Consider the following 72,089-nt stretch of genomic DNA (forward strand, 5'->3'; position numbering starts at 1 on the left):
CACTCAAGCATCAATTGCCAATTAGTCTTAGTCTTTGGAGCTTTGGATCAAAAAAGCGCAGACAGCCAAATCACTCTAGTAATATTCTCCATAAATTTCAATGTTACTACAGATGAAAGCTGAAATATCCTCCTGTTTCTTTCTTGCCATATCTGCCAAACAGTGGTTGCAAAAACATGAGGCCTGATTTTAGACACAAAGGAGCTTGAGCTAGCATGTTGAGACCATCACGTTACTTCTTCATCCCATGGTAAAGAGCATCTATATACCAAACAAAGTCTCTGTAGTTTCTCCAATATGCAACCAGAGAAAGTCCATTGGAAGAATAGATGCTCAATCGTCTCATTTTCTTGATTGCATAAAACACAAATTGGAGAGACATTTGCTACTCCCCATCTAGCAAGTCTACCCTTAGAAGTTTATGTTGTACTGCTAACCACAGTACAAACGCAAATTTTGGTATATGGACACTCCTCCAGATAAGCTTGAATCAAGATACCTTAGTTCCTGTGTGAAACAATTTTTCGATAGTAGACTTAACAGAAAGTACTCCATTTGCTGTTGCTGTCCACCTTACGCAGTCCTACATATGGGATTGCAGTAAGATTGGAGCACAGTCTTTAAGCTCTCGCACCTTAGCATTAAAATGTCTTCCAATAGCCCAGATCTATTCACTACTCATAACCAAATCAACCACTTTTAGATAGCTTAGATAGCTTTAGGTCTCTAAGCAAAGATTCAGGAAATTTCAGGTAGAGGGGTCCCAAAGAGAGCCAATTATCAAACCAGAAAGGAGTGCCCTTTCCAGCGCCAATATCAACACTGATCAGAAGCTTAGCAGTGTTTCTGATTTTAAGAATCTTCCTCCAAATCGAGGAACATTCAGTAGGTATTTTGATTTCCCAGAGGCTGCATTTATTCAGCTTAACCGAGTGGATCCACCTCACCCATAAAGTGTCTTTTTTGTTTGTACATATATTCGAAATCAATTTGAGCATCAAACATGTATTACACTGAACAATATTTCTAATCCCCAAACCTGCTTCTTCCTTTGGTCTACAAACATCTAACCACTGATCGACAAATTCTTGCAAGCGCATAGGGTCAATCGTAGTAATAATTTACCTGAAATATTTTAAGGTCGAACCCACAGAAACGAGTTAATTTTCTACTTTAATTATTCTAACAAAATTCAAATTTAAGGAGTGTATTTTCTACTTAAGCAATAAAAGAAACAATCAATTTAAATAAAGTAGTGGTGAGAAAACAATAGACGTGAGTGTAGGGTTTCAGATTTTAATTCAAAATTTGAATCAATTATCTAGTTAATTTCTTACCAAGTTATGAATGCATCACATATCTATATTTTAGACCACCTCTCGATGCATCTAAAGTATGTTTAATTAAATCCTACGCCTATCTTAATGATCATAAGATTTCAATTAAACCCATTAAAATTCTCAGTGATATAGGTGCGTCACACATACTCTAACCTGCTCTCGTGATTAGTCTATGTGTGTTTATCTATCTAGCGCACAGTTGTATCTCCTTTCTCAAGTTGACACAAACCCAACATTCATGTTCATGGTTTTTTTTTTGTGTTAAAATATTATTTGTATTGATTCCATGGCAACAGATACAATAGAAAATAAACTGATTGAGCCCTACCACCTAAAGAGGCACTAGCCTCAGGCCCGAGACTTCCCTAGCATCCATAGCCAGGCAGCCTCGAACTTCCCTTGGGAGCTGATGAACGTAATCAAAGACCATATTAGGACACCCTCGCAGAGCAGCTGACATTCATGTTCATGGTGATCAAGCATAAACACGCATTAAGAACAAGATAAATAAATCATAGTAAAAAGCAAGAAATTAAACTAGAAAAATTAAACTAGAAAAATTAATCAAATTCCTTCATTAAAACCCTAACCCTAGAAACAATTTATTTTTAGAAGTTACAACCACGAATTTAAAAAGTTGCTACAAAGATAAGAGAAAGAGTAAGAAAACTTTTCAGTTGTTTGCTCCAATCTTCTCCTTGCGTGCTCCTTGATTCGCCTCCGTTTGATCTTGATCTCTCAAGAATAAATTATGAAAAGATGTTAAAACTAGACTAGACTAATGTTTTCCACCTAAAAATGACCTAAAAACCCCTATTTATAGTTTCTTGAAGATATATCCTAAATAGGGTAGGAATAGACTCAATTGGATTCAAAAAATCGTGTTTTCGCACATTTATCCAATGATGACCAGCCCAATGTCCAGTGCCTGTCATTGGACTGAGCTCAAAGCATAAAAGGATCTGGAGATGTTCAACGTGAAGCCATTTGCGAAGTCTAGCACCGATCATGGATTTGACCACGGATCAATGCGGATCCACACGTGGATCACTTTGAAACCTCAAAACACCATCAAATAGGCCAAATCAGTTCTTGCTCAAAACATAAAATTGTAAACCTTTAATAAGCTTTCTAACGCCACAAGAATCATGTCATTTGGAGATCTGGACGTTGAGATATGCCTAAAAAACTAATACCTGGTCATAAGAGCATTGCAGCACAATTCTACTTCAGTAATTTGGACTTTTGACCATGAAAATGTGAGAACCAAACTTTGAGGTCTTCATAAAAGTTGTAGAGAATTCTCTTAACTTAAAATTAAATCAAGAATCATCTTAATATGATTTCTGTAACTCAAGTTATCACCAAAATACTGAAATATGTCATTCCTGCGAAACCTCTATCCCTTGACTTTGTCCTCTTTCATTGCTACTTCACACCTTGTTTTTAGTCCATTTTCTCTGTAATTGAGCTTTTCACCTATTAGAATAATATATGTGAGGACCCGGAAAATTTTTTTTTTCTTATTTTATCGAATATTATTGGTTTATTTAAATATTTATTCACCCGTTTTCTCCGAATAATTTATTCCAACCATTTTAAGTCCATTCGTATGGAACAATGTCTCTCTTATATTTTTAAAATGTCCTGTTAGCAAATTTGATTTTCGGAAGTTCGTTTAAGTGAAGAATAACGAGTATACGTGTTTCGAGGCGATATTTTAACCGAGAGTACAATTACCTTGGAGAATTAAGAATGATCAATAGTAGATTGAGAAAAGTTAATTGAGGAAGTAGAAGTGAATGGATTCTAATTAAGTTACCCCGTGATCGCGTCGAAGGTTTTCAAAAATCACACATCGCGGCAAATTGGAGACTTAAGGAATCAATGTGTGAGTACTCATGGTTTATTTCTAAGATAACTATTTTTATGTTTAATTACCCTAATATTAGTTACTTCTATTATCGTTACACAAATTTCTTTTAAATTTCACTTTATCGTGCGCGAATTGGAAAATTCGCCTAAATTGAGCCGGAGCGGCTAAGTGGAGATTTAAGAAACTTAATCTAGACTACTAAGAGTGAATAATTATAATGTTTAAGGAAGTGCATTAGAGGTTTAGTACACAAGTGAAACAAACTCGAGAGAAAATAGACAAGAAACGCGCGCGTACGCGTACATTGGAGAGTTGACTTTTGTGCACAAAACAAAACCACCAAACCAAGAAGCTTTTCCAGAAGCTTCCATATCAGATTTTCACTCCATCTCATTCTCTCAAAGCAGCCGCCCACCCCAAGGAGAAGAAGAACCAAAAACCTTCATCATCTCACTTCAATTTCTTGCACCATTTCACTTCAAATTTACCGTACAAACTCAAAACGACTTGGAGACTGTTTTGGACTAGGAAGAGAGCTTCATTCTCATGGTTTTCTTGGAGCTTCAAGGTGACCAAAATTTCTCAGTTTCATCAACCAAGAGGTAGTAAATCATCCAACTTTTGAAACTTGATTCTAGCGGGTTAGATTGCACTTGGAAGCTTGTAATTTCATGTGGGTAACTTTGGTTGGTTGAAAATCATGTGAGTGGGCTCTATGAAATCCCACAATGAAAATGTTGGACTGATATGATGATTTTGGATGTTATTTATGTTGATTAAGTGTTAAACTAGTGGATATAAGTTGAAAAAGTAGAAGGAAAACAAAAGGAAACCAATGGGAGGAAAGAGTTGATTCTGCCCTGTTGTTGCAGAGGTCTTGAGGTTAAATGACCATGATTATGATGTAAATATGTTGTATAGGTTGTGTGGAAATTTTCCACCAAAAATCACTTGATTTGGTCGGGTAAAAGTTGTATTTTCGAAAATCCTTCAAACCTAGAAACCGTGTACAGAGGTACTATGGCAGCGAATTTTGAACAAACATAACTCTTTGCTCCGACATCGAAATCGAGTGCCGTTTGTGGCATTTGAAACTAGACATTTCCAGTTTTCTAAAAATATAAAATATATCCCCTGATTCGATTTAAGTGAACCGTACTAGCTTTTCAAAATTACCTATTCTGTTTTACGGCTGTGTTGGAGAGATAGTGAGGTGCTGGAAATTGTTGCTTGAATTTGAGCTAGCTATGGACTGAATCTTAAAATGTTTTCTCTGAGAAATTGTATCCCTATGAATGTAGTTTCCAATACCACTAACCATGCCCAATTTCAATTTGAATTGACTGAGTTACAGCCAAAATACAGACTTGCACCAGAGAAAGAAAACCCTAATTTTACGCTAGCCGATGTCTTAGCTCGAATTGGGACTTGTTATTTTGAAACATTTGGTGTAAATCATTTACCAAATGTATGTTAGATATTTATTAGACCTTTGTTTCATAAATGAACCAGATTTGAGTAGATTGCATTGGCCAAATGTTCGGAAAAGGAAAACGGAAGCATAAGGCACATTTGCCTTGGAAATTCTTGAAATCTTAGTGGTCTTGTTAACTGACCTTCCGAACGAATTTTTTCATGAAATTTAACAGAGGAATAGCCTTTATATAGTAGTGTAATGATACCAAATTTGGTGCCATTCCAAGTTTATTTTGATGCCCAACTGAAGTCCCAAAACTTATGCTTCAAATCTGGAAATTTTTGTGCAGTAAGAAATTTTGAACCAATTTTGACCTGCTACATCTTCGAGCTCAAAACTCCGTTTCTTGTTCCGTTTGTTGTGTTTTAAACTTGGATTGTAACTCTAATTGAATTTCAAATTCGAGAGGCTATTTCACATTCTGTGAATTTTGCTGAATTTCCAAAATTTGCCAAAAACCAACCCCGAATCCGTCTTGGAAGTACAAGTCAGCAACTTCAAGCCAAAATTTGAATGTCTTCCACTTAGAATCATGGAAAAGTTCCTTCTAAAAAATTTTAGTATTTCGGAACTAGTTTCCAACGGTACCAATTTTTCTAATTTTGGACCTACGAAGAGTGAGATATGATTTTTTCAAAAAATACACCTCAAATCTGAAATTTTCAAACTTGACGGGAATTGAGTTTTTGGAGACTCTTCCCTATCCTCCAATACTAATTGACCATTTTTGACTTGTCTTCATGAAGGAAATCAGTGTTTCCTTGTGTTATTAAACACCACTTTCAAACCTTGAATTTTGAGCAATTAAGGCTCATTTTCATGATATTCTCTAAGATTGTACAAGTATGCAATATTCTTTGATAATTGGGGGTTCAAAATGGTAGTGTGTAATAGATAACTATTGTTTGTTCAGGCATTCAAGAGGACCTCACAACGGACGCTTAAGTATTTGAATCATGCCACACACTCTTCTTTTAACTAAGTGAGTGTCAAGTGTATGTGAACTTGTTACGTGTTTAATTGTTATTAGTAATTGGAGATTTTGAAAATGTTGAGTCGAGTGTGTACTTTACCGCACTTGTTCTCATTTGAATGAATAATGATTGAATTGATTGAAATGAAATGAATTGATTGAAATGTATTGAATGGATTGAATGAAATGAAATGGTATGCTATGGTTGCATATATCGCTGGAGTGAATCTCCTCGACTCATAAATGTTAAATGGGGGACGCTCAAACTCATAGGCCGACCTTGGACTCGAGCCGGCATGGGCTTGGTCGGGAAGCTTGGTGAGCCGTGGGAATGAAATGATAAACTTGATCTATTGGAGAGATCTTGCTTGGCCTACTCGTGCAGTAGCACCTTTAACGCAGTTCGGGCCCGGTAGGGGGTTGTAAGGTGGAAGGACCTGTGAAGTAAAGTAGAGTTCTACGGAATTAAAAATATCGACCCGGGTAACGGAGTGTCATCATGGGAAGGTATTCAATCGAGGTTGGCGAATCAAGTGAAAATTAACTCTTGAGAGCTACCATATCCTTGAATTGTTTCTATTTAAATTTCACTTGAATTGTTAATTACTCGAATATTATTGTTTTACTTGTTGAATAGGATTGCTACTTGGACAACGTGCTTGCATGTGTGTTTTTGGCCTCACGAGCAATCGCTCACCCGTAGATTTGTTTTCCTTAATAGGAACGGACTTGGAGTGAAACTCGAAGAAACCCTTGGGATGTGTTAGGGTTTCAAATGTAATCGATTAGACATCTTCTGGCAGTGGTATATTTTGGGAAATTAATGTATTTTGAAGTTGTGGTGTAAGATTGAATATTTATATATGGAAGCATCTGCATTTTCTTACTTTGTCTTGTCATTTTAGTTATCATTGTATTAAGCTTGAAGGAGAATTGTACCGAGTCCTGGCAAGAGTTGGACAGGTGTCCCGCCGATACCCTTTGGTTCACTTTAGAGAGAAGTGGGGGCGTCACAGTTGGTATCAGAGTTTAGGTTTCAGATCTTTGTAGTGTATCTTAGACTTAAAAGTTTAGGATGTCGGACTGTGGAACTAGTTTGAAAATTTAATGACAGCCTGTAGGGATGAAAATCGGAGCCTAGGTTTAAAGAGTTATTTGGGGAGATATTTGAGAGACTTTACTCTCGAGAATAGTGACTGGATAACTTAGTTATTCCTTAAGTGATATTGAGCGAGTTAGCAGGTTTAAGTTTCTAATCCGAAAATTGTGGTTGTTTTGCAAGGATGGAGAATGGAAATGGGAACCCTGCTACTAATGGGAATGATCATGCCAATGGCCATGTAGAGCCTCCTAGGCTTATTTACTACCGAGCTCTTGGTGGAGGAGCCCGTGTACGTTACTCGCCCGCTGATAAGTATCCTCGTTGTCCGTGTAGGTTGACATTTGCATACCCGAACCACCTTGTACTAGCTCTCGACGACGAGCGTCGTCAGTTGGTGAACACCAACCGAGACTTACTTCAGGAGATGGACGAGCTAAGACAGATGGTGAGTGCTCAGGGTGAGAGGATTGCTGAGTTTGAGGAGGTATTGGCTGGCGAGATGGCTATTGCTGAGGTCACTCGCAAGGAGCTCCAGAGGACTAGGGTTCGACTTACTAGGTTAAGTGAGAAAGTTCGAGATCGGGCTTCTGGGATCCTAGCAGACACTAGTATGTTGGTTGATGAGGTGATGGACCTTATTCAGAGTTCGGCTCAGAAGGAGGATCCTGAGGAGGAGATTCCACCTGGTAGCCCTATTGTGAACTAGATCCAGAGTGATAGACTCTTTTGGCTGATATAGTTAGACTTAGTTGGGGTGATGCTAGTGCTAAGGCCATTGTATTTTGTATGACTGTGTTGCCTACTTTTGAGACACTTGACTTTACTTTAGTCGTATGTGACTAAAAGTACTTTTGTAGCACCTGTGTGTTATATTTTTGTAATTTCTCCATGACTTGCTAATTGTATGAACTTTGAAGTGTTAATGAATATAAATTATTGTTATTTCCAATGTTTCTTGATTGGCTCTTGTTTTGAGTATTTTCTCGCGTGATCACTTTTATTTCTTGCACTAGGTACCATTAGAATTATGGACGGACGAAGGAGTGATCGGAGTCGTGGGTGAGGGTTTAGACAAGCCCAACCTCAAGGGGATGACCAGGGATCGACAACTAGACCGACCTAGGGACAAGAGAATGTAGAGGGTAATCAAGTGGCTACTATCATCAATAGGATGACTAATATCCTTGAACGCTTAGCTGAGAGACAGGACCCAAGACCACTTAACCAACCTGTGGAACAGGATAGAGGGGAAGATAGAGCCTTGGAGATGTTCCTGAAATTTAACCCGCCTAAATTCACTGGTGAACCTGATCCTGAGGTAGCGGAGAATTGGCTGGAAAGGATGACCAATATATTCGCCGCCTTAGACTATACCGAAGATAGGCGAGTGAATTTTACTGCTTTCCAATTTGAGAGAGTAGCACGTGCTTGGTGGGACGTGATAAAGGGAAAGTGGGAGAGAGCCCAAACCCCTTGGACTTGGGAGAATTTCACAAGGGAATTTAATGAGAAATGTTTTCCTCCTCTGATTCAAGAGAAGCGAGAGGATGAGTTTATAAAATTGAGACAAGGAACTCTTAGTGTCACGGAGTATGAGGGGAAGTTTACTAAACTTTCTAAGTACGCTCCCGAATTGGTGATTAACGAGTGGAAAAGGATAAGACGTTTTGTACAAGGGTTTAATGTAGAAATCCAGGAGGGCATGGCCGCAACCCAAATCTCTACATTATCTGAGGCACTAGAGAAAGCGCAGAGAGTCGAGAGTGCAAGAATGCAAGTTAGGGACTTCCACAATAAGAAAAGGAACTTTTCTAGTCCTACTTCTGAACAGGATAGTAAGAGTACCTCACCTTCTAAAAGGGAAAAAGGAATGGAAGGAGTGGAGATACCTAGTACAAAAAGGGGGACTCAAAATAGAGAAGGTCCTAATGGACGAGGTCAACTGAGAGGAACACTTTCTAGTGGTTCGGCAATGACATCTCAAGTTAACTGTGGTTACTATGGTAAATCAAATCACTCGGAGAATGACTATTGGAAAAAGTTTAGGAAGTGTTTGTTCTGTGGTAGTACCTAGCACTAGCTCGCGACTTGTCCAAATAAGTTGAAGGTAGGAGGTAGCACCCAAAGACCAGAAAAGTCAACCTCTAAGCAGACCAGTGCTGGGGGAAGTCGACCTAAGGTACCTGCTTGGGTTTACGAACTGGACCATCAACAGATACCCAATGTGACTGAGGTGGTTGAAGGTGCGATCCCTATTTTTCCACCGTTTAGCTAAGGTCTTAATTAATTAGGGTGTAACACATTCTTTTGTAAACTCTAATTTCATGGGTGGATAGACTTGAAACCAATTAAGTTACCATATGATTTGGAGGTTAAGACGCCTACTAGGGAATGAAAGTTCGATTGCTAATTGGATAAATAGAAATTGTGAAATATGGATCGGAGAGTGTAAGTTAGTGATTGATTTGAAGAGCATAACTATTAAGGGAATGATATTATTCTAGATGTGAATTTCGAAATTCTTTTAAGGAAGGGAGGATGTGAGGACCCGGAAAAAAAAATTTTCTTATTTTATCAAATATTATTGGTTTATTTAAAAATTTATTCACCTATTTTCTCCGAATAATTTATTCCAACCATTTTAAATCCATTCGTATGGAACAATGTCTCTCTTATATTTTTAAAATGTCCCGTTAGCAAATTTAATTTTTAGAAGTTCGTTTAAGTGAAGACTAACGAGTATACGTGTTTCGAGGCGATATTTTAACCGAGAGTACAATTACCTTGGAGAATTAAGAATGATCAATAGTAGATTTAGAAAAGTTAATTGAGGAAGTAGAAGTGAATGAGTTCTAATTAAGTTACCCCGTGTTCGTGTCGAACGTTTTCGAAAATCACACCGCGCGGCAAATTGGAGACTTGAGGAATCAATGTGTGAGAACTCATGGTTTATTTCTAAGATAACTATTTTTATGATTAATTACCCTAATATTAGTTACTTCTATTATCGTTACACAAATTTCTTTTAAATTTCACTTTATCGTGCGCGAATTGAAAATTCGCGTAAATCGAGCTGGAGTGGCTAAGTGGAGATTTAAGAAACTTAACCTAGACTACTAAGAGTGAATAATTATAATGTTTAAGGAAGCGCATTAGAGGATTAGTGCACAAGTGAAACAAACTTGAGAGGAAACAGGCACGAAACACGCGCGTACGCGCATTATTGGAGAGTTGACTTTTATGCACAAAAGCCACCAACCACCAAGCTTTTCCGAGAAGCTTCCTATATCAGATTTTCACTCCATCTCACTCTCTCAAAGCAGCCGGCCACCCCAAGGAGAAGAAGAACCAAAAACCTTCATCATCTCACTTCAATTTCTTGCACTATTTCACTTCAAATTTACAGTACAAACTCAAAACAACTTGGAGACTATCTTGGACTAGGAAGAGGGCTTCATTCTCATGGTTTTCTTGGAGCTTCGAGGTGACCAAAATTTCTGAGTTTCATCAACCAAGAGGTAGTAAATCATCCAACTTTTGAAACTTGATTCCAGTGGGTTAGATTGCACTTGGAAGCTTGTAGCTTCATGTGGGTAACTTTGGTTGGTTGAAAATCATGTGAGTGGGCTCTATGAAATCCCACAATGAAAATTTTGGACTGATATGATGATTTTGGATGTTATTTATGTTGATTAAGTGTTAAACTAGTGGATATAAGTTGAAAAAGTAGAAGGAAAACAAAAGGAAACCAATGGGAGGAAAGAGTTGATTCTGCCCTGTTGTTGCAGAGGTCTTGTGGTTAAATGACCTTGATTATGATGTAAATATGTTGCATAGGTTGTGTGAAAAGTTTTCACCAAAAATCACTTGATTTGGTCAGGTAAAAGTTGTATTTTCGAAAATCCTTCAAACCTAGAAACCGTGTACAGAGGTACTCTGGCAGCGAATTTTGAACAAACATAACTCTTTGCTCCGACATCGAAATCGAGTGCCATTTATGGCATTTGAAACTAGACATTTCCAGTTTTCTAAAAATATAAAATATATCCCCTGATTCGATTTAAGTGAACCGTACTAGCTTTTCAAAATTACCTATTCTGTTTTACGGCTGTGTTGGAGAGATAGTGAGGTGCTGGAAATTGTTGCGTGAATTTGAGCTAGCTATGGACTGAATCTTAAAATGTTTTCTCTGAGAAATTATATCCCTATGAATGTAGTTTCCAATGCCACTAACCATGCCCAATTCCAATTTGAATTGACTGAGTTACAGCCAAAATACAGACTTGCACCAGAGAAAGAAAACCCTAATTTTGCGCTAGCCGATGTCTTAGCTCGAATTGGGACTTGTTATTTTGAAACTTTTGGTGTAAATCATTTACCAAATGTATGCTGGATATTTCTTAGACCTTTGTTTCATAAATGAACCAGATTTGAGTAGATTGCATTGGCCAAATGTTCGGAAAAGGAAAACGGAAGCATAAGGCACATTTGCCTTGGAAATTCTTGAAATCTTAGTGGTCTTGTTAACTGACCTTCCGAACGAATTTTTTCATGAAATTTGACAGAGGAATAGCCTTTATATAGTAGTGTAATGATGCTAAATTTGGTGCCATTCCAAGTTTATTTCGATGCCCAACTGAAGTCCCAAAGCTTATGCTTCAAATCTGGAAATTCTTGTGCAGTAAGAAATTTTGAACCAACTTTGAGCTGCTACATCTTCGCGCTCAAAACTCCGTTTCTTGTTCCGTTTATTGTGTTTTAAAATTTTATTATAACTCTAATTGAGTTTCAAATTTGAGAGACTATTTCAGATTCTGTGAATTTTGCCAAATTTCCAAAATTTACCAAAAACCAACCCCGAATCCGTCTTGGAAGTACAAGTCAGCAATTTCAAGCCAAAATTTGAATGTCTTCCACTTAGAATCATGGAAAAGTGTCTTCTAGAAACTTTTAGTACTTCAGAACTAGTTTCCAACGGTATGAAGTTTTCCAATTTTGGACCTACGAAGAGTGAGATATGATTTTTCAAAAAATGCATCACAAATCTGAAATTTTCAAACTTGACGGGAATTGAGTTTTTGGAGATTCTTCCCCATCCTCCAATACTAATTGACCATTTTGGACTTGTCTTCATGAAGGAAATCAGTTTTTCCTTGTGTTATTAAACACCAATTTTGAACCTTGAATTTTGAGCAATTAAGGCTCATTTTCATGATATTCTCTAAGATTGTACAATTATGCAATCTTCTTTGATAATTGGGGGTTCTAAGTGATAGTGTGTAATAGATAACTATTGTTTGTTCAGGCATTCAAGAGAACCTCACAATGGACGCTTAAGTACTTGAATCGTGCCACACACTCTCCTTTTGACTAGGTGAGTGTCAAGTGTACGTGAACTTGTTACGTGCTTAATTGTTATTAGTAATTGGAGATTTTGAAAATGTTGAGTCGAGTGTGTACCTTACCGCATTTGTTCTCATTTGAAAGAATAATGATTGAATTGATTGAAATGAAATGAATAAATAATGATTGAATTGATTGAAATGAAATGAATGGATTGAAATGTATTGAATGAAATGAAATGGTATGCTATGGCTGCATACGTCGTTGGAATGAATCTCCTCGACTCATAAATGTTAAATGGGGGACGCCCAAACTCATAGGCAGACCTTGAACTCGAGCCGGCATGGGCTTAGTCGGGAAGCTTGGTGAGCCGTGGGAATGAAATGATAAGTTTGATCTATTGGAGAGATCTTGCTTGGCCTACTCGTACAGTAGCACCTTTAACGCAGTTCGGGCCCGGTGGGGGGTTGTATGATGGAAGGACCTGTGAAGTAAAGTGGAGTTCTACGGACTTAAAAATACCGACTCGGGTGACGGAGTGTTATCGTGGGAAGGTATTCAATCGAGGTTGGCGAATCAAGTGAAAATTAACTCCTGGGAGCTATTATATCCTTGAATTATTTTTGTTTAAATTTTACTTGAATTGTTAATTACTCGAATATTATTGTTTTACTTGTTGAATGGGATTGCTACTTGGACAACGTGCTTGCATGTGTGTTCTTGGCCTCACGAGCAATCGCTCACCCCGTCGATTTGTTTTCCTTAACAGGAACGGACTTGGAGTGAAACTCGAAGAAACTCTTGGGATGTACTTTTGTGTTAGGGTTTCAAATGTAATCGATTAGACATCTTCTGGCAGTGGTATATTTTGAGAAATTATATTTTGAAGTTGTGATGTAAGACTGAATATTTATATATGGAAGCATCTGTATTTTCTTACTTTGTCTTGTCGTTTTAGTTATCATTGCATTAAGCTTGAAGGAGAATTGTACTGAGTCCTGACGAGAACTGGGCAGTCGTCCCGCCGATACCCTTTGGTTCGCATTAGGGAGAAGTGGGGGCGTCACAATATAAGAGCAAAATTAAGTAGTTTCTACTCAAAATAAAGCTCAAATAACGTGGTTATCTAGCAACTTATGCATTTAAATGTACTACGATTTATACCCTATCAAATTCTCCCACACTTAGTCTGTGCTTGTTCTCAAGTACAAGAATAAAACGAATTAAATACAAATAATGGCTATATTCAAGGTTATCATTACTAAAGCAGCCATTCTATGCAAGTGTCGAAGTACTAATAGTAAAAACTAAAGAGACACTTCTTCGGTTAGCTTTTAACACCATCGACCCTTTCAAGTCCAGCTAACTAAATTAGGAATAAAAATATTTAACAAGCATTTCCTTGCAAATGGCCCAAGTATTAAGCAAAATATTAAACTTTTGGCCACATGGATCCACATGCTAATCTTATTATCCACATATTTTTGTTTCTTTCTTTTCATATTTTTCTCTTTATTTTTCTTCAAATTCCCCCACACTTAAGCTTTTTCACATTTTAACAAAGGGAATACACTTAATTATTAGCCGTTTAAGCCTTTTGATGCGAATTCCAACATCTCCCAAATGGAAGAGCTTGGTTACTTAGCTTCCACCGCTAAAGAATCACATACTCATAACAATCATCACTTTTTGATGTAAAAGCCAACATTTTTAGGCGAAGATTCCCGGTTATTGGGCAACGACAACCAACGGAGTGCAGTCAAATTAATAAAATAAGCATTTAAATACAAATAAGAACACAAAAATCTGCTTCATATCCCAATAATATGGAGAACAAAGATTAATAATTAGGCCAAATTCAGAAGAAAAATGCTAGAAAAATATTTACAATACCTAGAAAAATTAGCCAAAAATTGAAAAGGTCTCAAACTTTCAAATATTCACCAAAGAAGTACTCTAAAGCAACACCATGTAGCACTTAATAATTCATACACATATCACTTTAACAATAATAATACTCAAAATATAAGCCATTGCCTATCAGGGAATCAATAATAAAAATTTGAAAAATTTTAGCCCAAAATTTTAAAAATTTCACTTCACCCATTTATTCCTTCCCCCACATCTAAGACAACATTATCCTCAATGTTGGGGATAAAATAAAGAAATAATAACAAGAAAAGAGATGAAAGTGAAACTTCCCTGATAACGAATGGAGTGCCAAAGACCAAATGGGGTGAGAGAAATTACTAATTACCATCCAATAGTCAAGCTCAGGAAGCATCCTACCAACCTATGAAAAGACAAGAGAACACTACAAATAAGAGTTAAATACACCACCAAATAACTCAAACTAGAAAGCAATAAAATTTTAAGGAAATAAACACCGCCATTAATGTTAAACAAAAGAAAAATATTAAATAAAATTAAAAAGAAAATCGGGTTGCCTCCCGAGAAGCGATAAGTTTAACTTCTTCAGCCAGATAGGGTCACATATGATTGTGGTGGATAAAATGGTTCGGATGATTTCACAGTTTCCTTAGCATGTGCTTGCAATTTTGCATAATTTTTTCGCATCTCCATTGCACTTTCAAACGATTGAAGAAGAATATGTACGATAATTTTGCAAGGGGATGACCTCTACATCCTGCTCTAATACATATTTTTCACTATACAAATCGTTAGAAGTAGTAATATAGGAACAAAACTCCTCGTACGAAGGCTATTTTAAGAGTTCAAAGACATTAAATTTTTCTTTCTCTTTACCAATACTTAAAATCAATTTTCCTTCAAGTAAGTCTATATTAGCCTCTTCCATAGCTAAAACCTCTCTACCGAGGATAATTGGCATACAAATATCCTCCTCCATGTCAAGAACAAGAAGATCAGTAGGAAAATAAAATTTACCAACTTTAACTAATAGATCGTCAACAATACCAATAGGATAACACACTGAACGATCAGCCAGTTGTAGAATCACTTGAATAGGCCCCAAATTGGCAAACTTTAATTTCCTGAAAAATGATAGAGATATCAAATTAACACTATATCCATGGTCACACAAACATTTATCAACAATAATATGTTCAAATTGACAAGGTACATTAAAACTCTCTGGATCTTTCATCTTGATAGGAAAACCATTTTGTAGCATTGCACTGCATTCCTCAGTAAGAGACACCTCTACAAAGTCTTCTAACTTCTTTTTATTAGACACTATTTCTTTCAAGAACTTTACACAAGCAGGTATATTAGCAAGAATTTAAAAAAAAAAAACATGTTCACTTGAAGTTTCTTGAGCAACTCCACAAACTTTTGATATTGCTCGTCAATTGCCTTTTTCTTAAGCCTTCGGAGAAAAGGGATGGGCGGCACATAAGCTTTCACCTCAAGCACCTTCATACGTTGATTATCTTCCCCTTGATTTTTTCACATGAACCATTCCCCGAATCCCCAGTTTCTTCACTTTTAATAGCAATTCCGCTCCTCCTATGCTTTGCACTTGGTTTAGTCTTGGATTTAATGACAAGATCATCCAATACTTTGCCTGAACGAAGAGTCACAGCCATAGTAGTTTCTTTTGGGTTCACCTCAGTGCTACTAGGCAATTTCCCTGGTGCCCTTTTAGTTACTACCTTTACTAGTTGACCAACTTGCCTTTTAAGATTTTGAATGGAGGCTTGTTGAGATTGAGCAAGTTTGTCAAACTGGTCCATCTTTTGGTCCACCTTTTGCATGTATTGTAGCATCATTTCTTCAAGGTTGGACTTTTTCTCCTACGCAGGTTGAAAAGGATATTGAGAAAGTTGCTGCAAATTTTGAAACCCAAGTGGTCCCATAGGTCTAATCCATAGATCCTTTCATGAAAAGTTAGGATGGTTTTTCCATCCTTCATATATGTGGTGGAAAAAGGATCATTCCTTGGCTGCAACTTCTGCCCCCCATGAAATTAACATCTTCTACCATGGAGAGAGGATCTCTATTATAGTAACTAGCACCAGAATACCTATACATGTGAGATTAAGCACATGATTCTTGAGATTGAGCTACCCGTTTTAAGAGTTATTGCATTTGATGACTCAATTCAACTACCTGCCCAAATCCCATGGCACATTCACTTCATGCACTCCTACTCTCTTATCCCGAATTGGTTTTTGTTAAGAATTGCTAGTTAACAATTCATAGAGACTAACAAATTCCTCCAAGGTTTTGTCACCAATATACCTTCCTGCTGCAATATCCACCATATTCAGGGTTATTAAGGTCAACCCATCATAGAAAAATTACACTTGCAACGCCAATGAATAGTGGTGGTGAGGACATTGAGAAAGTAGTAGCTTACAACGCTCCCATGCTTCATGTATTAGCTCTCCTTCCATCTGAGAAAATATGCAAATCTTGTTCCTTAAATCGATGGTCTTCTAAGAAGAGCAGTACTTGGTCATAAAGATGTTATTAACATCTTCCCATGTCCTCAAAGATCCTTCAAGGAGATGAAGTAACCAAGACTTTGCACGATCGTTGAAAAAATAAGAGAAGCACCTTATTCGTAAGTCATCTTTTGAAACTCCACTAACAAAGAAACAACTCTAAATATGCCCATAGAATTTAATTTCTTGATTGCATTAAAAACTAGAAAAGCCCTATTCTAATCAATAAACACACTACCAGGGTTTATTTAAATTAGATCATATATTTCCCTAATATGAAACCAATCACGCTAGTCGCCACTAATTTAAGAGAATTAAACAATTACGGATTTAACTAATACTAGATTGTTAGGTTGAATTAAATATCAAACCCTTGATATTCAAATAACAAAACAAGTATGCGAAATTAAATCAGAAAACATGCGAATACTAACGAATAAAAGAAACAGATAAAATAATTAGATCTGATAGTAGTAGAGAACAAAATTCTTGGTTAACCCTTGACTAGAATAAGAAATTAGCCACTCATCGTTGGGAGGCAATCCGCACAATTTCATTGAAGGAAATCGCATACGCGCCTGACAAAAGAAAAAAACTAAAGAAAATACGAAAAGCAAAGCGCTCCGTTGTTCTTGCTTGCTGCTAAGACTAGTAGTATCCCCTCTCTTGGGACCACGGACGAACTTTTAAAGTCAAGAAAAGCAAAGTCCCTTCTCCTCACGTTACTACTTTTCCAAATAAGTACTACTACTACTACTAGTACTTCTAATTTCCTATGAAAGAAATATTCCCTAAATTGATAAAAGATAAATCAAATCGTTTTCCAATACAATTTGGAAATATGCCTTTTTAGGTTTTCAACTTGAATTGGGAAACTACCATGCGTAAATCCCAACTTCTCCGGACTTGCAGGCTAGCTTTAGGCACGACTACATGAAAAAAAGCTAAGAATCGTCATTAATCCGTTTTTTGACTCTTGTCTTGCCATATTCCTGAAATTAGCACTAATTGTCAAATATAAGTATAATCCATCAATTATTACAATAATTTGGCCAAAATCAAAGAAAAATATACATAAATTTAATAGTAATTATGTACCCAATCAACGAGTAAGGGATGAGAGGGAGGTCCTTGAGCAAGGGATGACAAGTTAACCTTTGATTGTTTAACTAGAGGGAGGTCTAGTTCACTGCAAATTCGAATAAATCAAACTAATGACTAGTTATTCTTTTGGGTAATTTATGCCCGTGGTTCAAAAAAAAATATGCCGGTGCCCAAAAACTTTGTCTCTATTATCCCCAAGCCCCCGGAACTAAGAAAAAATCTTGCCTCTATGCCTTTTATTATGTCTGAACTGAGGACTTCCATTTTCTCAGTTCGTACTAGTGAACACTACCAGAAAATAGTGTAAACGTGGCACCAAAAAAGTGCTGTAAATATGGGGGAATAATTTCTTTGGCTTGGATGTTTTGAGTTATAGAGTTCTAACCATTCGAATGTATTTTGGAGTATTGAAGTTGATAAACTGAAAATGATGTGGTCTCAATATGAATCAGCAGTGAAGTACGGGCGCGTATAAAAATTTGTCAATTTGTAATGCCTTTTTTTATTTTAATTAACCACATAAAAATGATACATCCATACAAAAGCGTCACAACAATTATAACATATATTAAAAGTGCCGCCAAACCAATGGCCGCCCTAAACCACTGTAGATTATTAAAAAAATCTATGGAGATAAGATAATTGAGAGAGTGTCCCATGCATCGAAATTGACCTGATAATAAAGATTAATATTATCATTTTTTAATATTATTTGAGTGGAATCTTATAAGTCGGAGAGATCACGTCGTGTATGTAATCTGGTGAGGGACACCATTGGAATAAAAAAAATTACGGAGCACTAAGACAAATAATTAGGTTACAACTTGACAAATCTTTTTCATAAACTGTTAGGACCGACCCAGGAAATAGACAAATCCAAGTTAGGACAAAGTAGGCGGTATAACCGACCATATAATAGATAGGCGGTAGATACCAGCCATATAATAATTAGGCGGTAAAACCGACCATATAAAGACGGATAACAAAGCAAATAAAAGACACAGAAGATTTACGTGGTTCGGTCAAATTGACCTACGTCCACGGGCGAGGGAGGAGCAATATTTCTACTATGAAGAAGAAATACAAAAGCCGTAGGAAAGTGGTTCCTAGGCCAATAGGCACTTACAAAAGAGTTTAGAAAATATTTCTAAACTCAAAACAAGAGAGCCTAAAATATTTGACTGAATGGGCTAGATGACTCAAGAAGCTAATAGCCCATATAACTCTCTTGAGTGGTACAATTATCTTCACCACTAAGCCCCCTCATTTATAGGTGATAACGAGGGGTCTTTCTCTTGGCTTCGTCGATGTGGGACGAAAGGAAATGACAAATTATGCCACAAAGTCAAAGCTTGCGGCTTTGACAAATCAACAAATCTCCACCTTGGCATAATTTTAGTTCCACCATCGACAATAATAAAATTGCTCCACCTTCTCCACATAAGCCCCAATGGGCGTAAATCACCAACAATGAACACCAATCAAATCCAAGCACTGCTTGAATTTGTAAACTGGAAGAGGTTTCGTAAACATGTCAGCTGGATTGTCCTTGGTATTGATTTTCTGAATAAGGACCTTTCCTTCAGCAATGATGTCCCGAATGAAATGATACTTCACATCAATATGTTTCGTCCTCTCATGATACATCTGATCTTTAGTCAAGTGTATGGCACTTTGACTATCACAGTGAATATCAGTAACACCTTGATATAGACTTAGCTCGTTAAATAAACTCTTCAACCACAAGGCTTCTTTGATTGCCTCGGTCACAGCCATATATTCTGCTTCAGTAGTAGACAAAGCTACGACAGGTTGTAGAGTAGCTTTCCAACTAACAGCACAACCGCCAATGCAAAATACATAGCCTGAAAGTGATCTTCTCCTGTCAAGATCCCCAGCGTAGTCTGAGTCTACAAAACCAACCAAAGTGTTATTATTTCTTCCAAACTCCAAACATGCATTTGAAGTACCTCGCAAGTATCTGAGAATCCACTTCACAGCTTGCCAATGTGTTTTACCAGGGCAAGACATATATCTGCTAACAACACTGACTGCTTGTGCAATATCTGGACGAGTACAAACCATTGCATACATAACACTGCCGACTGTACTGGAATAAGGAACCCGTGCCATATAATCTTCCTCTTCATCTGATTTTGGTGATTGAGCAGCAGATAGCCGAAAATGGCTAGCAAGAGGAGTAGATACTGGTTTAGCATCTTTCATGCCAAAACGCTCCAAAATTTTCTCAAGGTAATTTTTCTGGGTCAAGAACAATTTCCCTACTCCTCGATCTCGCTTGATATCCATGCCAAGAATTTTCTTAGCTGCTCCCAAATCTTTCATTTCAAATTCACTATTTAACTGCAGTTTCAAAGTGTGAATTTCTGACAAATTCTTGGCAGCAATGAGCATGTCATCAACATAAAGCAGCAAATAAATGAAAGAACCATCATTTAACTTCCGGAAGTAAACACAACTATCATACATGCTCCTCAAATAATCATGACCCAACATAAAGGAATCAAACCTTTTATACCATTGTCTTGGAGATTGCTTCAATCCATATAAGGATTTCTTCAATAAGCAAACATGGTATTCCTTACCTTCAATTTCAAAACCCTGGGGTTGTTTCATATAAATTTGTTCTTCAAGTTCACCATGCAAGAAAGCTGTCTTAACATCAAGCTGCTCTAACTCCAAATCATACATGGCTACTAAAGCAAGCAAAACACGAATAGAGCTATGTTTAACAACAGGTGAAAACACGTCATTAAAATCAAAACCTTGTACCTGACTATAGCCCTTTGCAACCAATCGTGCTTTATATCTTGCATCTTCAACCCCTGGAATACCTTCCTTTTTCTTGAAGACCCATTTGCATCCAACAATTTTCTTAGCTGACGGCGGCTTTACAAGAACCCAAGTTTCATTCTGATGAAGAGATTCAATTTCTTCATTCATCGCAATCAACCACTTTGCAGAGTCATCACAAGAAACTGCTTCTGAATAGGTGGAAGGCTCACCAACTGCATCAGTTTCTTCTGCAACAGACAAAGCATATGCAACTAAATTTGCATATCTTTGTGGTGGTCGAATGTCTCTCCTTGCTCTATCTCTGGCTATGGAATACTCTTCTTCTTCTGAACTATCTTCAACAGTAGATTCAAGTGTATCTACTGGCATTTGTTGAATAGAAGATTTGGTCTGAGAAGGACCAGAACTGCCAATATCAAGCTCCACCTGCTTCTGTGTACTATCAGTAGTACAAGGACTAGAAGACTCCTTCTTAGAAGATAACATAGACAATTCATCAAAAGTAATATCTCTACTGATTACAAATTTTGGGGATTTGGGATCAGGACACCATAATCTGTATCCTTTCACTCCAGAAGCATATCCAAGAAAAATGCACCTTTTAGCCCTAGGCTCCAATTTTCCATCATTCACGTGCATGTATGTTGGACACCCAAAAACTTTTAAATTAGAGTAATCAGCAGGAGTACCAGACCAAACTTTCTCAGGAGTTTTGAAATCAAGAGATGCAGAAGGAGAACGGTTGACAATATAACAGGCCATATTGATCGCCTCTGCCCAAAAGTCGTTTGTCAACCCTGCATTAGAGATCATACACCTTGCTCTCTCCAAAAGAGTTCTGTTCATACGTTCGGCCACACCATTTTGTTGAGGCGTCATCCTGACAGTGTGATGCCGAACAATTCCTTCATTCTTGCAGAATTCATTAAATTCACCTCCACAAAATTCCATGCCATTATCTGTTCTCAACCGCTTAATATGCTTTCCTGTTTGTTTCTCAATCAAAACTTTCCATTGCTTGAAAGTTAGGAAAACATCATTTTTATGCTTAAGAAAATAGACCTAAACTTTCCTTGAATAATCATCAATGAAAGTCAACATGTACCTGGCACCACCTTTAGAATGAGCACGAGAAGGCCCCCAGAGGTCTGAATGAATGTAGTCCAAAGTTCCTTTTGTCCTGTGAACTACCGGCAACTGGAAGCTAACTCTCTTCTGCTTTCCAAAAATGCAATGTTCACAGAGTCCCATCTTTCCAATACTTTGACTACCAAGAAGACCTCGTTTGCATAAAATAGATAAGCCCTTCTCGCTCATGTGCCCCAATCTCATGTGCCATAATTTGGTAAAATCAGAATCAGATAAAGTTGATGTAGAAACAGCAGCAGCACCTGTAACAGTAGATCCCTGCAAAATATATAAAGTACCAGATCTGTGTGCCTTCATAACAACAAGAGCTTCTCGACTGATTTTGAGAACTCCATCTCCACCTGAATACCTGCACCCAATAGACTCAAGAGTGCCCAAAGAGATGAGATTTTTCTTCAAATCTGGAACATATCTAACATCTGTGAGCGTCCTCACAATACCATCGTACATTTTAATCCGGATTGTGCCTTTGCCAACAACTTTACAAACAGCGTTGTTGCCCATTAAGACAACTCCACCTTCAGTTGATTCATATGTTGAAAACCAGTCCCTATTGGGACACATATGATATGAACAACCCGAATCTAAAATCCACTCATTGTTAGATCTAAAAATATTTTCCGTTGCACAGAAAATGGTTCCATCATTCTCATCAGCTGCTATACTAGCTTCAGCGGATTCAGTATTTTTCTCAACAAATTTCCCTTTTTGCTTTTCTTTATTTTTCAATTTAAAGCAATCAGAGATAACATGGCCCTTCTTTTTACAATAATTGCACACCACATTTTTATGTCTGGACTTGGATCTACTTCTATTTTCTGTGTTTGTCTTTTCAGATCTACCCCGAACAAACAAGCCATCGGCTTGACTCCCACTAGTTTCCCCAGTAATGTCCCTATCTATCTGCTCTTTAGATTTTAATGCAGATTTAATTTCCCGATACGAAATTGTTTCCTTTCCATAAATCATAGTATCGCGAAAATACTTAAAAGACTGGGGAAGGGAACACAAAAGTAATAGGGCTTGATCTTCATCATCAATTTTCGAATCTATATTCCCCAAATCCATAATAATGGAATCAAATTTATCAAGATGGGAGAGTATAGATGTACCTTCAGACATCCGAAGCATGTACAAACTCTGCTTCAAATATAGCCGATTCTCGACTGTCTTCTTCATATACAAGGCTTTCAATTTATCCCACATAGCCTTGGCCGAAGTCTCCGTTGCTACCTCACGCAATACCTCATCGGAGAGATTTAAGATTATGCTGGATCTGGCCTTCTTATCCATATCGGCGAAATCCGCATCCTTTACATCTTCTGGTTTGTTCTCGATTCCGTGAATCGCTAGATCAACTCCGTCTTGAACAAGAATGGCCTCCATCTTGAGCTGCCACATTCCGAAGTTGACATTCTTGTCGAATTTCTCGACAACCGTCTTTGTTATCGTCATTGTTGCCACAAAATCTAGTAACCTGAAATTTGTCTCAAAAAACTGGCCAAACAAATATGCAAGTCTCGTGAGCGGGCCCCACGAGATAAGCGGGCCCCACGGGATAAAAGGACCCCACAAGGTGAGCGGGCCCCACGGATAAACGGACACCACAGGATGAGTGGGCCCCACAGAATGGACGGATCCCACCAGGATGAGTGGGCCCCACAGGATGGACGGGCCCCACCAGATGAACCTGTCTTGCAAAATATAATAACCAGCTCTGATACCAGTTTGTTAGGACCGACCCAGGAAATAGACAAATCCAAGTTAGGACAAAGTAGGCGGTATAACCGACCATATAATAGATAGGCGGTAGATACCAGCCATATAATAATTAGGCGGTAAAACCGACCATATAAAGACGGATAACAAAGCAAATAAAAGACACAGAAGATTTACGTGGTTCGGTCAAATTGACCTACGTCCACGGGCGAGGGAGGAGCAATATTTCTACTATGAAGAAGAAATTCAAAAGCCGTAGGAAAGTGGTTCCTAGGCCAATAGGCACTTACAAAAGAGTTTAGAAAATATTTCTAAACTCAAAACAAGAGAGCCTAAAATATTTGACTGAATGGGCTAGATGACTCAAGAAGCTAATAGCCCATATAACTCTCTTGAGTGGTACAATTATCTTCACCACTAAGCCCCCTTATTTATAGGTGATAACGAGGGGTCTTTCTCTTGGCTTCGTCGATGTGGGACGAAAGGAAATGACAAATTATGCCACAAAGTCAAAGCTTGCGGCTTTGACAAATCAACATAAACTATGATACAAAGCTTGAATAATAGAAAGCTTGAAGACTTATCTTCACCTACTGCAATGTTTACTTGCTTGTTTAGAATGTGCATTTGGACGAAATCTAATCCAATCCTTTCACACTCCCCATTTTCTTAGTATCAATCACTAAATTGACAACACTGAAAATTGACAAGCTACCTTTCGTGGCTTTACAATTGGCATATTTCTAGTAATTTAGGTACTGTTTTTAGAAGTGATTGGAATGACTCAGTGGACATTACGTTCAAGCTACCTTTCGTGGCTTCTGGTTCTTTTAAAGTGCCGTCTGCTGTATAGATGTTAGCTAGTTTGCCATATTATTCTGAATTGTTTAACCTCTTGGCTCTTCAAATACCAGCATTGGCTATCCCTTATTGTTAATTGATCAGGCTAAATTGAGCTACGGGAAGTGCGTATAAGGAAAGAGGCTGCCTAAAACCATGGAATGCGCTTCAAATATCAGGCTTCCGGTCATAAATTTAACGGAGGAAATCCTAAGATCCGGAAAAGATTCTTGGACTGAAGCGCGAAGCATTGTCACACGGGCATTTGAAGAGTATGGATGTTTCATAGCTGTTCATGATAAGTATCCTTCAGAGGTTAGTGATTCCATATTCTCTGAGCTGCAAGATTTGTTTAACCTCCCGTTGGAGATTAAAGTCCGAAACACTTCTCAAACTCCCCTCTTTGGTTATGCTCGGCCAAGACCCAACGTGCACGTCTACGAAAGCATGAGCATTGAAGATGCAACAAATCTTGAAGCAGTCGAGAAGTTCTCAAATCAGATGTGGTCCTCCAAAAATAACCATTTCTGGTAAACTTGTTTCCATTAATATGTAATTCTTCTTATAGTTTATTGCTACTATGCATTATTCATATCCGAAATGCTTACTTTTTGTTTTTTTTTGAATATGCCCTCCCATGACTAGTGAACTGTTTCATTGCTATGCAAATCAAGTAGCAGAATTAGATAAAATGGTGAGCAAATTGGTGTTTGAAAGCTATGGTGTGGAGAAGTACCACGAATCTCATGTGGGATCAGTGACTTATACTGTTAGATTCATAAGGTACAGGGTACCCGAACAGAATGAGATGAATGTCGGCGTTGCTCCTCATGCTGACCCGAACTTCGTAACCATAATTCAACAGAATGAAGCTGATGGTTTAGAAGTTCAGTTGAAGAATGGAAGCTGGATTCCTATTGATTTTCCTCCTTCCTCCGTAGTAATCATGGCTGCACAGGCATTCTCGGTGAGATATTTTCTTTTTTGTCATTAAATGTGCAAGCCTGGATCATATTAAACTTGATTAGTTACAACATTTCAATCCTCTAAAAATCCATGTTTTAAAATTCCATTTTCCTTTTCAAATCATTTCGCTTTGTGGAGAGTTGAGACACGGGTATTTCTGCTTCTCTTTAAAGTGATAAGCCTCTATAAAAGAATCAACTCTAATGCAGTAGGTTTTCTAACTTGTCATTTCCAAGATACACCATTTCAATCATACTTACTAACACTCTCTTTAGACTACACAACTAGGAGAGTATACCTTTATAAATGTCTTTTTATTTTCTTGTCTAACTATGATATAGAAAATAATGAATTTAGACTCAAAAGACATAAACTATTGTAGTAAAACTTTTCTATCTCAACTATACACATATATATAGGTGAAGAAAAGTTAGATAAACATAACCTATATTCCTAATAAAATACTAAGTAAATGCTGAAATTATTGGCCATTCAATTTTATATTGTAGGTTACAAAAAACTTATTGTAATTGAAAATTCATAATTTCACATTCTTTGGTCAATACCTATTCAATCCAAATTTGAATTGTAAGTTACAATACCTTGAAGTAATTGAAAAGTCATAATTTCATATAATAAATCTTCAGGAAAAACCATTCAAACACCTATAAATTTCAGAAAATTTCACTAATTTATTTCCCTTGTAACGTGCACATTTAATTGAGAATTTAAATATTTTATTAAAATACTACAACATTATGTAAAAAGCAAAAAACAAAGTTAAAAAACTTTGGTTCAATTAGAAAACTTGATTCAATAATGGCTTCGCCATACATTATCCAAGTTGGATGTGTTATGGTCAAATTAAAACGAAAAGGAAAAAGGCCTCACAGATGTTACTACCTTAATCATCTAGAATATTGGCATGGCATTTGTGCCATAACTTTGGGTATTTTTGTTGTAAATGCTGACTTGTCTAGTGGATATTAATACATTGATTGTATACATTTTTGAAATGCAGGTGTGGAGCAACGGTAGAGTGCATTCCCCATTTCATAGAGTAACTATCAAGGGAAAAGAAAGGTATTCGATTGCACAGTTTGCCTATTGCAAGAAATTGGTAGAGACACCAACAGAGCTGGTTGATGATGAACACCCCTTATTATATAAGCCATTCGACAATTTTGGTTATCTCCGATTCTTGACCACAGATGATAATTGGAATACTCCAAATCCACTGAAGGCCTATTGTGGCGTCTAAAACACCAGACGCATCGATTTTTATGGATGAAAAGCTTTTTCTTCTTTTAAGTCGATGTTTATTCTTCTCCCCTATTGTGCCCACTTTTTCTTGAAAATGTTAGGGGAGTAGCTTTCTCCAGGATTAATCTACGAAATAGTTTATTTTAGTGTGCTATCTGTTTTGTACCTAGAAGAAATAAATAAGGGAAAAGAAAGAAATTGGAGGGATACAAATAAATAAAATTTGGCAAGTAATCTACTGTTCAATCAAAATGATTTGGAGGTTGACGCATCTGATGAGATATTTTTTTTCTTCCCATTTCAATCTCAGTTGGACATAGTTCAGCATAAATTATCTAAACTGACTAATTACTTCCTCCAACTGACAAATACAACTTAATCACGTGAGGTCGGACCCTCGTCCAGCATTTCTTCTCCGCTAACATACTAATAACTTTTTGTTGTCCACACTCTTATCTTTATTTTATTGGCTGCCGACAGTTTATCTTCTTTCTCATTGGTCTGATTGAGTTCTCCTTATCTTCTTGGAATCTGTCTTTTGTATTGAAAGATTCTTTGAAAGGTCCTTTTGAAACCTCTTTAATATGTCATTTTAACTTTTCTCCGGTTTGAAGAAATTTTAGGGATAATTTCGCTCAACTCTCCTGAAATTTTAATAATTATGTAGACCTTCCTTAATCCAATCAAATGACTAAAATGTCCTTCATATAATATTTAATTCATAAAGAAACATTTAAAGTCAAAAAATACTTCTTATTATTCTATTTGTCATTTCCTAATATCAAAGAACAATTTCCATCAATTTCCTCGAGTCATATGCTCTAAAGTCTAAATCCACATTCCACGCCCTCGACGGGAGCAAACGGGATCGTATTCTCAATACACTAAGCATCGAGCTACGCTGCAAATTCCGTCTAGTTCAATTTCTTTACGGGCCTACACAAGTTTTTGCCGTATGCTATAAATCCACATCCTACACTTTTGATGGGAGCAGATGAGATCGTAGTCTTCTCAATACACTAAAAATGCATCGAGCTAGCGCTGCAAAATCCGTCCAGTTCAATTTCATGGATAACCCAAAGTTGCAAAAACTTCCTGTCATCAATTTCATGGTAAAGGGTTTCATGTGAATTTATACTACTTGAAAGATCGATAATGTTAGTAATTGAACCAAATTAGCCTGCATGTATTAAACGTGCAAAGTGTTTAAAGTAAAATTTCACCTCACGGAAAGTGTCTTTGTAAATTTAAGGGTCAAGAGTCTACTTGTCATACGGTGGGAGCAAATGCTCGTAATAGGAAAAGAAATTGCTTACAATTGGCTTTGAATCTGTTTCGAATTACAGTTTGTTCTCCCACTGAATTGTGAAACAATTCTTAGCATCATGGCTGTTATACCAGTTTGGTGAAAAAAATAAATAAATGAAAAGAATCAACTATGGAGCAATTCTAACATCATTATTAAGTTGCAAATTGACTTTATTTGGCCCACAACATTTTTTACCTATCATTTGAGTAACTTATATTTAGAAGTATTTGCTTAGAGAGATTTTTTGGGTTGCCCCAACTGAAAAATATTTTTAGCTCATTGTCTAAAACAAGGTGAATATTTTTGGGTTGGGAGCAAAATTAAATAAATTGAAGAAACATTAAAAATGCAAGGCGAAAAACCGTTCTTATTATAATAAACAAAACAGTTGCACACCACAAGAAAGAGGAAAAATAAAACAAGAATAAGTATGCGATCGCATGTGACGTGAACATGTATATCAATGACCTCATTGTAGTAACGACAATTGTTCTCTAGTAGAAGAACTTTTATAACCAGCAGCTCTTGGGCTGGTGGCCACCACCAAACCCTTAAGGCTTTGGTGGGATGGGAGGCAAGGGTTCAAACCTTTATAACCAGCAGCTCTTGGGTTGGTGGCCACTACCAAGCGCTTAAGGCTTTGGTGGGGTGGGAGGCAAGGGTTCAAACCTTGCCTCCCCCACAAAAAATGCCACTCTTGTGGCTCTATTTCAAATCCAGACGGGTGCACTATGCGTAGTGTACCCGTCTAGTCCGGTGGTGGTTCTGTCCCCATCGGTCTCTATAGGTTCAGTTGAACCTCTCCATAGATAGAGTAGGAGTAGGAATAGGAGTAGAGATGACAATCGAAAAAAAAAAAAAGAACTTTTATATTTGTTTTTTAAAATAATTTTGATATAGTTATTCTTTTTGTCCTCTATATGTTTTAATTAATCGATATTTTTTGTCCTCTAGAAAGCGCCCTTATTTTTAAAACAAAAATCTAGATAATCAAGCTTTTTTTTTTTTTTTTCGCAGGCATGGAGCAACAGCAGAATACAACCTTGTTTTCATCGAGTTTTAACGAACGCGAATGCAAAAAGATTGTCATTGGGGTTGTTCTCTTTCAATAGTGGGGTAGCACATCCTCAGGAGTTGATTGATGATGAACATCCACAGCGCTTTAAGTCATTTGATAGCCTGGGATTGCTCGATTTCTTTCTCGAAGAAATGCGAATGGGCCTGCCAACTGATTCTACCACCAAGAAATATTGTGTTCTTTGACTTTTGAAATCTCTCTCAAAATCTCACACACACACACACATATATACACACACTAGTAGGCCGCATATCGATCAAGCTGGCAAGCATCAGCATTTTCAACCAGCTGGTCATAGAGTCTCTGAAGTTCTCTCAAAGCGCCTAACTACAAATCCATTTCAGAAGGTGTTTGACTTTTAAAAGACAACATAGAAGACTCTGACCATACGCTTCTCACATAGCACTGAAATGATTTGCTTAAACATCATCCAAAATTCCTTGCTTTTAAAACCTATTTTCTTTTGAAAGCTATATCTGTTTGGATTGCTATTTTTAGATTTTTTTATATAAAAAAAAAACATATTATAGTGATTTGATGTATGTGAAATAAAAAAGTGATTGAAAAATTTATTTACGAAAAATAAAAAATATAAAAATTGCCTGATAGAAAATCCCAATCCAAACAAGGCCAAAGAAAAGTACAAGTAGCAAAATTTTTACCTAACATCTATTTAACTGTTCAAATTATCTGTAGCCAGTACGTCTGAAAAATGTAGCACATTTACACATGATATGAGCAAACTAAGATATCATTTCTAGTTTGCCATTATTGTTACAAGCTAACCAGAAAGAATCTTTTGAAAGGAGAGTAGCTCAACCAGGTGTAGATGCAACAAACTTAACAAGAGTACAAGCGATAGGATTACTATTCTTAAAAGAGCAAATTATCCGGATGGCCACTAAATTTATGCAATCGTCGAGTTTTGATCACTAAACTATTAAAAGTTTGGTTTTGATCACTGAAATGTATAAAATTAAGATTCAAAACCATTCCGTTAGATTTAGTCGTTAAGTTCAAGAAGAAACGTTATTCAAGGGACAATTTAGGAAGTTCATCAGCAAGAACAGCTTCGTGGACAAATCCATTGTTCCCCCTACCAAGCTCATTGAACTCCTTGAAACCATTGGTGGTATCCTTCAGTTCTGAAAGCCGAAACACTTGGGCAATCCCAGGACATTGGACCACACACGAAGGAGGATTTGGATCACCATTGGACCACACCCAATGGCTACTTTGTCAACCGAACCCGAACTTCCAAACGACACTGTTTCGGTGGCGAATTCTCCCATAGTACTAGAGTTATCTCCCTACGGCGCTTCATACGTACACGGGTCAGCGTTGCAATTTTGGTTTGTGCCCAGGGAAGTACTCCTACGATGCACAGGATAAAGGACTATAAGATGAAGACCCAGATGGGTCAAAGATCGGGTCGGATTGGTTAAAGCATGCATCGCAGGGCTGGCATTGGAGCTAGTTGATTTGGCTACCCGTATCTGATACCAGGTAGAATTCTTTCACGGGTTGGCCCACTCCGATCCGAGCTAAGTACTCTCCCTCAGAATGAGTCAGTGGAGTTTCCAGGTCCTCAGATTTGGATAACCATTGGACCACAAATCTTAAGATCTTTTCGAACACACAAGTTGGTCAGATCCGGCTCATTGAGAATGCTGGTGTCGAAGGCCAATTTTCCTTCACCACAAGTAGCAAGGCTGCATGCCACTGGGCCTTTGGTCCAGTGGTCATCCCAAGCCTTCTTAGACTTGGTGGTGCGGGAGGTCAAGAGTTCGAACTTTGCCTCCCACAAAATTTGTCACAATATGTGACGGTCTTCATTGACCAGTTTCGATGGAGTTTCTACTCACATCGAGTCCCCTCCCCCTCCCCCCTAGAATAGACTAGTTTAGGTTATAAGAATTCTATCAACTAGATCAGCCCCCCTGATGCCACAGGTAACAAAATATGTGGAAGCAAGGGCAAGAAAACCAGAACTCTTTGGAACCAAAGACGAATTAAAGTTCCCCCAACTTTCAACTCCGTGATCATCTTCTCGAATCCCACAAAAATGTTTTTCTCCAGCTACCACCAAAACGAAGCAAATCTAGTAGAATGCCAAAAGAATCATTGAGTGCGTTTGGATTGCTCTAATCTGAATAAATTACTGATAATGCGCCTTAGGATGTTTGGACAGGTTAAATAATCCAGCAAATGTACTCATACCTGATATTTTTCCCAAGTCTTGCCACGTAAGCATTTTTTTACTACTTTACCTCAATTTACCAAATGGATGAACGGCTGAACATTACTTCCCGTTATTTTTGTCCGTTTGTGTATGCACGTTGTCCCACAGTGCAAATGACACAAAGCTTCAGGGCGCTTTACTCTTTCTGAATCAACCACCCGACATGCTGAGCATTTACAACACTGAATTGAAGTCCAGCCCTCTCCACCAAATATCCATAGCCATCGAACGCATGCGCATCTGAAGTACCTTTCGCAGCCGTCGGCAAGCGCATGGTAGAGGATGAAGAGTTGATTTCTTCAATTCAAGGCAAAGCACTGATCAGTATGCAAATCTTGAGCCTTCATCGGTGGATGATTTGCTAATTCAGCGAACGAAAAAAAGGTTTTGGCAGACAAATTCCAGCAAAATCCAAGGTATTTCCTCAATCCTTCACTTTTATTTTCTGCGCGGGTGAAGAAGCCTTCCTTTTCTATAGTGAGTGCGTTTGGTGACCTCTTATTTTAGCGGGTCTGGGAAATTACTCTTCGAAACTGATCAGTGTGCACCGACCCAGATTTGCAATGGGAGACGTGTTGTTATGGCCTGATGTTCTGATGATTTATAGACCCAAAAACCTTTTTTTAGATCCAAACAGTGGCGGATCTATTTATGCAGTGTAGTTGTATTAATTTGGTCATTTATGACCCGTTAATTGTTGATGCCTTAAAAATTCTGGATGCTTTTTGAATTGTTTAACTTGTTTGAATGTGGATCCTGGTACTAGAGTTTGAAAGATTTCTCTGAAGTTCATCAGTTAGCAACAAAAATAATTGGTGCATAACAAAAGATCTGGTATTCATAATTGTTATGCAAAGCAATTAACCAACAATTACATATCAACGGATTTCACATTGTAGTGCATTATTTCGTTTTCCACAAGGAAAGAAAAATAAACCGAAGTAAGGCATATCCGTACTTATTTTTGTGTTTTGGCTGCCAGATAAACAAATTAGTTGAATCAACTGGATAGAATCTTATCCCATATTTTGTGGATAAAACTAATAATTTATTTCAGTACCATTGGCTGTTGCAGTAGTAGTTCCCCATGTTAGAATGTCTGCTTTAGAACAGTTACCTGTTAAGTGGCATATGGTGGTATTAGGATTTTGATTGGCAGTGGTATATGTTACACATCAATGGGAGTGCCTGCTGTTTATTATGCTCAGTTTTTTCCTAACAGAATGGAGAGGCTAGATAGTAAATTCTATCTAGAATTGTGGCGGATTTTTTTTTATTTTTTTGTATACTGCTACACCGTTTTTTATCTCCAAACGGCTCAAGATTGCTTGGTTGTGTAATAGAGAGTTTATAAATTGCACGCTACTCTATGGTAGCATGGGTGTCTGATTATTTATCTTGTACCATATTTATTTATCCTGTAAATGGATGTGATAGGCATGGGTGAACAAAGAGGTCATCTTTATGATAATGCAGCCAGGGAACGATTATTAACAGAAATTAAGAGACTTGAAAGATTGATATATTAGATCCATAGGAGCTGGAAATGTATATGTACCCAGATGGAACGGTCATTGAAATGTATATGTCCACTGCAATTTCTTCACAGATATTTGTTCCAGGTCATTGAAGCTAAAATTGCTTAACAGTTAATTGAAATTGAAGAGACACTAAGTTACTGTTTTTGTTGCTTAGAAATGAGACTGTGTAGCATCTGTTAAAATGTATTCATTCATTTCTGTGTACGAAAAATGAAAAAATTGACTTATGAAAATTAATTTCCTTCGCTGTATTCGTTCTTTAGCTTGCACGGATATTTGGTGTTTCCTTTGTTCAAAAGTAGGCTCAGTAGTAAAAGTAAAAAAAATTGACATCTGCTGCACCTTTTTTGGATTTAGGTATTGCAATTTGAGTTGTTATGTGTTCCATTGGCTCAATGCATTGCTCATTCACCAATGACCGCAGCTAAACAAAAAATTGACTCCCATTGTAAGTCCCTCTAACCTTTATAAGTATCATATATTCGTTCATGGTGTATAACTGAAATCAATTGTGTAATTTGTAGCCTCTCCTACTAGCTGCACATCCTTTGAGTCTTCCAGGTCATCCATCGCTTCAAATAACTATCAACTGTGTATGGAGAACTACAATCAGCATGTAAACCACTTTTGCCCTTAACACTACTACTATTCTATTTACTAATTTTTGGGGCAGAATTAGTCACATTTACCTGCCATGTTTTAACTTTTATTGGCAAAATTTGTGCTCTTATATGTAGCAGATGAACGAGAAATTGCAGTGGACTTCTACCATGGACTTCAACTTCATCACCACCTATGTTGAGTGGAAGCAAACGAAGAAATGGGACAATCACAAGACAAATGACCAGAATTATGATATGCTTGCCACATGTTTGCGGGAACAATTTGAGATGCAAGTCACCGGAGGCCAATGCCAATCAAGAATGTATAGGTTTAGGAAGAAGTGGAACGTGTTTGCCAATCTTCGTGGTTTGTCATCGAAAACGGAGACTGGGATTGGCTGGGATGAAGAGAATAACTGCTTTACGGCTTCCGACGAGCACTGGGCCCAAATGGAAGCGGTAAGCGACTATGGAAATACCTGCTGCTTATCCTTTCTTTTTATTTGTCTTTGTGCCCAACTTGCTTGCCAAACTAATAGATATGCAGACTAGTCTTGAGCCGAAGTGTATACCAAAAACACTAAATAATTCAATAGATGATGCCAGTTAATAATCAAACCAGGTTTGCTGCTTTCACCTTCCAGTTTCAGAGTGTGTTGTATCGTTACGATTTTTTTTTACATAAGCATATTGATTTGAGACAGCTTCTATCATATTACATGGACGTACATTCCTCCCACTTCTCATTAATTTGGCCGTTGGTGGAGAACTAACTTTTTTGTTTTGTATTGTCTAGGTGAACAAAGAGTACAAAGATTTCAAATTGGCTGGAAGTTGCTTCCTATATGATCTGTATACTCCAACAACATTGGGGAAAACTGCAACAGGCAGCTATGCACAATCTGCAAAGCAACCTGTCCCCGAGGGCGAACACCGACGGCCAGTTGTTCAAAAGCCACAAAAGAGCAAAGGAAAGGCTGCAGCCTCAAGTTCAGCTGCCTCTGACTACCAGCAGTACCCTTGGGAGGGAGAGGACGTATACTACATACCTCCGGTACCTGGAGCGTCATCTGGAAAGCGTCCTGCCTCAAGTCTTGGCACTCCCGGAGATCGTGAGGGATCTAGAGGTGCTAAATCAACAAAATCATCTAGTGATAGGGAAAGACTAGATGATGCAATTAGCAAAATCTCTCGCGTCACCACCGCTTCGCATGAATTTAATCAAAGTCGGTATGAAGAGGAAGCAGAATACAGTGTACCGGTAGTTCAAGACATGGTGAAAAATATGCAACTTCCAAAATCGGTTAAGCTGAAAACGACAATGTACTTTGCCGAAAGAAGAAATGCGGGACAAAGATGTGCATTCGTACGCTTTGATGACGCCGAGCGCTATGATTACATTGAACTCATTATGGAGGAGCTTCGCTATGGCAAGCCCCCACAGTGAAGCATCAAGCCTGTGCAGAACGGCTTCTGTCAATTTTCTTTGTCTGCTTGTGTGTATTTGCTTTGTTAAATTAGACAAATTTCTGGAATGGTGGCTGAACTTTACCTAGCTTCTGTATCGGTTGCTTCTTTATTGTGTGTTCTGGACTTTTCTTCCTAGACTTGTGTCTTGAGATGTAGCATTTGTTCTTTACAATTGAGTGTACTTTCTTGAATGAGTGTATGTTGAGTGTATTTATTTGGTTATTCAAACGGCAGGTGTTAGGGAATTAATGGGTGGCACTGGACTATTCCATCCCTTATTTACAATTGAGTGTACTTATGGAGTGGCTTTAATACTCAGGACAGCTTGTTGAGCAATGAAGAATGGGTGGCATTGAGTAGAAGGCCACCAATTAATTGTACAGGTTTTTCGAGCACGACGAACGGCCACTTGTTATGTGAAAATGCAGGTGCTTGAGTGAATTGTTCAATTGGTAAAAAAATAGTCACGTGGCTTTATTTTGCTTAGTCTTTATAAAGGGGACATGGAAAGGATTTGTGTAATCCCAATAGTACGGTTGCAAGTGTTAGGGTATTTCAAGGCTACATATCGTACAATTGCACCAAAAGTCCCACACCTTCAATTGGAAAAGCACTAAATATTTTAACTTCAAATGGCAATGTACATTAGTTTGTCTTTTTTCTTAAAGCACTCAAGTGTCGAATCTTTACGAATCTACAAAAGATCTATTTATGTGATGTAGTCACGATAGAGAGTTAGGAATATATAGACGTGTTAGGGTATTTCAAGGCTACATATCGTACAATTGCACCAAAAGTCCCACACCTTCAATTGGAAAAGCACTAAATATTTTAACTTAAAATGGCAATGTACATTAGTTTGTCTTTTTTCTTAAAGCACTCAAGTGTCGAATCTTTACGAATCTACAAAAGATCTATTTATGTGATGTAGTCACGATAGAGAGTCAGGAATATATAGACATTGGGGAAAAAAAGCCGACAACCTGTACAATTATATTTATGATTACGAACCAACCATTTTTGGTAATGGTATCGAACCTGCCAAAATCCAAATCAACATTGAGCTTCTGCACCATCAATATAAGGAAGCATAATAAGTTGTAAAAGAATACAAATGATATGGAAGATTTAATACTGGTCTCTCCCCCAATGTTAAAATCGATAAAGTGTCTGATGGTGCACCAGAAAACAAGCAAAACCTCTCTAAAATTGCTACCTGTGTAGTGCTTCAGCTGTCCTTCTGATATCAGCTGACAGGAGAACAGGAATAAAAATTTAGGGGAGGTTTCTCAAAAACTCATAGGCTATGCAGTGACCACGAAACATGCGTACCCTGTTCATTAGCCTACAACACAACAATTAAAGAATTGCATGGAAAGTTAAATGCAGATTAACAGGCCAATCCTTCCCACCCAGTTGATCGAATCACAAAAACTATGAGTTAAATATAACTATAAAGGCAATTAGTTAAATATCATTTATTGCAGAACTATGAGTGCAGAGCTATTTTATTAGTGCCTCCCACTACCAATGGATTACATTTGTATTGATTGCTAACCAACCAAAAATTAAAATTTGAAGAAAGAAATCATTTACAGCAGAAAAGGAAAGGAGGTGACAAATCAAAGAGATACTAAAAAGAAATCATCTCATCAAGAACATACATGCATGACAAGGGCTTCGGAATCTAATGAAATAGGCTCAATTGCATGCATGCTTGGGAAGCGCATAAAATAGTTGCTTTTTCTCTCTCAACCAAGCCTCTGCTTCCACACATTCGTTTAAGACCGAAAAGCACAAAAACAAGAATGGACTTAGAAAATAAAAACCCAACAATTGTGAGGGAGACGCCGATTTACATGATGATAACTACCCACCAGTTGCTTTTCTGAAATATCGATGTGATCAAACGTAGGATCATTTGACATGGCTTGGTTGTCTATAACTACCGATGCAATAAATAAGTTGATCAATCACAGAGCCTCTCTCCATAAATTCCTTGTAACGCTCCTCAATTGGGTCACCTTGCTGCACGGCAAAACATGTCATCGGACTAACATCAACTACAATGCCAAGAAAGACATAACAAGTGATCGGATAAAGCTTTGCCAACCTTCTTGAGTTCCTCAAGCTTTGCTATATAAACACCTTTTGTTTCATCTTCCCCATCTTCATACAACCAATCTTCTGTCTCCTGAAGTTTAGCAGCAAACGGCCAGTTCTTCTTGTCCTTTGTTTCTTCCATAACCATGTTGCTCCAAGCATCAACTGTGTTAGTACATATTTTACTTGAAATCCTATCGAATGTCCGAGGAAATTTTCTTCCATGGTACGTTCTAAAATGCTTAATTCAATATTAAAATTAGACAAAAGAGCCTGAAATTTTAATCCAGACGAAGAAGCTAGAATGGAAGTGGGACCATGTTATGTGTTATTGATTGTTCGCTAAATGGACGGTTATGTGAATGAAAGAATAGCGGATTGGAGAAACGCGAGGTGCTTGTAAAAGAAAAAATTAGCATCATATTTGGCATATTCTTTTACCAAACCAGACGATTATAAACTGTAGTATTACTCATTTCACTACCTATGGTGCTGCAGAGCAGGGGCAGCTCAGCAAAAAGTAAAAGCAGCCTGGTGGGAGTGGTCATATCTGGTAAGGCGTGGCATGTGAAAGAATTGTCCAAAGGAATGACACCGACAGCCACAAGTTGGAACATGCATTTCTCTCTGCGACAGGCCTATTCTGTCAACAAGGGCTCGAGTAGAAGAACAATAATGCGCCCGTGCTTTGAAAAGATAGCAGGTCTTTATTGGTCTATATATGTTAACAAGAGCCCGTGTCTAAGCATATCAGATATTACAATCCTCTACGTTGGGGGAAAGCAGCAAGAAGCACTCTGGTGAGAAGACAAAGCTCCCATTCGTCGAACGACATAACAGAACGCCCCGTGAGTAGAAGGTTTAAGTATCGGCTCCCAATTTTTTTTTAAATAAAAGGTTTCTTGTTCAGTTCTTGCTTAACTACGTTTCACCACCGCTTCGAAGGACGTTTGCCCACTTGGTGTAACTATATACTCGCTTGCTGTGTATTTACTCCAGGGGATATGAATCGCGGCCGGAATAGTAGTTCAAGCAATGACGAAGCATCAGATGATCATCAGGATGCCTTGCTACTTGGACTTGCAGCTGAGTTGATACTTCTACATCCGGAGGCAGAAAGGTATGGAGGTCCGAAACTCAAAATTCCATACCATGATGGCTCACTCACAGGGCGTCAATGGGTTGAGGAGTTGATCAATGGTCACTACAAACGAATTATCGAAAATTGTCGTATTTCGGTTGACAATTTCCTCCTACTTTGTGACATACTAAAGTACAATAATTACGTACCCCAAAACTATCAAAAACGAGTGGAAATCGAGGAGGCACTAGCCATGGCTTTGGTAATGGTAAGTCATAGTGCCCGACAACGAGTTTTGGCAGAGCGTTTCAATAGATCAACGGAGACAATTAACCGCAATGTAAGGGAGGTCCTGCGCGGTCTTTGTATGTTTGCTTCACAAATAATTCGCCCTTTTGACTACGATCAGGTGCATCCAAGGATCGCGAATTCGACAAAGTACTTCCCGTGGTTCAAGGTTAGGCTGTGAATGATCTAAAGCCAAAATGACAAATTTTGGCAATGATCTTCCATCTCAAAACTCACAACGTATTTGTAAGAGAGAAATTAAAATTTTATCTTCAATAAAAATGCAGGATGCAGTGGGAGCAATTGATGGCACTCACATTCCGGCGTGCCCACCCTCAGGTCACCAAACGGCGTATACAAATCGACATGGATTTCAGTCGCAAAATCTACTGGCAGTATGTGATTTCGATATGCGATTCACGTACATATATGCTGGGTGGGAGGGAAGTGCACACGATGCCCGAGTGTTAGATGATGCTCTGTCACACCCGTCAGACTTCCCAATGGCACCTGAAGGTAACTCTCTTGTATTATATCTGCTGCACCTATTTAAGTAAATGCTACTTTTTGGATGGTGTGTATAAATCATTTACTACACTTTGTCACACATAAGTCCATAAAATAGTGGATTTATTTTTTTGGCTTGTGCTATTAACAACTGCTTACGAATATAGCATTTTTTAAAGACAATTTTAAAACTTTAAAAAATTTCCGAATGTTTTAGTAAGACACTAATTTTTTAAATTATAAATCTTTGTTTGTTCTATTTAAATGAGCTGGATTTTAAACAAGGTATTATATTTTTTAGTGGTACTTTATGGGTCAACAGATAGTACTATAAAGTTTTCATAAAAGGTAAACTGCCATCATAAAACTGACACTTTCCATTTTTTGGTCATTTCAGGTAAATACTACCTTGTAGATGCTGCATATAAGAATATTCCAGGCTTCTTACCGCCGTATAAGAATGCAGCACGGGCCGGGCCTGAAAAAATTTTATTCAATACGCGCCACTCGGAACTTAGAAATGTCATTGAACGAACCTTTGGAGTTCTGAAGAATAGATTTAAATTTTTGAAGGGACCGGTTCCAAATTTTTATATGTCCACTCAAGTCAATGTTGTTATAGCTTGTTGTGTATTGCACAACTTTCTTCGCTTACACCAACCAGGCGACGCCCACTTTCAACTGGCTGAGGACGGCAATGTTGGATTAGAGCACCAACAGGGTGCTGGTGAGTTACCTCACGTGCACCCATTGAATGCATCCCGAGCTGAGGTTATGGCTTGGAAAGCTAGGCGAGATGCGATTGCAACTGAAATGTATGGGGCGTCACGTAGGAGAAGGCGTTAGAAAGGCAGGTGACTAATTTGGACCGGCGTAATACTAAATAATGGCTGCACCGGGGCCGATTCAATGCATTTCTACTTTCTGCAAGGGACCAGATGGTTGCCAAGCTTTTATTGAGGGTATAACGAATAAACTTCCATTCCTTCTACTATGGTGTATCAATTAGACTTTCCCTCAAATCGTGATGTACTTTTTTAATGTTCCATGTAAGTGCTCTAATAAGATGTGTGTGGTTTGTATTGGATTAATCTGCTTTTATCCAAAATTGAAAGTTTATTTTTAAACAATTTACTTAATGTGCTCCAAAGTGGATGGAATGACTTTTCCATTGCACTTAAATAATTGTTAAGCTATCCAAACACTTATTTGGAATAAATTCGACAAATAATTGTTAAAGTGTCCAAACACCTATTTGAAATATACTCATGTTATCCAAACGATTATCTTTCACCCATACTTTTCAAAAAGTCAACAGATAAATATTTGCATAATTATTCCAAATAAGCCACTATCCAAACGCACTCATTATTACCCAACAAATGTCTCCCTGATTTGCCCCTTTCTTTTGTCTTGGGAATCGCATGGACACTCAGATCTGGCGTATTTAACGACTAAATCTAACGAAATAACCTTGAGTCTTAACTTTACATATTTCAATGGTCAAAACCAAACTTTTAATAGTTTAGTGACCAAAACTCGACGTTGCAAAAGTTTAGTGACCATTTGAATAATTTGCTCTTCTTAAAATCCTTGCCTTGTGTGTTTAAAACTACTAATCATTATGCATTCTATTACCTTCAAAGGAATTAAATCATAGTGTGGTAATTCCGTTAACCAACCTAGCAAATATCTCCATCCACAAGTTCACCAGAGGCGATTCTTCGCTAGTATTCTACAAGGGGCCCTGCTCCGTCTATTTCTGCAGTTGAACCAAAATAATCCAATAAACAACAAAAACTAAAACTTCATGTCCATTAAAAATGCCACTAGAAGAATTGCGAACCATAAATCACCAATAAGGTATCAACCTCCATTAGCTACTCTTGCAGCATCAGCATGCAAACCTCTGGAGAACAGGTAAGATGGATGGTAACATCTGCAAATATCTGCATATCGGTGTAGACTTTAGGTTGCCTTTCACTCGTATTGACCCAAAAATGCTGTCTTTTTGGAAATCCGATAGAGACAGTATCTGCTCTGTACCGAGAGGCTGATTTGAATTGCTTGATGGACCTAAGAACTGCTCTCATCTCCAAATCAGAACTCAAGTAAAGCAAAAAGGGGATAGCTGCCAATCCAGTTTTGCCAAGGAAAGAGTAAAAAACCCTGAATTTCGCCTCAGAGCTGAATCAAGTTGCTGTGAGAGAAATGATACGTTGCAATCAGAATATTCCCATTTTAAAGGATCATAAAAAGACAGACTTTTGACTGTAGCATCTACTTTACTCAATAAAAAAACAGCATTTCCCTACCATGAAGTTCGATAACATTAATCCATCAAGTAACACTACCATTGTGCAAAAACCATCGACTTCAATCATTAACCACTCATAATGGGCACAAAGAAATCTCAGATTCTTCAGACAATAAAACAGAAAGAATATTGAAAGCATCAACAATCTCATCGTCCCTATTAACATATTACATCCAATATCAAATTAGAGGCTGAAAAAGACAAGAATCACGTCTTTTGCATACAATCCTCCCTGGTCAAAAAGATTGAAGAGATTAAGAGAAAAGGTCAAGGAACACACCTGATTAGACAAAATGAGCAAAACCCAGGTGTAAAAACCTATGAAGTCAAAGACTGGATTATTGTTAGGCTTTTTAAAAAAATAATGCACCTTCTTGTAAATTGGATTTCATCTAAAAATTTTTCTAAGGCTTGTACATAAAATTAACAAAATTGATTAAGCAAACAGGCTGCAAGGCTTTGTCAAGTTTTTTTTTTTTTAAGTACCTTGCAAATAGCCCGGCAGCCTTTGAGAAAAGTTTCCAGCCTAAGCCCGGCAGCTTAACATTTAAAAAAAAATATCTTCAACCAGGTTGTCAGGCTAACAATCTTAGCAGCCTTTAAGAAAAATTCCTAGCTGGCTGCTGAAAAAAAAATTTTGCCTTGCCTGTCGAGCTAATTAGCACGGCAGGCATAGTTCTGTATCATTTTCCTGTGAAATCAATATTCATGATTTTTTTTCAACAATAAACAAAGGAATTAGTGGATATAACGTACTTATAAATAGTAGAAATGCATATTATTCTATCCTCTTTTTCAACACTTGATACAAAGGGAAAAAAATAGTGGCACAACAATTATTATTATTTTTTGTTTTCAATGCGATTCTTGATTTTTGATCTCTCTCTCTCTTAGTGTTTTGAAAATCAGATTGGCCCGATCGAACCGACCATAGCACCGGTCCGATTCTATACTAGAGTTGACTTTATCAGAAAATCGGTCAAAATTAGTCAAACCCGTTAAAACCGGTGAACCGGCGGTTTCCAGTTTTCAACATTCCTCTCTTTTTAAAAAAAAAAAAAAAAAATTTGCAAAATACAGCTACCAAGGTTCGAACTACCTTTGTGATAGAAGACAATGCAGTAACCATTGTACCACCACATTCTATTAGCCTTTTTTGATAACTTATTTGTATAGAACAAACATCCATCTTTCTTTTCTCCATTTTTCTTACAAAATCTCATCCTCTCATGATTCTTTCTTTTTAATCTTCAACTCTAATATCGTTTTTTTAGAATTTGTCTGTTTGTCTCTAAATCATTCAAGACATATAATATTTAAACATATCAATGTCCCTAACATAATAATACAAATGGTTGTACACTTAAGAATACAAATCCTGTTAAATTTTATCTCCATAACTACATTTTTTTACATAGAGAAAAACATCCCTCTTATTTTACATGATAAGGGGAAAAAATAAAAATTATTAGTGAAAAAATAAACTATAAAAATATTACCAAAGTTCTATACATTTCAGCTTATACAATTGAAGTTGAAAGGAAAACTAGTGAAGTTGAAAGGAAAACTGTCGGACTTAGTCAAGTTGAAAAAAAAAAAAAACCTACCTAGCAAGTTGTGGGGCTGACAGCCCGTTAGCCTTTTACAAAAGTTCCCAACCTAAGTCGGCAGCCCAACATTGGCTGACAGCCCGGCAGCATTTTAGAAAAATTCCCAACTCTTGGCAGCCCAACATTTAAAAAAAAAAAAAATTGCCTTGCCTAGCAGTCATAGTTCTATACCACTCTCGTATCAGGTTAATATTCTCGATTTTTTTCTGCAATAAACAAAAGAATTAGCTCAATATAACGTTCTTATAAATAGTAGAAATGCATATTATTCTATTCCCTCTTTCAATACTTAATATAAAGGGAAAAATTTGTGGCACAACAATTTTTTTTGTTTTGAACGCGATTCTTGATTTTTTATTTCTCTCTCTCTCTCTCTCTCTCTCTCTCTCTCTCTCTCTCTCTCTCTCTCTCTCTCTCTCTCTCAATATAATTAAGCTAATAAATTCCTGAATGTGTTTCATTTTCTTTTTAAATTATTAAAATGTATGTCTTCAAACTAAAATATTGCATTTAAGATAGAAAAAAAATATGATTTTTAGCATTTACTTCGACATACTTTTGTACTTTGTAATATATAATTCAAAGCTGATGATAAGTTGTAAATTTAAAATACAAGCACCAGCGGATATAGATATACAGTAAAACTTTTATAAATTAATAATTTTGGGACCATGCAAATTTTATTAATTTAAAGAGGTATTAATTAACCAATAAATTACTAAATTTATTAATCTGTTGAATGTATGACAGGTTGTCAGCCTGTGCAATAATAAAAACCTGCTCAAACTAAAAGTAAATTTCTGTAGATAGTGGTAAGCAGGGTCGAATCCACAGGGAGTGGGAGTACTTGTTCCTTTCCAAATTCACAGTGACAAGGGGGTATTTTTATACCAGGGGTAAAATTTAAACAATTCAACTAAAAGTAAAATAATAAAAATAAAATAGCCAACTAGAAATTAAATAACAATTTACTAAAATCAAATGAGTGATAATTAAGGATCTAGCCAAGGAATTGCCTTTATTTCAATGATCAATTAAGTGCACCATTGCTGAAGTTATTCCTTGGCTAGATCCTTAATTATCACTCATTTGATTTTAGTAAATTGTTATTTAATTTCTAGTTGGCTATTTTATTTTTATTATTTTACTTTTAGTTGAATTGTTTAAATTTTACCCCTGATATAAAAATACCCCCTTGTCACTGTGAATTTGGAAAGGAACAAGTACTCCCACTCCCTGTGGATTCGACCCTGCTTACCACTATCTACAGAAATTTACTTTTAGTTTGAGCAGGTTTTTATTATTGCACAGGCTGACAACCTGTCAATTTTTGGCGCCGTTGCCGGGGACTGGTGCCAGATTAATTTGTTTCCTTTTGAGTTCATCTTGTTTTCATTTTTTATTTATTTTTCTCTTATTTTTTTTGATATAGTTTATGGCTTCTAACACTCCGTATTTTGGTGATATACTGGATTTTGTTTCCGGGAAAGGCGATGCGACTAGTTTTTTCGCTAAGTCTGCATACTCAGAGGCACTAAACTCTATTAGAAAAAGAATGGCTGCTGCAACCTGTAAAATTTGTTATGCCAGGGATCATTCAATCGGTATGTGCCCCGAATATCAAGATAATCTGAGTGTCCCACTCAACAATTATGGAGATTTTTCACCCTGGTCTCAAACGTGGTATAACCCTAATCCAAACGGGTATGATCAAGGATGGTGGGATAACTCCAATTATAATTATACAACGGGGCCAATGAATTTTCAACAGTATGAGTCTCAAGAATCGTCATCTATGTCAGGTATGTCTCTCGAAGAAATAGTTGAACCAATAGCTACTAACACATACCAATTCCAACAGGAGACACAAATGAGGAATGAGATGATGAAGGATGCAATGAGTTATCTGGCAGATCAACTATGTCTATTGACATCCAAAATAAATCGATTGGCTTCTCAAATGGAAGAATTGCCCTCGGAAACCATTGTTGATCTAGAAGAAAATGAGAGTGCAATTTGCTTGACTAGTGATGAGGAGATGCAAGAGTGTCAAAATGAGAAATCTACAGATGCAGTTGAAAAAGAAGCCAAAAAGGAAGAAATGGAACCCCAACCGCAACCCATTCAAGTGAAAGAAACATTTCTTCCACTCCTTCATCAATATTCTCCTGACTCTTACTCTTCAATTCCTGTTAACGAAATTGACTTTATTATACCAGACAATTTTGAATTTCATGACAGGAATAAATTAAGAGTGGCGATGGCGAGATATCTTGAACCAATAAATGCAAGTGGGGGAGGAGTGAATGGAGAATGCAAATTATCATCGACTCTTTTGGCGCCATTCACTAGTCCATGGAAGCCCGTAGCTCGTATGCTCAAGGATTATTCTATTTACGAGGGTTATCAGGACTATATAGAGGATGAAGCATTAAGACGAGCCACACGATTTTATCCTCCATGAGCAAAACATGATAATGTCTAGCCAAAGACATTAAAGAAAGGCGCTCATTGGGAGGCAACCCAATTATTTCTTTTAATTGTTTGTTTTGATTTTGTGTGATAGTTTAAATATGTTTTCCTTGAATTTGACTGATTTCGGGTTTCAATTTTCATTTTTGATGATTTGTAGGTGTTTTTCTGTCATGACGCGCCCGCGTCATGACGTCTGGAAAGCTCACGGTCAGAATCGTCAGAAGGGTTCCTGCTCTCATGACGTGCCCGCGTCATGTCATATGGAGAGCTCCAGATTCCGTGCCTTCATGACGTGCCCACGTCACATTCGCGGAAAAGGTAAGTATTCAAAAAAAAAAACTCAAGAACGGTTATTGATTTTCGGTTAATCTCTAATTTTGAATTTCGAAAATAACATTTGCAAAAAAAAAAAAAAAAAAATATTAAAAAAAAAAAAGGAAAAAAAAAATTTCAACCGTAGCTAGGTTTCTCAATTTCAAAAAAAAAGGAAAAAAAAACTTTTTTTTCTCTCTTTTCATTCTTTTCTTCCTTTTTCTTTCTTTCTTTCTTCTTCTTTCTCTTTTCTTTCTTTCCTCTCCCCTGTTTCTTCTTCCTCTCGCTCGATTGGACCCATCGAGCGCTGCCGCTGCTGAAGGTTGCCAGCCGCCCCCTTCGCTGTCCGTGCGCCAAGTTTCGCTACGCGACGCGGGCCACAGACAGGGCCCGCACGCCACTTCGCGTAGGCCCAGCTCATCTGAGCTCCGCCGCCCGCGGCTCCACCTTCGACCGCTGCTGTTCACGACACCAAACGTCGCACCTCCTCCCTCTTCGCCGCGCGCCGCCACTGCGTGGCTCTCTTCCCCCTCGATCGCAAATGTTGCCCACGCTGATGGCCGCACGCCGCCCCTCTGCTCTTGCCGCCAGCCGCGGCTATTTTCTTCCACCGCTGCCCAGTCCACCAGTGCCCACTATCGGCTCCTCCTCGGTCTCCACAGTCGCGCGCCACCCCTCCGTCCCTGTCTCCTCCATAGCGGCTGCCAGCTCTCTCACCCCACTCGTTCCCTTTTCCGGTGGAGGTATTTGAAACTTGCTCACCAATTTATTAGTATTGATGGGTGCTGTCTAGGTTCGTAGACAATTGGTTTTGTCGGCCGTGGGGGTTATTTCTCATATTGTGTGGTAAACCAGTGGTACTGGTTGCGTTATTTGTCCAGATTCTGGTGATTACTTGTTTGCTATCTTCTTGGGAGTATGTATTGCGTTTTTGGGTAGGTTTGAGTTGAATTGGTTTGGTTAGTTAGCTGAATTATTATTGCCAAATTTCTAAGCTGTCGTAGTTGCATTTGCTGGTTTTGACTTATGACACTGCCTGGCCAACTGGAGCCATCTGTTGAGATTTTGGGTGAACCTACATACTGCAATTGTCTATTGATATTTGGGTGATCTGGTTCTGCTACTGCCTGTTGATTTGGAAAACCTGATTGCTTGATTTACTTGTTGAGATTGGTAGTTTTCAGTTGAATTGTTGGGGCACTCCAGCTGTTGGTTTCTATTATTGATTTGGAGGGGCTTTGTCAGTGATTTAGGTTGTCTGTTTGCATTGTTTCTTACCTGTGTGTGCATCAGTGGCACTGGTTGGGATATTTTGACTAGCATTTGTTATTTCTATTTGGTTGGCTGCTGATTGGGAACTAAGTGCTTGTCATTGTGTGGCTATTATCAAATTTCTATACTGCTATTACTGGAATTGTTGCTTTTGAGTTGGGAAATTAACTGTCTACTTGGAGGCTTTGTTGAGATTTTGGGTGGACAGAGTTTTGCATTTGCTGGTTGAATTGAGTTGAGATGTGTCAGACCTTGGCCGCGTACTTCTACCACATCGGTTTTCGTGCACCGTTTCCGCCTACCCTTTCACCACTCGTGAGGGAAGTTACGTTGCCCTCTTCGCTTTAATTGCTTTAATCCCTCCATTGAGGACAATGTAGGATCTAGGTGGGGGGGGACAGCTATACTAGTTTTTCTGTTTTTTCTAGTTTTTAGATTTTTTTTTCTTTATTTTTAGTTTGTTATTTGTCCCCCTCCCGTTCATTTTCTTTCTTTCTAGTGATTGGCTCGTAAGTGCATGCCAAGGTTTGATATTGGATTATTGCATCTATTTCTACTTTTGCCAAGTTTTAATAATAAAAGGGTACCAAGTTAATGTGGTTGAATCCAAAAACATCTCTTTGGTGAATATCAATGATTGTTTTACTCTTATAATTTTTGGTTAACTTTCCTAGGCATAGGGAATGATTATTGGCAGTTTCATGTGAATTGGTCCGGTTATTAACTTTAGTTCTCCATGTTTGAAAATGAGGCTAGCTGATGCAAGTTTTCTTTTGGTTCTTGTGTTATATTGAGTTTTTGTGATTTTTAGCTATGCATAAACTTGACTGTACTCCGCTATTAGTTACCACTGAGTAACCGGGGATCTGCACCTAAAAGTGTTGATTCTCGCGTCAAAAGGTAGTAATTCCTATGAGTACGTGGTCACGTGACGATAGAAGTTGAGTAACCGGGCTCCTTCATCTGGCCAATGTTGGAGTTCGCGTCAAAAGGCTCAAATGGCTAACGACTAAGTCTTTTGTTACTATTAGGAAAAGAGAAGAAAAAAAAAAGAAAGAAAGAAAAAAGAGAAAAGTAGAAAAATGTGAAAAAAAAGTGAAGGTTGTGTTAGTGTTTAATAATAGTCAGCTTGCCGATTTATGGATTCAATGTTGAGATTTTGGTTAATAGTTGGACCATTTGCTGATAAATGTTGTACATCATTCCTTTTTCTTAGATTAGTTAACCTGAAATTAGAGAAGTTTGTGGTTTAGAAGCTAACCGGAGTGATGTTTCTTGGACTTGACCATTGATGCTTGATTATTATTTTTCTTGATATCTTGGCAATTCGTTGGATAGAGCAATAGCCATTGTCGAATATTGGTGTTTGTTTACTGTTCTTATGCTTGAGGACAAGCATGATTTAGGTGTGGGGGGAATTGATAGGTTGCAATTTTATCATTTATTTTATTATTAATTTTCCCTATTACCTGACCTGATGTGAATTAATTATTAGATTTTACTCATTTTTCGTAATTTACATTTATTTCAGGGAGTAGAACAAAAATATCACAATCAAGGCCAATTTGACAGTTATCAAGAAAGAGTTCAAGCAGCAGACATCTAGGGACATTTTTGGAATATCAAACCACAACCCTTCTTGGTAATTGGCCCGAAGACAGCATTAAAAAGAGGAGGCCGAAGTCTTCTTTTCGGGGGGCTTGAGTCTTCCTCCCCCTGGGGGAGCCGCCGCACATCGAAGAGAGGACTAGCATTAGCTTCTTGGCTTTTCTCTAGTAGTTTTCCTTCTGAGTAATGAGGACCTTGATTCTACTAGAGAAAAGCTACTTGAGTAATGAGGACCTTGATGCTACTAGAGAAAAGCTACTAGAGAAGGAAAACTACTAGAGAAAAGCCAAGAATGCTAAGTTCTAGTCCTCTCTTCGACGTGCGGCGGCTCCCCCAGGGGAGGAAGACTCAAGCCCCCCAAAAAGAAGACTTCGGCCTCCTCTTTTTAATGCTGTCTTCGGGCCAATTACCAAGAAGGGTTGTGGTTTGATATTCCAAAACTGTCCCTAGATGTCTGCTGCTTGAACTCTTTCTTGATAACTGTCAAATTGGCATTGATTGTGATATTTTTGTTCTACTCCCTGAAATAAATGTAAATTACGAAAAATGAGTAGAATCTAATAATTAATTCACATCAGGTCAGGTAATAAGGAAAATTAATAATAAAATAAATGATAAAATTGCAACCTATCAATGTACTTACGATTCAAAGAAACACTCATTTAATCAACTAAATTTTTATTTTATTTTATAAAAATATAAATTATTTTATTAATAAAAGGAGTTAAAAGTCTGAGGATTATAAATCCATATCTATTTGATTTGTAAGTATAATTTAATTGGATAAAAAATTTGGATGATCTTCAAATATTAAGTTGGTCAACTTTTAACCCTCCAACTATTAAATACATCCCTTTGCACCCTCAAACTAGTAAAATGGTATATCCTTACCCTTTTGGCTAGAGATAATTTTAGAAACCTCTCTTGCAATTTACATTAATAGCATTTAGGATCTCTAAAGTTTCAAAATTATCACTAACCTCCCATAAAACTAGGGCTGTAATCGAGTCGAATCGAACTCGAGTATCGCGATACTCGAGCTCGACTCGACATACAGATAGGGTGCTCGAGCTCGAGCGAGTAGTATTATTGAAGCTCGAGCTCGAGCTCGAAACTTGCTCGCAATACTCGAGCTCGACTCGTATGGGCTCGAGTCCATTCGAGTCTTATCGAGCTCGCTCGAGCTCGAGTTATTAAATTTCATTTTTTTGATAATTTTTGAGCGAAAAGACATTATTACCCTTTTAAAATTTTTATATGACTTGAAACATTTCGTAAATTCGATAATTCTTTTGGGTATAAGGGTAATTTTATAATAATAATATATTAAATAATTAAAATTAAAATATTAAATAATTAAAATTAAAATACTCGATAAGGCTCGTCGAGCCTTCGAGCATCACATCTGGATGCTCGAACTCGACTCGATAACCTTATCGAGCTGCTCGAAACTCGACTCGAACTCGATTTGATCGAGTTCGAGTCAAGCTCTTGACCGAGCTGCTCGCGAGCTCCTCGCGAGCAGCTCGGTTAGATTACATCCCTACATAAAACTATACCTTTGTAATATCTCACTCTCATATTATTAAAAAATTCTTAAAATAATCTGTTACCGAGAGAGATATATTTTTCTCCCAATTCTACCCTCTTGTATTGTTTTATTATCCCTTAGCATGATCGTGGGATGATGGGAGAACCGCTAAGTTCTTTTCCAATTACATAGTAGTACACAGTACATTTGTGAGACATCAATTCGAACTAGGCTGGTCTCGTTTAAATACCCTCAAATATAGAACATTACACTGCTCTTCCATTTTAGGTATTAGGTAGATGTGATGCGACCGAATGTACCATCGGTAGGGATTTGGGGTTGAAACGATGGGTGGCGGTCGTACGAAGCGATTTGTTGGGGCATTCCTTCAGGGTTCAGACTGGATTAATGAATGCGGCCTCTTTTTGGATTTGACTCCAGTCATAACGAGTTTCCAGACAAACCACATGAACCACATGAGCAGTCTCTTTTTGGATTTGGCTGGGTTATTACATGATAGTCATAAATTGACAGTAAAATTTGAGCATATTAATATTTTTTTATTGATAACGAAATTTAAACACATGATTTTTATGAAAAAATAATCCATTTTTATTGCTGTTTATTATTTTCTTCAAAGGTAACATTTTAAACTTTGTACTGATTTCTTGTCTTTCTCGATATACTGGTTGGACATGTATGCTGCATGGGTACCTTCCTCAAAGGTAACTTTTATATCTTTTTCTTTTTTTGCGCATTTATTAATTTATCTGTTTATTTAGTTGACAAGAAAAGGGAAACTTCCCCTGTTTGAGTGCTGTCAAAAGTAGAGGGAGACATGATAATAATTCCGTGGAAAAAAGCCAACCTTATGAAAACAGCATTTGCAAAGGTTAACCGATTGAACACCACGAAGGTTAACTGATCGCAGATTGGATTGAGACCCAAATATCTTGAACAACACTTCAACCTAAAGATACCTCGAAAATTAAATAAATAAACTTTTTTTAGTCGAACACGACTCAATAATTTCACAAGTTATTCGTACCCGACATGAATAATCCGTTTGTTTAACTTCTCTTTTTTTTTCTTTTTCATTTGTCTTCTCACCTTGAAAGTACAGCGGACTTTTCTATAATAGAGTTTTCATAAAAATATAAAGAGTTGCAGTCTGTTCCTAGATTTCTTGTATGGTGCTTGTAGCAATTTTTTCGTTTTCCTTTACGTACAAAAAAGTATGAATAAAAATAAAACTATGACACTTTGACAAATTATTCATGATTCCGTTCTCGAAATACTAATTTATAGCTCTAATTAATCACAACTCACTCTCATGATAGATTGGCTATTACTAGCATTAGATTCCTCTACTCTCGTAGTGAAGATTTAAAACTAATTCATTTATTACATGAAATGTTTAAGAAAAATCCACTTAAGTACACTTCTACTCTTATAAGTCTACTCCTTAAATTCCATTTATTCCCTTTCTATTATTGTTACCAATTTTCATTGATTAACAATAAGTAAATGACTTGCAATTGGTGATCAAACAATCATAAGAGTTAAAGCATGAATAAATAGATAAGATAGTACAAGATGCAACAAGAGTAAATTACATTCATCGCATAGTTAAGAAATCATTAGTTTCATTTGCGCTCTAGATCTAGAGTTTAGTTCAACATAGAAAATAAAGTAGATAAGTACAAAGATTCATTGCAACTGTTGATATTGATCAAAATAAACAAAAAAGCTAAGAAAAGTTTAGCCAAAAGGTGACCGTGTCTATACTCTCACTATTACATACATGATAACTAATATGAATTTGAGATTTGAGAGAGTGTCCCATGCATCGAAATTGATCTGATAATAAAGATTAATATTATCATTTTTTAATATTATTTGAGTGGAATCTTAAAAGTCGGAGAGATCACATCGTGCACGTAATCTGATAAGGGACACCATTGGAATAAAAAAAAAATTACGGACCACTAAGACAAATAATTAGGTTACAACTTGACAAATCTTTTTCATAGACTATGATACAACCAATGAATGAGGTAGGCTGAAATAATAGAGAGCTTGAATACTTATCTTCACCTACTGCAATGTTTAATTGCTTGTTTAGAATGTGCATTTGGACGAAATCTAATCTAATCTAATCCTTTCACACTCCCCATTTTCTTAGAGATTTGCATTAAAGATTGTTCAAAGTATCAATCACATATTCACATGCAAGTAAATTGACAGCACTGAAAATTTAAAGACTTGCGTTCCCTTGATGTCCTATCACGGAGCATTTTTCTACTAATTTCGGTACCGTTTTTAGAAGTGATTGGGGGATAGTGGAGTCCATAACTGCGCAGAGTGGACATCACATGCTTCTGGTTTTTTAACTGTGCAGTCTGCTGCATGGAAGCTCAGGAAAGTCGGTGCCTGGCTTTGATTTCGGTGTAGATGCTGTGTTACTTTGGATTACTCGCCCTTGGAATTGACGAAGAGTGTCTTGACACTAAAAAGCAATCAGAAAGCAAAAAATAAATGAAAAAAAGAGACACCACTATATTTATTGGCTCTTCAAATACCAGCATTGGCTACCCCTTATTGTTAATTGATCAGGCTAAATTGAGCTACGGGAAGTGCGTATAAGGAAAGAGGCTGCCTAAAACCATGGAATGCGCTTCAAATATCAGGCTTCCGGTCATAAATTTAACGGAGGAAATCCTAAGATCCGGAAAAGATTCTTGGACTGAAGCGCGAAACATTGTCACACGGGCATTTGAAGAGTATGGCTGTTTCATAGCTGTTCATGATAAGTATCCTTCAGAGGTTAGTGATTCCATGTTCTCTGAGCTGCAAGATTTGTTTAACCTCCCGTTGGAGATTAAAGTCCGAAACACTTCTCAAACTCCCCTCATTGGTTATGCTCGGCCAAGACCCAACGTGCACCTCTACGAAAGCCTGAGCATTGAAGATGCAACAAATCTTGAAGCAGTCGAGAAGTTCGCAAATCAGATGTCGCCCTCCAAAAATAACCATTTCTGGTAAACTTGTTTCCATTAATATGTAATTCTTCTTATAGTTTATTGCTACTATGCATTATTCATATCCTAAATGCTTACCTTTTTTTTTTAATATTTTTTTTTTTTTTTGAATATGCCCTCCCACGACTAGCGAACTGTTTCATTGCTATGCAAATCAAGTAGCAGAATTAGATAAAATGGTGAGCAAATTTGTGTTTGAAAGCTATGGTGTGGAGAAGTACCACGAATCTCATGTGGGATCAGTGACTTATACTGTTAGACTCATAAGGTACAGGGTACCCGAACAGAATGAGGTGAATGTCGGCGTTGCTCCTCATACTGACAAGAACTTCATAACCATACTTCAACAGAATGAAGCTGATGGTTTAGAAGTTCAGTTGAAGAATGGAAGCTGGATTCCTATTGATTTTCCTCCTTCCTCCGTAGTAGTCATGGCTGGAGATGTATTCTCGGTGAGATATTTTCTTTTTTGTCATTAAATGTGCAAGCCTGGATCATATTAAACTTGATTAGTTACAACATTGCAATCCTCTAAAAATCCATGTTTTAAAATTCCATTTTCCTTTTCAAATCATTTCCCTTTGTCATGAATATACCGGGACAATTTTTATGTGTTTTCACCTGGAACAAAAATGAAAACAAATATGCAGAAGAAAGATTAGACAATAACAATATATTAATACTCAAGTGTGGAGGGTTGAGACACGGATATTTCTGTTTTTCTTTAAAGTGATTCAAGCCTCTATAAAAGAATAAACTCTAATGCATATTTCTATTTCTCTTTAAAGTGATTCAAGCCTCTATAAAAGAATCAACTCTAGTGCAGCAGGTTTTCTAACTTGTCATTTCCAAGATACACCATTTCAGCCATACTTACTAACACTCTCTTTAGACTACACAACTAGGAGAGTATACCTTTATAAATGCCTTATTTTTTTCTTGTCTAACTATGATATAGAAAATAATGAATTTAGACACAAAAGACATAAACTGTTGTAGGAGAATTTTTCTATCTCAACTATGCATATATATATATATATATATATAGGTGAAGAAAAGTTAGATAAACATAAACTATATTCCTAATAAAATACTAAGTAAATGCTGAAATTATTGGCCATTCAAAACATATTCAATTTTATATTGTAGGTTACAAAAAACTTATTGTAATTGAAAAATCATAATTTCACATTCTTTGGTCAATACCCATTCAATCCAAATTTGAATTGTAAGTTACAATACCTCGAAGTAATTGAAAAGTCATAATTTCATATAATAAATCTTCAGGAAAAATCATTCAAACACCTATAAATTTCAGAAAATTTCAATAATTTAATTGAGAATTTAATTATTTTATTAAAATACTACAACATTATGTAAAAAGCAAAAAACAAAGTTAAAAAACTTTGGTTCAATTAGAAAACTTGATTCAATAATGGCTTCGCCATACATTATCTAAGTTGGATGTGTTATGGTCAAATTAAAACGAAAAGGAAAAAGGCCTCACAGATGTTACTACCTTAATCATCTAGAATATTGGCATGGCATTTGTGCCATAACTTTCGGTATTTTTTTTTGTAAATGCTGACTTGTATAGTGGATATTAATACATTGATTGTATACATTTTTGAAATGCAGGCGTGGAGCAACGGTAGAGTGCATTCCCCATTTCATAGAGTAACTATGAAGGGAAAAGAAAGGCATTCGATTGCACAGTTCGCCTATTGCAAGAAATTGGTAGAGACACCAACAGAGCTGGTTGATGATGAACACCCCTTATTATATGAGCCATTGGACAATTTTGGTTATCTCCGATTCTTGAGCACAGATGATAATTGGAATACTCCGAATCCACTGAAGGCCTATTGTGGCGTCTAAAACACCAGACGCATCGATTTTTATGGATGAAAAGCTTTTTCTTCTTTTAAGTCGATGTTTATTCTTCTCCCCTATTGTGCCCACTTTTTCTTGAAAATGTTAGGGGAGTAGCTTTCTCCAGGATTAATCTATGAAATAGTAGTGTTTATTTTAGTGTGCTATCTGTTTTGTACCTAGAAGAAATAAATAAGGGAAAAGAAAGAAATTGGAGGGATACAAATAAATAAAATTTGGCAAGTAATCTACTGTTCAATCAAAAGGATTTGGAGGTTGAGGCATCTGATGAGATATTTTCTTTCTTTCCATTTCAATCTCTTTTTTTTTTTTTTGTCGAAACGTTAGCTTTATATATATAGCCAATAATTTACAGTAATTGGACAAAGGTCCAACCAAAAGGACAATCTCAGTTGGACATAGTTCAGCATAAATTATCTAAACTGACAAATACAACTTAATCACGTGATACACATATTAATCACTAAGCAAGATTACTGTACTCGGGGGCCCTCAAAATATCTGCTGATTTGGTGGCCTTTTGTTAAAAGCCAATTGTGATGAGACTTTTCTGCCCACGGTAGCAGCAGCAATGCCAGGAGGTCAACTGTGTTCTGTGGGGATGCACAAAGACAAACAGCAAAATGATGCACTGAGCACCGGAGAAAGCCGGTTTTGAGTGGATGAAATAATGCAATACACTTTAAAATTATAATAAAAACCCTCTTAAAAATGTGTTCATCGTCTAATGGGAAAGAACTTAGCAGCATGAAAATACCAGCGGTGGCTAGGCCTTACTGTTAATTTGGTGGTCAAGCTAAATTGATCCCCCGGGAAGTGCATACAGGGAAAGAGGCTAAATTGAGGTCGGACCCTCGTCCTGCAGCTCTTCTCCGCTGACATACTAATAACTTTTTGTTGTCCACAGTCTTATCTTTATTTTATTGGCTGCCGACAGTTTATCTTCTTTCTCATTGGTCTGATTGAATTCTCCTTATCTTCTTGGAATCTGTCTTTTGTATTATCCGAGACACCTTTTGAATTATACTCCATTTCATTAGGTCTTGTGCAAATGGTCCATCAAACGGAAACGGTGCTGCTGTGTCTGCGCCCTTTTGTCTTGTTTTGAGAAAGTTTACGTACTGCTGAACCATCTCCGGATCCTTCAACGTGCTCTTGAAAAAATCATTTACAGTACCAAATTTTGTAGATATATTTATTTAGCTGTTGGAAGATTCTTTTTTTTTTTTTTACTTGCTATTGAAAGATTCTTTGAAAGGTCCTTTTGAAACCTCTTTAATATGTCATTTTAACTTTTCTCCGGTTTGAAGAAATTTTAGGGATAATTTCACTCAACTCTCCTGAAATTTTAATAATTACGCAGACCTTCCTTGATCCAATCAAATGACTAAAATGTCCTCCATATAATATTTAATTCATAAAAAAACATTTAAAGTCAAAAAATACTTCTTATTATTCTATTTGTCATTTCCTAACCTCAAAGAACAATTTCCATCAATTTCCTCGAGTCATATGCTCTAAAGTCTAAATCCACATTTCACGCCCTCAACGGGAGCAAACGAGATCGTATTCTCAATACACTAAGCATCGAGCTACGCTGCAAATTCCGTCTAGTTCAATTTCTTCACGGCCCTACACAAGTTTTAGCCGTATGCTATAAATCCACATCCTACACCCTTGATGGGAGCAGATGAGATCGTAGTCTTCTCAATACACTAAAAATGCATCGAGCTAGCGCTGCAAAATCCGTCCAGTTCAATTTCATGGATAACCCAAAGTTGCAAAAACTTCCTGTCATCAATTCCATGGTAAAGGGTTTCATGTGAATTTATACTACTTGAAAGATCGATTGTGTTAGTAATTGAACCAAATTAGCCTGCATGTATTAAACGTGCAAAGTGTTTAAAGTCAAATTTCACCTCACGGAAAGTGTCTTTGTAAATTTAAGGGCCAAGAGTCTACTTGTCATACGATGGGAGCAAATGCTCATAATAGGAAAAGAAAATGCTTACAATTGGCTTTGAATCTGTTTCGAATTACAGTTTGTTCTCCCACTGAATTGTGAAACAATTCTTAGCATCATGGCTGTTATACCAGTTTGGTGAAAAAAATAAATAAATGAAAAGAATCAACTATGGAGCATTTCTAACATCATTATTAAGTTGCAAATTGACTTTATTTGGCCCACAACATTTTTTACCTATCATTTGAGTAACTTATATTTAGAAGTATTTGCTTAGAGAGATTTTTTGGGTTGCCCCAACTGAAAAATATTTTTAGCTCATTGTCTAAAACAAGGTGAATATTTTTGGGTTGGGAGCAAAATTAAATAAATTGAAGAAACATTAAAAATGCAAGGTGAAAAACCGTTCTTATTATAATAAACAAAACAGTTGCACACCACAAGAAAGAGGAAAAATAAAACAAGAATAAGTATGCGATCGCATGTGACGTGAACATGTATATCAATGACCTCATTGTAGTAACGACAATTGTTCTCTAGTAGAAGAACTTTTATAACCAGCAGCTCTTGGGCTGGTGGCCACCACCAAGCACTTAAGGCTTTGGTGGGGTGGGAGGCAAGGTTTCCACTCTTGTGGGTAGTGCACCCGTCTGATCCGGTGGTGGTTCTGTCCCCATCAGTCTCCATAGGCTCAGTTGAACCTCCCCAGTAGATAGAGTAGGAGTAGGAGTAGGAGTAGAGATGACAATCGAAAAAAAAAAAAAAAGAAGAACTTTTATATTTGTTTTCTAAAATAATTTTGATATAGTTATTCTTTTTGTCCTCTATATGTTTTAATTAATCGATATTTTTTGTCCTCTAGAAAGCGCCCTTATTTGCAAAAACAAAAATCTGGATAACCAAGCTTTTTTTTTTTTTTTTTTTTTTTTTGCAGGCATGGAGCAACAGCAGAATACAACCTTGTTTTCATCGAGTTTTAACGAACGCGAATGCAAAAAGATTGTCATTGGGGTTGTTCTCTTTCAATAGTGGGGTCATACACATCCTCAGGAGTTGATTGATGATGAACATCCACAGCGCTTTAAGTCATTTGATAGCCTGGGATTGCTCGATTTCTTTCTCGAAGAAATGCGAATGGGCCTGCCAACTGATTCTACCACCAAGAAATATTGTGGTCTTTGACTTTTAAAATCTCTCTCAAAATCTCACACACACACACATACATACACACACTAGTGAGTAGGCCGCGTATCGATCAAGCTGGCAAGCATCAGCATTTTCAACCAGCTGGTCATAGAGTCTCTGAAGTTCTCTCACAGCGCCTAACTACAAATCCATTTCAGAAGGTGTTTGACTTTTAAAAGACAACATAGAAGACTCTGACCATACGCTTCTCACATAGCACTGAAGTGATTTGCTTAAACATCATCCAAAATTTCTTTCTTTTAAAACCTATGTTCTTTTGAAAGCTATATCTGTTTGGATTGCTATTTTTAAAATTTTTTTATAAAAAAAAATATTATAGTGATTTGATGTATGTGAAATAAAAAAATGATTGAAAAATTTATTTACGAAAAATAAAAAATATAAAAATTGTCTGATAGAAAATCCCAATCCAAACAAGGCCACGAAAGAAAAGTACAAGTAGCAAAATTTTTACCTAACATCTATTTAACTATTCAAATTATATGTAGCCAGTACGTCTAAAAAATGCAGCACATTTACACATGATATGAGCAAGCTAAGATATCATTTCTAGTTTGCCATTATTGTTACAAGCTAACCAGAAAAAATCTTTTGAAAGGAGAGTAGCTCAACCAGGTGTAGATGCAACAAACTTAACAAGAGTACAAGCGATAGGATTACTATTCTTAAAAGAGCAAATTATCCGGATGGCCACTAAATTTATGCAATCGTCGAGTTTTGATCACTAAACTATTAAAAGTCTGGTTTTGGTCACTGAAATGTATAAAATTAAGATTCAAAGCCATTCCGTTAGATTTAGGCGTTAAGTTCAAGAAGGAACGTTATTCAAGGGACAATTTAGGAAGTTCATCAGCAAGAACAGCTTCGTAGACAAATCCATTGTTCCCCCTACCAAGCTCATTGAACTCCTTGAAACCATTGGTGGTATCCTTCAGTTCTGAAAGCCGAAACACTTGGGCAATCCCAGGACATTGGACCACACATGGAGGAGGATTTGGATCACCATTGGACCACACCGAATGGCTACTTTGTCAACCGAACCCGAACTTCCAAACGACACCGTTTCGGTGGCGAATTCTCCCATAGTACTAGAGGTATCTCCCTACGGCGCTTCATACGTACACGGGTCAGCGTTGCAATTTTGGTTTGTGCCCAGGGAAGTACTCCTGCGATGCACAGGATAAAGGACTATAAGATGAAGACCCAGATGGGTCAAAGATCGGGTCGGATTAGTTAAAGCATGCATCGCAGGGCTGGCATTGGAGCTAGTTGATTTGGCTACCCTAGACCTGGCAATTGGGCGGGTTGGGCGGTTTTGGGCGGGTTGATATTGGGTTTTTATTTAAATGGGTTATACCCAACCCGCCCAACTTTAAATTGGGTTACTTTTGGGTTGGGTCATATTGGGTCATCTCAAACCCATGACCCAAATATGACCCAATATATTAATTAATAGATTTTGATACATAAATTCTCTTAAATATATTTTTGCATATAAATTTTTTTTTTCACACACATAAACACATTTTCACACACTAAAACAATTTTGGTCCAAATTGAATATAGCATGAAAAAATGTTATACCAATATTAAACAAGATCCAATCACTCCTTAATTAAATTGAAACTTGATAAGAGAGATACAATTCTCAACCAATTAGTTCAAATATCACTATCCAATTCATTTGAAAATTCTTCAAAAAATTAACGCAACATTAGAACAGGTCCAATGACAACACAACCATCAACTAGTCACCAATAAAGCACATTCTAATCCTTCAACAACTCATTGAGGAAAGATAAATAACTACTGAACACCCCAAAAATGCTAGAATTCAAAGCTGAAACTAATTTGCTTTATGGAACTTGGGCAGCATTCAAACCCAGTGATATAACAAATGGACATATACTGGAACATCTGCAGCAAAAATAAGATGGCAAGTATTAGCAACCAACAAATAAGTAGAAGCAACGGAAGAATTGGACACACTAAAGACAACCACATTCTAAATAAATACATGGATATTATTCCACAGAGGGTAGCACATTCTTAAGACTTCGCAGTCAGCAGTTCATAGTGGAGCCAAAGATCATGCTATTACGAAAGTCAAATTAGTTGTTAATACCAATCTTAGATCATTGTATCATGTTTCACTAATAATGCTTTTGGCAGGTCAAAGAATCAACATCACAGAGGTAAAAAATGCCAATAAAGCTGACATATTGCTCGGAAAAAGACATGCACTCTGAATCAGCTTTTGTAGTGAATCACTAGTGATAATACCCAAACCTGGTGGCAAGACAAAGAAGTATTCTACGACAACAAAAGTGAAGCTTGAAAAATCATGACATTCCATGACCATACCCATTATACACCAGGAGCACAAATCACAACTCTAACTAAAATAACAGTAGAAAGCAATAACAAGTATTCTAAAATATCGAGTTCACATGACATACTTACTAAGTATCAACATTTGAAGATGCATCTTGTTCAGCACTTAATCTACTAATATCAATTCCAAGATCTTGCTCCTCGTCTTCTTGTTCAACTTCAAAATCTTTATCAAGACACTCTAAAATTTAGCAGATTTAATCAACCAATGCAGAAAATAATTAAAGAGATCCTAAGCTACTGAAAATTCACAGTCAATGCAACAAAATATCTAATTTACCTTCACTATTATACAACCAATCTCGAGAACACAGTAGTGCCTCCACATTATCCGGCAACATAGAAGTTCGAAATTTTCCAAGAATTCTCCCACCATGACTAAAAGCAGACTCAGACGCGACAGTGGTAATAGGAATACTTAAGATATCTCGAGCCATAAGTGAAAGTTCAGGATATCTAATTCTACTCTCCTTCCAATAAGTCAAAACATTCAAATCTGGTTGTTGCTTACGATCGACTAGTCGCTCCTCAAGATACAACTCCAACTCAGATTTGTTACCACTTGCCTCTTGTTGAGATTGGTACACATCAAAACCCTACAAATATCATAAATATTGAACGTTTAAGGTTATATAAATTGAAACAAAATACAAAAACATAAGAATCAATTTTACTCACATCCATGAGATCTCTAGTTTGTCCATTATCACCATTAAAAGTACTCTCCATTGGTGCAGCAGTAATACCAGTGTTGGTCTTAGAGTATTCTTCGAACAAACGAAACAACTTTTGTTTAATACTAAGAACCTTTTCATCCCGTGATTGAGGATCCAACACAAAAAAACAATATTCCACAAACTGGAGTTTGTAACGAGGATCCAGGATAATGGCAAATGATAAGATAACACTATAGCAGTCCCAATACTTTTGAAATTTGGTCTTCATATTAGAAGCCATCTCACTAATAAAAAAATCTGGACTATTGGCCTCTTTGTTTAAGAGACATTGAATCTTCCAAACATTGGGAAAGTATAAGTTAGCTGTGGGGTATTTACTTCCCGAGAACAAAAGTGTCATATCATAGAAAGGCCTCAAAAACTCTGCAATCTTTTCGACCCTCTGCCATTCCTCTTCTAAAGGACACAACTTGTAGTCATCATCTACATCTTGAAGTCGAGAAAATGCATGTCTAAAAAGTAAGGCCCTCTCAAGCATCAGATAGGTAGAATTCCATCTAGTTACTATATCCTGTCGCAATTTCTTATTTGTCTCCAATGACAGTTGTTTCACCAATTCGGCAAACTTTATGACCCTACTTTCAGATCCTTTCACATACTTTACACTTTCTCTAATTTTATAAATTGCGTCATCAATCACATCCAGTCCAGCCTTTACAATTAAATTCAACACATGTGCACCACAACGAACATGAAGAAATTCACTTCCACAAATAGAAGAACCATTAAATAAAAAATAATTTTGCAATAATCTAGTCACTCTATCATTGTATTTTGCATTATCTAGAGTGATGGTGAAAATTTTTTTATCAATACCCCATTCTTTTAGAAAATTAATCAGCTTCTCGGATAAATTTGGACCATTATGAGGAGGGGGTACATGACGAAACACAACTATTCTCTTCTGTAAATTCCAATTCTGATCAACATAATGTACTGTAAGTGACATGTATCCATCACTAGTAATAGAAGACCATAGATCAGATGTCAAACAAATTCGCCCGTGTACAAGTTCAAGCTCTTTTTTGACCTTTTCTTTTTCTCTTCTATAAATCTTTAACACATCAGATTTAGCTGTATTTCGCGAAATGCTTTTCACAGAAGGATTTAAAAATAAATGCAATTCTCTAATTCCAATGTGTTCCACAAATTGGAAAGGGTAATTATGTTTAACAATTGCAATAGCCACCTTATCACGATATAACTCATGATCAACCGTAGCTAATCCAGTAGGTTGCTCCTCATTATGAGCATGACTTGCCAAATGGCGTAATAAATTAGATGTGCCACTCACATTATCTGCTAAGTACTTCTTACCACATGTTTTGCATATAGCTTTCCGTCTACCATGCTCATCAGGTTCTAACCTATGAAAATGAGGCCAAACTACTGAATGGGATCTCTTATATGTCTCCGTATTACTCCCATGACTGCAATAATCGACATCATCATCAAGATCACAAGCAACTGACATATCCTGCCATCAGTTTACAAACAGTAGGATGAGATAGGAAGCTAGTTATTTAAAGCCCTAACCAACAGATCACAAACACAAGCAGTTATATATATAATAAGGTAAGCACTAGAAATATAATTAATTATATCATAGTAATTTAATATGATGAACTGATTTAAGAAAAGTTCAAAATTGAAGCCACGGGTCAACATGCAAGGAGAACATGAGAAAGTCTAGCACTAATTACTGCTATTATTAATCTAAGCACGGAAAACATGCAAGTCACTCAAACTCATCAAAGTTCAAATTCATCCATCTAATCATCATCAACTACTCTAAGCCAGCAGATCATGAGGTAATGAAATGTTATCAGTTTACATAAGTCACTTAAACAATACTAAAATTGACATGGGATTTGTATGGTAAAGAAAGAATCAAATCCCTTGTCAAGAAATAAAGAATCAAATCAAATTCGCATAAGCCCAACTCAAACACCCACCAGGCCCCCACCCACAAGCATGGAAAATTGATATCTCAATCCCAAACTGAGCGGGTTACTTGGTTTTTTGGCTGCATAAATATATTTTTATATTGTTATCGTGGAATCAAATAATTCTTTACAATAAATTTCAAGACCATTAAACAAACCATAAAAAAAAAACTAAAAATGCATAAACGAAGTACCAAATCTTGACCAAATCCAACATGAAGACTTGAGCAAAAATATATGAGCGTGAAAGTGCTACCTCGGATTATACCTGTAGGAAATAAAATAGTACTGGGAAACTAAAAATATAGAGAAACAAATAAAGGCTTTATACCTGTAGGAACAATTGCCAAGGACACCACAGGAGCAAATGGGGTTAAGGTTCGACAGCTTTAATCTGAGATTTTGTGACTTCTGCTTGGATTTGGGATGATAGAACTGCAAAAAGGGTAGCAGAAATGAACCCAAAGTAGGATTGAAAATTTCTTTCTTTTGATTGAAATCGTTGTTAGCAAGAAAGAAATAACTCTTTGTCGAGAGGCTTGTGAATTTGCTAAAGAGTAAAGGTGCGAAGCTGGTGGCTGTGGAGGTTTATTCGCCAGAAACTGGTGTTTTTGTTTTATTTGTTTTTTTTTTAATTGGGTAATGGGTACCCAACTTAATTACCCAAACTGCCCAAAATACATGTGGGTTTTAATTACCCAACCCAAAATTAACCCAACACTCAATTTACCCAACCCAACCTCTTAAATTAGTGGGTGGGTTGGGTGGGTTGTTGGGTTTTGGGTATAATTGCCACCACTAGGCTACCCATATCTGATACCAGGTAGAATTCTTTCACGGGTTGGCCCACTCCGATCCGAGCTAAGTACTCTCCCTCAGAATGAGTCTGGAGTTTCCAGGTCCTCAGATTTGGATCACCATTGGACCACAAATCTTAAGATCTTTTCGAACACACAAGTTGGTCAGATCTGGCTCATTGAGAATGCTGGTGTTGAAGGCCAATTTTCCTTCACCACAAGTAGCAAGGCTGCATAATCCGGGACTGCATAACTGCAATGGAGGATCATAATCTAAAGGTGAAGGACCATTTACGAACCAACAATCAAGTACTAGTTCAGCCTCCCTGATGCCATAGGTAACAAAATCTGTGGAAGCAAGGGCAAGAAAACCAGAACTCTTTGGAACCAAAGACGAATTAAAGTTCCCCCAACTTTCAACTCCGTGATCATCTTCTCGAATCCCACAAAAAAGTTTTTCTCCAGCTACCACTGAAACGAAGCGAATCTAGTAGAATGCCAAAAGAATCATTATTACCCAACAAATGTCTCCCTGATTTGCCCCTTTCTTTTGTCTTGGGAATCGCATGGGCACTCAGATCTGGCGTATTTAACGACTAAATCTAACGGAAAGACCTTGAGTCTTAACTTTAAATATTTCAATAGTCAAAACCAAATTTTTAATAGTTCAATGACCAAAACTCGACGATTGCAAAAGTTTAGTGACCATTTGAATAATTTGCTCTTCTTAAAACCCTTGCCTTGTGTGTTTAAAACTACTAATCATTATGCATTCTATTACCTTCAAAGGAATTAAATCATAGTGTGGTAATTCCGTTAACCAACCTAGCATCTCCATCCACAAGTTCACCAGAGGCGATTCTTCGCTAGTATTCTACAAGGGGCCCTGCTCCGTCTATTTCTGCAGTTGAACCAAAATAATCCAATAAACAACAAAAACTAAAACTTCATGTCCATTAAAAATACCACTAGAAGAATTGCGAACCATAAATCACCAATACGGTATCAACCTCCATTAGCTACTCTTGCAGCATCAGCATGCAAACCTCTGGAGAACAGGTAAGATGGATGGTAACATCTGCAAATATCTGCATTTCGGTGTAGACTTTAGGTTGCCTTTCACTCGTATTGACCCAAAAATGCTGTCTTTTTGGAAATCCGATAGAGACAGTATCTGCTCTGTACCGAGAGGCTGATTTGAATTGCTTGATGGACCTAAGAACTGCTCTCATCTCCCAATCAGAACTCAAGTAAAGCAAAAAGGGAATAGCTACCAATCCAGTTTTGCCAAGGAAAGAGTAAAAAACCCTTGAATTTCGCCTCAGAGCTGAATCAAGTTGCTGTGAGAGAAATGATACGTTGCAATCAGAATATTCCCATTTTAAAGGATCATAAAAAGACAGAATTTTGACTGTAGCATCTACTTTACTCAATAAAAAAACAGCATTTCCCTACCATGAAGTTCGAAAACATTAATCCATCAAGTAACACTACCATTGTGCAAAAACCATCGACTTCAATAATTAACCACTCATAATGGGCACAAAGAAATCTCAGATTCTTCAGACAATAAAACAGAAAGAATATTGAAAGCATCAACAATCTCATCGTCCCTATTAACATATTACATCCAATATCAAATTAGAGGCTGAAAAAGACAAGAATCACGTCTTTTGCATACAATCCTCCCTGGTCAAAAAGATTGAAGAGATTAAGAGAAAAGGTCAAGGAACACACCTGATTAGACAAAATGAGCAAAACCCAGGTGTAAAAACCTATGAAGTCAAAGACTGGATTATTGTTAGGCTTTTTAAAAAAATAATGCACCTTCTTGTAAATTGGATTTCATCTAAAAATTTTTCTAAGGCTTGTACATAAAATTAACAAAATTGATTAAGCAAACAGGCTGCAAGGCTTTGTCAAGTTTTTTTTTTTTTAAGTACCTTGCAAATAGCCCGGCAGCCTTTGAGAAAAGTTTCCAGCCTAAGCCCGGCAGCTTAACATTTAAAAAAAAATATCTTCAACCAGGTTGTCAGGCTAACAATCTTAGCAGCCTTTAAGAAAAATTCCTAGCTGGCTGCTGAAAAAAAAATTTTGCCTTGCCTGTCGAGCTAATTAGCACGGCAGGCATAGTTCTGTATCATTTTCCTGTGAAATCAATATTCATGATTTTTTTTCAACAATAAACAAAGGAATTAGTGGATATAACGTACTTATAAATAGTAGAAATGCATATTATTCTATCCTCTTTTTCAACACTTGATACAAAGGGAAAAAAATAGTGGCACAACAATTATTATTATTTTTTGTTTTCAATGCGATTCTTGATTTTTGATCTCTCTCTCTCTTAGTGTTTTGAAAATCAGATTGGCCCGATCGAACCGACCATAGCACCGGTCCGATTCTATACTAGAGTTGACTTTATCAGAAAATCGGTCAAAATTAGTCAAACCCGTTAAAACCGGTGAACCGGCGGTTTCCAGTTTTCAACATTCCTCTCTTTTTAAAAAAAAAAAAAAAAAATTTGCAAAATACAGCTACCAAGGTTCGAACTACCTTTGTGATAGAAGACAATGCAGTAACCATTGTACCACCACATTCTATTAGCCTTTTTTGATAACTTATTTGTATAGAACAAACATCCATCTTTCTTTTCTCCATTTTTCTTACAAAATCTCATCCTCTCATGATTCTTTCTTTTTAATCTTCAACTCTAATATCGTTTTTTTAGAATTTGTCTGTTTGTCTCTAAATCATTCAAGACATATAATATTTAAACATATCAATGTCCCTAACATAATAATACAAATGGTTGTACACTTAAGAATACAAATCCTGTTAAATTTTATCTCCATAACTACATTTTTTTACATAGAGAAAAACATCCCTCTTATTTTACATGATAAGGGGAAAAAATAAAAATTATTAGTGAAAAAATAAACTATAAAAATATTACCAAAGTTCTATACATTTCAGCTTATACAATTGAAGTTGAAAGGAAAACTAGTGAAGTTGAAAGGAAAACTGTCGGACTTAGTCAAGTTGAAAAAAAAAAAAAACCTACCTAGCAAGTTGTGGGGCTGACAGCCCGTTAGCCTTTTACAAAAGTTCCCAACCTAAGTCGGCAGCCCAACATTGGCTGACAGCCCGGCAGCATTTTAGAAAAATTCCCAACTCTTGGCAGCCCAACATTTAAAAAAAAAAAAAATTGCCTTGCCTAGCAGTCATAGTTCTATACCACTCTCGTATCAGGTTAATATTGTCGATTTTTTTCTGCAATAAACAAAAGAATTAGCTCAATATAACGTTCTTATAAATAGTAGAAAATGCATATTATTCTATTCCTCTTTCAATACTTAATATAAAGGGAAAAATTTGTGGCACAACAATTTTTTTTGTTTTGAACGCGATTCTTGATTTTTTATTTGTCTCTCTCTCTCTCTCTCTCTCTCTCTCTCTCTCTCTCTCATTAAGCTAATAATTCCTGAATGTGTTTCATTTTCTTTTTAAATTATTAAAATGTATGTCTTCAAACTAAAATATTGCATTTAAGATAGAAAAAAAATATGATTTTTAGCATTTACTTCGACATACTTTTGTACTTTGTAATATATAATTCAAAGCTGATGATAAGTTGTAAATTTAAAATACAAGCACCAGCGGATATAGATATACAGTAAAACTTTTATAAATTAATAATTTTGGGACCATGCAAATTTTATTAATTTAAAGAGGTATTAATTAACCAATAAATTACTAAATTTATTAATCTGTTGAATGTATGACAGGTTGTCAGCCTGTGCAATAATAGAAACCTGCTCAAACTAAAAGTAAATTTCTGTAGATAGTGGTAAGTAGGGTCAAATCCACAGGGACTGGGAGTACTTGTTCTTTTCCAAATTCACAGTGACAAGGGGGTATTTTTATATCAGGGGTAAAATTTAAACAATTCAACTAAAAGTAAAATAATAAAAATAAAATAGCCAACTAGAAATTAAATAACAATTTACTAAAATCAAATGAGTGATAATTAAGGATCTAGCCAAGGAATTGCCTTTATTTCAATGATCAATTAAGTGCACCATTGCTGAAGTTATTCCTTGGCTAGATCCTTAATTATCACTCATTTGATTTTAGTAAATTGTTATTTAATTTCTAGTTGGCTATTTTATTTTTATTATTTTACTTTTAGTTGAATTGTTTAAATTTTACCCCTGATATAAAAATACCCCCTTGTCACTGTGAATTTGGAAAGGAACAAGTACTCCCACTCCCTGTGGATTCGACCCTGCTTACCACTATCTACAGAAATTTACTTTTAGTTTGAGCAGGTTTTTATTATTGCACAGGCTGACAACCTGTCAATTTTTGGCGCCGTTGCCGGGGACTGGTGCCAGATTAATTTGTTTCCTTTTGAGTTCATCTTGTTTTCATTTTTTATTTATTTTTCTCTTATTTTTTTGATATAGTTTATGGCTTCTAACACTCCGTATTTTGGTGATATACTGGATTTTGTTTCCGGGAAAGGCGATGCGACTAGTTTTTTCGCTAAGTCTGCATACTTAGAGGCACTAAACTCTATTAGAAAAAGAATGGCTGCTGCAACCTGTAAAATTTGTTATGCCAGGGATCATTCAACCGGTATGTGCCCCGAATATCAAGATAATCTGAGTGTCCCACTCAACAATTATGGAGATTTTTCACCCTGGTCTCAAACGTGGTATAACCCTAATCCAAACGGGTATGATCAAGGATGGTGGGATAACTCCAATTATAATTATACAACTGGGCCAATGAATTTTCAGCAGTATGAGTCTCAAGAATCGTCATCTATGTCAGGTATGTCTCTTGAAGAAATAGTTGAACCAATAGCTACTAACACATACCAATTCCAACAAGAGACACAAATGAGGAATGAGATGATGAAGGATGCAATGAGTTATCTGGCAGATCAACTATGTCTATTGACATCCAAAATAAATCGATTGGCTTCTCAAATGGAAGAATTGCCCTCGGAAACCATTGTTGATCTATAAGAAAATGAGAGTGCAATTTGCTTGACTAGTGATGAGGAGATGCAAGAGTGTCAAAATGAGAAATCTACAGATGCAATTGAAAAAGAAGCCAAAAAGGAAGAAATGGAACCCCAACCGCAACCCATTCAAGTGAAAGAAACATTTCCTCCACTCCTTCATCAATATTCTCCTGACTGTTACTCTTCAATTCCTGTTAACGAAATTGACTTTATTATACCAGACAATTTTGAATTTCATGACAGGAATAAATTAAGAGTGGCGATGGCGAGATATCTTGAACCAATAAATGCAAGTAGGGGAGGAGTGAATGGAGAATGCAAATTATCATCGACTCATTTGGCGCCATTCACTAGTCCATGGAAGCCCGTAGCTCGTATGCTCAAGGATTATTCTATTTACGAGGGTTATCAGGACTATATAGAGGATGAAGCATTAAGACGAGCCACACGATTTTATCCTCCATGAGCAAAACATGATAATGTCTAGCCAAAGACATTAAAGAAAGGCGCTCATTGGGAGGCAACCCAATTATTTCTTTTAATTGTTTGTTTTGATTTTGTGTAATAGTTTAAATATGTTTTCCTTGAATTTGACTGATTTCGGGTTTCAATTTTCATTTTTGATGATTTGTAGGTGTTTTTCTGTCATGACGCGCCCGCGTCATGACGTCTGGAAAGCTCACGGTCAGAATCGTCAGAAGGGGTTCCTGCTCTCATGACGTGCCCGCGTCATGTCATATGGAGAGCTCCAGATTCCGTGCCTTCATGACGTGCCCACGTCACATTCGCGGAAAAGGTAAGTATTCAAAAAAAAAAACTCAAGAACGGTTATTGATTTTCGTTATCTTAATTTTGAATTTCCGACAATAACATTTGCAAAAAAAAAAAAAATTATTAAAAAAAAAAAAAAGGAAAAAAAAAATTTCAACCGTAGCTAGGTTTCTCAATTTCAAAAAAAAAGGAAAAAAAAACTTTTTTTTCTCTCTTTTCATTCTTTTCTTCCTTTTTCTTTCTTTCTTTCTTCTTCTTTCTCTTTTCTTTCTTTCCTCTCCCCTGTTTCTTCTTCCTCTCGCTCGATTGGACCCATCGAGCGCTGCCGCTGCTGAAGGTTGCCAGCCGCCCCCTTCGCTGTCCGTGCGCCAAGTTTCGCTACGCGACGCGGGCCACAGACAGGGCCCGCACGCCACTTCGCGTAGGCCCAGCTCATCTGAGCTCCGCCGCCCGCGGCTCCACCTTCGACCGCTGCTGTTCACGACACCAAACGTCGCACCTCCTCCCTCTTCGCCGCGCGCCGCCACTGCGTGGCTCTCTTCCCCCTCGATCGCAAATGTTGCCCACGCTGATGGCCGCACGCCGCCCCTCTGCTCTTGCCGCCAGCCGCGGCTATTTTCTTCCACCGCTGCCCAGTCCACCAGTGCCCACTATCGGCTCCTCCTCGGTCTCCACAGTCGCGCGCCACCCCTCCGTCCCTGTCTCCTCCATAGCGGCTGCCAGCTCTCTCACCCCACTCGTTCCCTTTTCCGGTGGAGGTATTTGAAACTTGCTCACCAATTTATTAGTATTGATGGGTGCTGTCTAGGTTCGTAGACAATTGGTTTTGTCGGCCGTGGGGGTTATTTCTCATATTGTGTGGTAAACCAGTGGTACTGGTTGCGTTATTTGTCCAGATTCTGGTGATTACTTGTTTGCTATCTTCTTGGGAGTATGTATTGCGTTTTTGGGTAGGTTTGAGTTGAATTGGTTTGGTTAGTTAGCTGAATTATTATTGCCAAATTTCTAAGCTGTCGTAGTTGCATTTGCTGGTTTTGACTTATGACACTGCCTGGCCAACTGGAGCCATCTGTTGAGATTTTGGGTGAACCTACATACTGCAATTGTCTATTGATATTTGGGTGATCTGGTTCTGCTACTGCCTGTTGATTTGGAAAACCTGATTGCTTGATTTACTTGTTGAGATTGGTAGTTTTCAGTTGAATTGTTGGGGCACTCCAGCTGTTGGTTTCTATTATTGATTTGGAGGGGCTTTGTCAGTGATTTAGGTTGTCTGTTTGCATTGTTTCTTACCTGTGTGTGCATCAGTGGCACTGGTTGGGATATTTTGACTAGCATTTGTTATTTCTATTTGGTTGGCTGCTGATTGGGAACTAAGTGCTTGTCATTGTGTGGCTATTATCAAATTTCTATACTGCTATTACTGGAATTGTTGCTTTTGAGTTGGGAAATTAACTGTCTACTTGGAGGCTTTGTTGAGATTTTGGGTGGACAGAGTTTTGCATTTGCTGGTTGAATTGAGTTGAGATGTGTCAGACCTTGGCCGCGTACTTCTACCACATCGGTTTTCGTGCACCGTTTCCGCCTACCCTTTCACCACTCGTGAGGGAAGTTACGTTGCCCTCTTCGCTTTAATTGCTTTAATCCCTCCATTGAGGACAATGTAGGATCTAGGTGGGGGGGGACAGCTATACTAGTTTTTCTGTTTTTTCTAGTTTTTAGATTTTTTTTTCTTTATTTTTAGTTTGTTATTTGTCCCCCTCCCGTTCATTTTCTTTCTTTCTAGTGATTGGCTCGTAAGTGCATGCCAAGGTTTGATATTGGATTATTGCATCTATTTCTACTTTTGCCAAGTTTTAATAATAAAAGGGTACCAAGTTAATGTGGTTGAATCCAAAAACATCTCTTTGGTGAATATCAATGATTGTTTTACTCTTATAATTTTTGGTTAACTTTCCTAGGCATAGGGAATGATTATTGGCAGTTTCATGTGAATTGGTCCGGTTATTAACTTTAGTTCTCCATGTTTGAAAATGAGGCTAGCTGATGCAAGTTTTCTTTTGGTTCTTGTGTTATATTGAGTTTTTGTGATTTTTAGCTATGCATAAACTTGACTGTACTCCGCTATTAGTTACCACTGAGTAACCGGGGATCTGCACCTAAAAGTGTTGATTCTCGCGTCAAAAGGTAGTAATTCCTATGAGTACGTGGTCACGTGACGATAGAAGTTGAGTAACCGGGCTCCTTCATCTGGCCAATGTTGGAGTTCGCGTCAAAAGGCTCAAATGGCTAACGACTAAGTCTTTTGTTACTATTAGGAAAAGAGAAGAAAAAAAAAAGAAAGAAAGAAAAAAGAGAAAAGTAGAAAAATGTGAAAAAAAAGTGAAGGTTGTGTTAGTGTTTAATAATAGTCAGCTTGCCGATTTATGGATTCAATGTTGAGATTTTGGTTAATAGTTGGACCATTTGCTGATAAATGTTGTACATCATTCCTTTTTCTTAGATTAGTTAACCTGAAATTAGAGAAGTTTGTGGTTTAGAAGCTAACCGGAGTGATGTTT

General features: G+C 37.1%; 4 protein-coding genes and 1 non-coding gene across 7 annotated transcripts; 4 read left to right on the plus strand and 1 right to left on the minus strand.

The window, feature by feature from the left end:
- Positions 1–16,416: 16,416 nt before the first annotated feature.
- On the plus strand, positions 16,417–16,523 carry LOC113772679. Its single transcript, XR_003468640.1, has one exon. It is a non-coding gene; the product is annotated as a small nucleolar RNA R71 (small nucleolar RNA).
- A 7,391-nt stretch (positions 16,524–23,914) lies between these two features.
- On the plus strand, positions 23,915–26,651 carry LOC113770487 (2-oxoglutarate-dependent dioxygenase AOP3-like). Its single transcript, XM_027314956.1, has 3 exons — positions 23,915–24,700; positions 24,816–25,137; positions 26,158–26,651. The coding sequence occupies exons 1-3, from the start codon at positions 24,327–24,329 to the stop codon at positions 26,395–26,397; spliced, it is 936 nt and encodes a 311-aa protein (XP_027170757.1). The 5' UTR covers positions 23,915–24,326; the 3' UTR covers positions 26,398–26,651.
- Positions 26,652–37,748: 11,097 nt separating this feature from the next.
- On the plus strand, positions 37,749–39,466 carry LOC113770258 (putative nuclease HARBI1). Its single transcript, XM_027314674.1, has 3 exons — positions 37,749–38,282; positions 38,401–38,629; positions 39,018–39,466. The coding sequence occupies exons 1-3, from the start codon at positions 37,749–37,751 to the stop codon at positions 39,464–39,466; spliced, it is 1,212 nt and encodes a 403-aa protein (XP_027170475.1).
- Positions 39,467–52,099: 12,633 nt separating this feature from the next.
- Positions 52,100–54,942, plus strand: LOC113770601 (probable 2-oxoglutarate-dependent dioxygenase AOP1). Its single transcript, XM_027315116.1, has 3 exons — positions 52,100–52,786; positions 52,917–53,238; positions 54,425–54,942. Exons 1-3 carry the CDS (start codon positions 52,413–52,415, stop codon positions 54,662–54,664), a joined length of 936 nt encoding a protein of 311 aa, XP_027170917.1. The 5' UTR covers positions 52,100–52,412; the 3' UTR covers positions 54,665–54,942.
- Positions 54,943–59,527: 4,585 nt separating this feature from the next.
- Positions 59,528–61,201, minus strand: LOC113772606 (zinc finger BED domain-containing protein DAYSLEEPER-like). Of its 3 annotated transcripts, none has more exons than XM_027317247.1 (4): positions 60,921–61,201; positions 60,523–60,838; positions 60,312–60,408; positions 59,528–59,765 (listed from the first exon to the last, which is right to left on the minus strand). In XM_027317247.1, coding segments are annotated over exons 1-4 (693 nt in total). In that variant the 5' UTR covers positions 61,200–61,201; the 3' UTR covers positions 59,528–59,764. The 3 variants fall into 3 exon arrangements, with proteins under 3 accessions (XP_027173048.1, XP_027173046.1, XP_027173047.1); XM_027317245.1 differs by having other exon boundaries at positions 60,312–60,423; XM_027317246.1 differs by having other exon boundaries at positions 60,308–60,423.
- Between the last annotated feature and the right edge of the window lie 10,888 nt (positions 61,202–72,089).

This window comes from Coffea eugenioides, chromosome 5 (assembly GCF_003713205.1).
Source record: "Coffea eugenioides isolate CCC68of chromosome 5, Ceug_1.0, whole genome shotgun sequence".
Classification (NCBI taxonomy): domain Eukaryota; kingdom Viridiplantae; phylum Streptophyta; class Magnoliopsida; order Gentianales; family Rubiaceae; genus Coffea; species Coffea eugenioides.

What these genes read in the sequence shown, in the direction of transcription:
- LOC113770487 (XM_027314956.1), top strand. Translation starts at nt 24,327, where the DNA reads ATGGAATGCGCTTCAAATATCAGGCTTCCGGTCATAAATTTAACGGAG. An exon ending in TCCAAAAATAACCATTTCTG is followed by an intron (nt 24,701 to 24,815) that starts GTAAACTTGTTT and finishes TCCCATGACTAG; the next exon opens with TGAACTGTTTCATTGCTATG. An exon ending in TGGCTGCACAGGCATTCTCG is followed by an intron (nt 25,138 to 26,157) that starts GTGAGATATTTT and finishes TTTGAAATGCAG; the next exon opens with GTGTGGAGCAACGGTAGAGT.
- LOC113770258 (XM_027314674.1), top strand. Translation starts at nt 37,749, where the DNA reads ATGAATCGCGGCCGGAATAGTAGTTCAAGCAATGACGAAGCATCAGAT. An exon ending in AGTACTTCCCGTGGTTCAAG is followed by an intron (nt 38,283 to 38,400) that starts GTTAGGCTGTGA and finishes ATAAAAATGCAG; the next exon opens with GATGCAGTGGGAGCAATTGA. An exon ending in CTTCCCAATGGCACCTGAAG is followed by an intron (nt 38,630 to 39,017) that starts GTAACTCTCTTG and finishes TGGTCATTTCAG; the next exon opens with GTAAATACTACCTTGTAGAT.
- LOC113770601 (XM_027315116.1), top strand. Translation starts at nt 52,413, where the DNA reads ATGGAATGCGCTTCAAATATCAGGCTTCCGGTCATAAATTTAACGGAG. An exon ending in TCCAAAAATAACCATTTCTG is followed by an intron (nt 52,787 to 52,916) that starts GTAAACTTGTTT and finishes TCCCACGACTAG; the next exon opens with CGAACTGTTTCATTGCTATG. An exon ending in TGGCTGGAGATGTATTCTCG is followed by an intron (nt 53,239 to 54,424) that starts GTGAGATATTTT and finishes TTTGAAATGCAG; the next exon opens with GCGTGGAGCAACGGTAGAGT.
- LOC113772606 (XM_027317245.1), bottom strand. Translation starts at nt 61,199, where the DNA reads ATGGCTTCTAATATGAAGACCAAATTTCAAAAGTATTGGGACTGCTAT. An exon ending in AAACTAGAGATCTCATGGAT is followed by an intron (nt 60,839 to 60,920) that starts GTGAGTAAAATT and finishes TGATATTTGTAG; the next exon opens with GGTTTTGATGTGTACCAATC. An exon ending in TTGGTTGTATAATAGTGAAG is followed by an intron (nt 60,424 to 60,522) that starts GTAAATTAGATA and finishes GCTAAATTTTAG; the next exon opens with AGTGTCTTGATAAAGATTTT.